Genomic DNA, 72,089 nt, shown 5'->3' with positions numbered 1-72,089 from the left:
ATGCCATTTTGATTTTGACAGTGTGTGTGAGTGACTAGTACTGACAGGGTAATTCTGTTCTACCTTTACGTTTTATAATCTAAGTGACTGGGGAGGTCTTATGAGTGCAAGTGTGTTGCTTGTGGATACTCAGTGACAACTTACCTTCCAACCAGCTCACTCCAGCTATACTTACCACTTTTGTGTTTCTTTCCTGGTTACAGCATGGATACTTACTCCAGTCCAGCTGTCTCTTCTCCTGCAGTACCTAGAAAGAAAAAAAAATCACTTACCAAGGAGTCTTTGGCATTGTTGTGGACTCAGTCTATATCTTAGCTGATAGTGGGTGAACCTGCAGTGGACATTGGTTGTTCTTCAGACCACTCACTTGCTTCTCTGGTTTCCTCTGTTGTAGCCCATTGGATATCATGAACCAGGGGTCAGCCACATCCTCTTCAGCTGTTCCAGTGCTTGACGTAGGCATGGGAGAACCATCTTCTCTGAGTCTGGGAGACACTCAGGAAGATTATTATCTGGGAAACTGAGGCAAGAGGCCATTACATCAGGCAGACGGCCCTCCTTTGAGTTGATCCTGTTATAATAGAACTACTATTAAAAAAGTTAAACACTGTTTTTTCTAATGAAGTTATATGAAGTTATTACTTTAAAAAAGAGGAGTTCTTTACCTTGAATAGATGTTCCTCCTGAACTGAGGAGATATAATGATATGCTACAAATGGATATATCTCATCCATCATATACTGCCAGTCCGTTTTTTACACCTGAAACCTCCTTGTAAACAGGTTGTTCCATTCTGCAATCTCAATTATGTTCTGCAGAAATTGTCTTTGTCACCTTTTGAACTTGCCGATCAAGCTGATTTAAGGTTCTTGACTTGGAAAACTGTACTCATCACTGCTCTGACATCTGCAAGAAGAGTATCTGAGTTGCAGCTTCTCATGGTTGATCAACTCTAGCGGATTTCCATAGGGATAGGGTATCTTTAAGAACAAATCCCTCATCCATGCCCAAGGTGATTTCAGAGTTTACTTTAAATCAAACTAACAATCTCCTAATTTTCTATCCAGAACATAAAAATCCAGGGTGAACAGATTCTGCATTCTCTGGATGTACATAAGCAACTCAGTTACTATCTTGACAGAACTAAACCCTTCAGAAAAACTGATCAGCTATTTATTTCTTATCAAGGGGCAAAATGGAGGGGGGCACCCTGTGACTAAACAGACAGTTTCTGGGTGCTTGTCCTCAGCTATTGTTTTTTATCATTCCCACCATGGCAAATCCATTCCAAGCAGTATCAAAGTACAATTCACTACAGCCTTGTCTTCTTAGATGGCACATTGGAAAAGGGTGGACTCTATAAGTATTTTACAAATGTCACATTGTCCTCTGTACATACTTTTACAAAGCATTACATGTTGGATTCCTTTTCTAGATGCTGGTCAAACTTTGTTAGAGGCTTTTTCTAGGGACCACTGGATCCATATCCATCCTCCTCCCTGGATGAATAGGCTTTGGTATTCAACTCATATAGCCTAAGGGCTACTGCAGCAGTGGGAATGATCAACATAGTACAGCTGCATAAGTTAGGGTGGGAGTAAAGCTTTTTGGGTAGGAAACAACCCATGTAGTCTAAGGGATACTGCAGCAGTAGGAATGATGAACATCTAGCATTCTGTTATTTCTCCATCCTGGCCTACATGTCTGTCAAAGTCCACATTCATTAAGCAAACAAAACTGTCGTACATCTGCTAATAACTGAAGCAAACTCAATGTATTGGCTTTATTGCATCTTTTTTTCTGATGGTATGTTTAATATCCTCTCAGAATGCTGATTTGTATCAGTTTTTCATGAGTTATGCATAAACATTGTTACACTGATCTTACCTTCATGATCCATTTTCTCTTTACATTTTCTTACTATGTAAACTATTTGTGATGTCTTCCAATAAATCATCATTATGCCAAAAGTCTGATTAGGTAAAAAAAAAGTTACTTTGTTTTACTTTACATGAATCATTAAGTGTTACATAAAGAGATGGTTGAATAGTTCTGTATGAATTAAATAAATTCATAATCTGAGAACATGTTGAAACATGGTCTCAAGAGCAGGAAGATGGTGGTTTTGCTAGCAATGTAGTTAACCACACTGTATGGGTTGTTGTTTGGAAACCTGATGTCTGTTTTTGAATGTCTGGTACATCTGCCTTTAGCTAGGAATGTAGACTATTTCCTCAATATCTTCTGGGTTCCTGGTGTAAGTGTCTTTAGTTAGGAGGATTAACTATTAGTTTATTCAGACATCTGAACTGTGTTTCTTGCCTAGTGTGCTTTAGAGGCAATAAATAGCCATCTCAAATGTAACCTAATAAACCAGAAGACACAAACAAGTCCTAAAAAACAAATGAAATTGATGGGTATGAATCTTCATCTGTAATTAAACAACTCTGTGCAACTTTTATTAGGGTCTGTATCATTAGTCTGATGATGAAATACCGATGTCCCCTTTCCTAATGAGAACAATCACACAACACCGGTTGACCACTAAAACTAACCAGTGTTAAGCCATTCTGCAGGCTGCTTGTTATCCTTGCTTCTGTGTAGGGTGAGTCTGCTAAAATTACCCTCCTCTTAAAAAATACCACCTCCAAAGCTACACCAACTCAGAGAAAAGAGAAACACGCATTCAATTTTCTATAAAGTGTTGTGACTTCAGAAGTAGCATATTCAGAGATCAGAGGTGAAGGAGTATATTCCTTACACTAGAAGTATATAGGGGCATGTCCACCTGCAAAAAATAAAAATAAAAAAGTTTCTAGGCTTTTGTCTGTTCTAGTATCCCACAGAGGTAAGTAATAGGTTAGAGTTGCATGGGAAATTGAGAGTGGGGTTGTCAGCAAAAGTATTTATAAATAAACTACCTGAAGGACAATATAGAGCTGGAAAGAAGGTACAGTTTTTTGGACTCTCACCATGGGTACACCTTGATTAAATATGAGGTATTGCTATGGAAAAAAATGTTCCAACAAGCGAATCATATATGTTTGTATATGTGTATATAGCTTTTGTGTATTTTATATCTCTCTCATATTGTCACAAATTATTTCCCATTAAATTACATCTATTGACGAACAATCTGGAAAACTATATCACTATTCCTTAACATCTGTTTCTGCTAAGGTACCTTTTGTTATTACAAGCCTTGGAGTACTGACTTCACGTAAACTGTGCAACCCTAATAAACATGGAAAAACTCAAAATAATATATCTCTGTCTGTTACTTATTAAAATTTAATTTCACTAATACACACCTTTAGTTCTGCTATACACCATATATGTTATGATTACATCTGACACATCTGATGTCTCATGCTTTATCTGACAAATCTGTTGCTAATGTATGTATATTTACTTGTGTGATTTTTTTTACTGTTGTTTTTAATTTGCCCTATACTGTCTACCAACTAAATGGACTATATATATTTACATTTCTTTTAACTGCATCATTTGAAAATAACCCTCTGTTTCTATTTTTCAAACTAATTTGAAATTGTTATAAGTATTGGTTTTATAGCGGATCTTTTCTCCCCTGGCCTCCACTGGGCACTAACCCAGTAATCAATACATGTATGTATACATAAATACATGCATAAATAAACAAACCCATGGCAGTCACCTCTGTAAATATTATGATTTGTGTATTAACTGTTAGATTGGTGCTGAACAGAAACTTCTTAGAAGTTAAGTTGTATATTTTTCAAATACCTTTTTTAAAGTTTCACTTAAGATAAAGACATACATACATGCATACATTTACATTCTGTAGTTCTAGTTTTTTAAACTATTTTTTTTTTTCATTGGACACTGATTTGGGGCAGCTTGTCTTCAGTAATTATTTCTGATTATTGACGGTACAATTTCTGTGCAAATAGGTAGCAGCTCCTTATTGTGGCAATCATATATCTTATCTGTTTATCTATCTACATATGTTGTCCTTGTTTGGGGGAAAAATGAAGCAATGCCTCATGTATTTCATTTGTTCTGTGACAGTAGTGTGTGTGTTACTCTACATAAGCATTTTGGATAACCAAAGTAAACAGAATTACAGAGTTTTGATATTGCTAGTTTTAACCGAAATGATCTATGTATTATGACAAATGACTGTTTTGTCCTTAGAAGTTAAGATACATATACTACACTCTGCAAACTTTTTCTAATATTATACTATAGTTAATAGTTTTATGTTGGCTTGCAAGCATGTGTAAACACATTACCTCAGTCACAAAATACTTCCACAAGGCCAGCCACAACATCAAAGCAAATCTGCATGCAAATCAGCTAAGATGAAAGCAAACTGATGAGCAGATAAATACATCTCCATATCATGCGTTGTCCAATAAGAAAGTTTTACTTCTGATATCAATAAAGAGGTACATCTTGCAGCATAAACCTGAAACTAAAACTGCCACCATTGTCTTCCTCATTAACATCTCTGTCGCATATTTTTGTATTCAACACCATAATGCTGAGTTACTATTCATCAACCATTTTAAAAAACTGTAGGCGTTCTCCATTATCATAAAATGCAAAGCAAAATACCACATCTCTTCTATATATATATATATATATATATATATATATATATATATATATATGTTTCCCATTCCTTTCTACAATAATTGTGCTGAGAACAGAATAGCCTCATGCATGGTATGCAGCTCAGTATAGACAGAGCAGACCTTCTGAAGTAATCACAACCATGTTGCTGTGCCTGATGATGCTTTTCTGCAATAATTTTAAAATACTGTGTGCTTCCCCATGATCATAAAGTGCAAAGAAAAATATCACAGCTCTGCTTGATAAAATCTGTTTCCTATGCCTTGTACTAATTAACTGCAAAATACACTGAATAACATCTATAGGCTATATTAACTTTATGAGATATAGCACAGCAGAAGCAGAAAAGTATTTCTCAAAATTTGTTTTTACTTATTTAACATTTAACACAATAAGTGGGTTGGCCCACAGACAGTTTTTATCCATGACCCAGTCCACAAAGGAAAGGCTAAAGACAATATATGTGGTATCAAATAATGTAGCAGAGGTTCTTCGTCCATAAAATAACAGATGGATAACAATTCAGTGGTGCAAACTCATCTTCAGAACAGAAAAAAACAGCATACAAATTCTGCAGTCTCTCATTCCAGTTCAGGTCTAATCTCAAAACATAATTCTCAGCCTCCCATCTCCAAATTGTGGAACATTTCCTATCATAATACAGAATAAATGGGTAAAATGTGGAACATATGCTAATACCTTACTAACAATTTCAACTATGAAGCTCACAGAATGGTTAAATGTTTCACATTTGATGAATTAATATGATTCAAGGTTATTTACCATGGATATTAGTTTAAAATGTTTTTAGCAGTGTGGAACATTGAGGAAAATGAATTTTTTGAGACTCCAAATGAGGAGCATTCCTTGTAAAGGGGTACACGTTAGAAATATGTCCCAAAATAAATGCAAGAAGCTTTCTCCTGGATTGATTCTCATTAGAATATATTTTGTTTCAGGTTCCTACAGGCTGCCTGTTCTCTTCCAAACTTCACACAACCAACATTCCAGGCACAAAACTCCCATTGCAATGAGAAACCAATTTATCTAATCTTCGGGGTCATGGTTCTTATTTGTCATATATTATCCTAACAACATAATTGGTTGTTACCAGCATTGCTTAAAGGAACTTTCTAAAAGAGAAACATCACTTTTCAGACAGCAATATTTACAATATTATTTATAAAATATCACTTTTAATACATCGTAATGCAAAGCTATTTACAATATTATTTACATGACAACAGTTCTGATACATCCTAGGGTGAGATCCATCATACTATACTTCAATACATATGTGCAGTTTAGTGTAACAAATAAACCAGTATGTTTTAGTAAATGGGAAGACAGTGAAGCACCATAGAAAACCCACACAGACAGTGTAAGAACATACAAACTCCACATACAGAGTAACCATACGTATGGATTAAACCCCTAGATCCTGGAGATATTAAGCATATATCATTGAGACTCTGTGCTGTCCTTAAGGGGCTTGCTGCTGTACATTGCTTCCTCATTACACAGAACACTAAGTGATGTTTGCTAACATGTAAAATAAAGTAGAATGTCTTTGCTTTTGAAGACTGTTACCTGAAGATGCACCCTGCCATTCTGAGTGCTGCTATCACTCTCTCTTATTATGCTCCTGGGTAGTTTACTTCTGGAGTGATCAATACCCTCTGATCCCTTCTGGCTCTATCTCAGTCTGTTCTACTCTCTGTGGCTGATAATTTGCATCTAGGTTGTTGTACTCTAAGTGCAACCTCATTTGCTTTCTTCCCACTTGATCAACCTTTCCAAGTCGTCTCCTAGCTTCTTTTTCATCCTGTGCCATGAGCGAAGAGGATAATCCAGTTCTATGTTCTCTCAGCTGTGTACAACGAGCAGAGTGAAGACTATGGGATCCAGGATTAACTGCGGCTGTACTCCACCAACTGTTTTACTTATTCCCAGTAGTATTGCTCCTCTCACCTCAACCTTCTGTGTCTTACCCGTCAGTCATGCTGCGTTCCCATTTCACAACATGGGTCCTACAACCAAGTCCTGTAATTGTCATGGCAGCCACCCTGTGCAGGACCAAGTAAAAGGATTCAAGTGAAGTCAAGATAGATCACCTTTACTTGTAATACCCTGCCAGATTTTCCTATCACTCAGTCAGAAAGAGGATCAAGTTTGAATGACAGCACCTTTTGGCTATGAACATGTTTGTCGGTGTTCTGGATTATGCCTCTAGAAAGCCAACATTGCTTAGTGTTCTCATCATTACTGTCATTTCTGATTTGTACTATTACATAGTATCTGTTAGAATGCAATTTGGTGAAACTCTTTAGCAAAGAGTAGACTTCAAGGAGCAGCTGTGAAAACTATGGCTATACTTACTAGAAGAAAATTTGGTTTTGGAAATAATTACCTAGATAAAAAATATATGGTTTAAGGTGGGCCAAATGAGTTAAGTCAAAGAAAATAAAAGAATGAAAGCCCATTCTCAGAACAAGAGAATATAGGAAAAACTATTGTACATTATATTATTTCACAAAAAAATCATAGAAAGTGTGACAAAGGCAGATACTGCCAGCCCAGCTATCTGGAATTTTGTAAATAATTATGTCATTTGTGAATATCAACATAATTCATATAAGATGCTTGTGTTACAAATGTATTAGAATTGTTTGTCATGTGCATATCAAACTGCATGAAAGTATTTGCAAAGTGCTGTTTGAAACGTAACCGCAGTGTACCCTACTGGAAAAGAACAGAAATGTACATGCACTATTGTAACTGTTTAAGTGTATATATTTTAACAGTGGAAACTGGGATATAGGAGGTTAACCTCAGTCTAGTAAATTTTAGAAAAATAGCTGAAATTAAATTACTTTATGGCTGTGCAATAAAATATATCTTTCAGTTTCAATGCAGCAAGGAGGCACAATGCCTAAAACTAGGAAGCTTTCTGTGTTGTCTCTAAGGTGAAATAATTACTAGTCTTGAAATGTGGAGGGATGTAATTGTTTTAGGACTTCTAGCATCTGCCAAAGATCTGAGGTCTATACATTTTCATAGGTAAATGCTATGCTAAATACTGCTAGCTTCCAGCAGTGGGAGTTTCACCTGGGATAGTCAGATGACAAGAAATGATGTCATTCTGCAGGCTATACCGGCAGTAATATTTCAGATATTAATTTCACAACTCTCTGAGGGACACAGCATTCTGTATTCTGTCTTGGACCTGACAACAACTAGAAGATCCTTCACCACATCTGCCTTGATCTTAAGTAAGTTAACTAGGTTATAGTAATTCTCCTAGATTCAGTCAGGAATATAGTGAAGCAAAGTTTATATGTTTTTCTTTATTTATTTGAGACTGTCATGCAATGTTGTTTTAAATATTTCCTGTGGTTTTGAACTCTGATGTCACTGTGAATACGTAATGAATATTTTCTTGCTCTCTTATTATTTATTATTAAATATATTTAAACCTTTCATTGTGGCTGATCTTTCAGAGACATATTTAAGTTTTGAGAGTACTTGCATTTTTATTTGGTGACATTGTGGGCCACTCCTAATAGCCTTGCTCTTATTCAAGCTACCATATGTATTTATATTAATATTACACAGTAAGATTCAGCACATTTTATTAAGGGCATATAGTAGCTGATAAGAGTTGGCTGGTGGCACTGATAACTACCTTAAAGTCTGGGCAAAAGGGCCCATAGCTAGTAAACCTGTGCCAGCCAATCACAGGTGTGTGTGTGTGTGTGTGTGTGTGTGTGTGTGTGTGTGTGTGTGTGTGTGTGTGTGTGTAAATCAAGCCTCAAAGACTGTATGTTACTTGGGCAAGGAAGCAAAGCACTGGTTAGACAGAGAAGATGCTGGAGGTCTTGGCCACTCAGCTGAGATGTCAACTCTATTTGCCATAAACAAACTGTACAACAGAAGGAAGAAACTGTTGCAAAAGAGAGTAAAATCCCATGAGTGGAGGAGCTCCCTGGTCAGCCTCAGTAAGAAGCTGAGATCCCTTATAAGATCCTCCAAAGCTAGCTATGAAAACAAAATCACCACTAATTCTAAGGACAACCACAAAGCATTATATAGCTATGTCAAGAATCTCGATGGCAACACCCAGATCTGCTCTGAGTTACAGCGCAATGGCACAAAAATTACAGAACCAACTGATATTGCCAACATCCTGGCAGATAGGTTCAGTGCTAACTTGACCCCCCCTCACCACCTAAAGGGCCCATATCTATACAGGAAGAATGCAGAGTCCCTCTAATCACAACTACGCAGGTAAAAGCTGCACTCCCTAAAGCCAAAAGCACAGCATCCATGGGACCAGACAACATCCCAAGCTGCATTTTACATGAACTTCAGAATGAACTGGCTCCCCACTAAAGCACCATGTTCAATAATAGCCTCGCATCAGGCTTTGTGGCCACTGAATGGCGCACAGCAACAGTTATTCCACTCCACAAAGGGGGAGCCACCACTGATCCCAGGAACTATCGACCTATTAGCCTGGCGAGTCTGGTCTTCAAGGCCATGGAACGTATCATCATGGAACTCATAAACAAAGACATTGGTAATTTCCTAACTCTGGATCCCACCCAGTTTGGGTTTGTGAAAGGCAGATCATGCCTCCTGGACCTGATCGACTTCTTTGAGGCAGTCACCAAAGCTGTAGATGAGGGTAAGGTGGTTCACACAGCCTATCTTGACCTCGCCAAGGCTTTCAACACCATCCCCCATTTTGGAATTATAGCTGTGAAAGGCAGATCATGCCTCCTGGACCTGATCGACTTCTTTGAGGCAATCACCAAAGCCGTAGATGAGGACAAGGTGGTTCACACAGCCTATCTTGACCTCGCCAAGGCTTTCAACACCACCCCCCATTCTGGAATTATAGCTAAACTCACTAAACTAGGTATAAATCCTTACGTCACAAGATAGGTTGCCAATTGGCTCACTGACAGAACCCACACTGTAAACATTGCAGACTCCAAATCTGACCTCAAAGCAGTGACAAGTGGAGTACCACAGGGTTCCGTGCAGGGACCTCTCCTGTTTGGTATTTACTTCTCTGAAGTACAGGCTAACACAGAAGGCCTCTGGCTAATGAAGTTCGCAGATGACTGCAAACTAGGAGCCATAGTCAAGTCCCCAAATGATGTGGACATCCTACAGAAGGGCCTCACTGAGACAGATGCCTGGTGTCAGAGCCATGGCCTCAAGCTCAATGCCAAAAAGTGCAGTGTCATGCCTTTGGTAAAAACTCTGTACCCATGAACTACCACATAGGTAGCAATCTACTTAACACTGAATGTGTGATAAGAGACCTTGGGACCCAGGTGGACAGTTTTTTCTCCTTTGATAGTCACATCGCCACAGTAGCCAAGAAGTCCTTCTACGTGTCACACCTCATCATAAAAGGGTTCTCATCCAGGAAAAAAGAGGTCATTGTTCCCCTCTACTCGACACTCATTAGACCCATTATAGAGTACAACGCTCCTTTTGGAATGTACCTCACAAGACATCTACAGCAACTGGAAAGGCCACAGAAGTACCTCACAAAGAGGATTACTGGCCTCAAACAAATGCCCTACACTGACCGCCTCAAAAAACTCCAGCTTTACTCCGTAGCATATCGCCTACTCCGAGGTGATCTCTGCCCAACATACAAAGCTATGTCAAACCCAGAGCTGTTGGACATGCTACACCTAAAGAAATCCCAATCCCTGCGAGCTACACACTCTAGGGACCTAAACCTTGTCACTACAATAAACAGGACATGCTGGAGGGATAGATTCCTGTCCCAGAGTCTTCCCATACTCACGAACAGGCTACACATCTATGTCAAGCAAAGTTCTTCATTAGTACTCTTCAAGAAAAATCTTGATGAGTGGATGGGAAATAGGAAATACACCCCAGGATCACTTCTGTGTCTCTGCTCGACAGTGGCACAGGAAAATAACTTTCTTGGGTGGCATAAGCCAGGGAACCTTCTTGGCTAGGCTTACGTAGGCCCATGAGCCAATAGCCTAGTACCTACCTATGAACCTATGAACCTATAGCTATGCCAGTGGGGAGTCTTACTGGGGATATGGAGAAAGAGGGAGAAACCAGCCTCAGACTGACTGTGGTCTCTGTGTACTCTTAATGGAAACTGCACTTGATGCAGAGAGCTGCATCTGGAAATATTGTGTGTGTACTTGTCATCCTCCCAGTGTACATCCCCCACTGGTGCCAGTGGTGAGGATTGAGGCTCCTTGATTACTGGTCCAGTGGTGGGTCATGACATTTATTGGCTGGCAGTGGTAGGATCACTGCATCACATATTGGGATTCAGTGGTGTGGATATTGAACTGCTGTAGCCTCTAAACAGTGGTCACTAAAGAAGGTGTTTGTAACCTCAGGCAGTCACATGATAGACATTCAGAGTTTCATATCACAATAGTTTTATTTATTTTTTGTTAGCTTAGTTAGTCAGGGAGAGCGGGCAAGGATGCTAGCAGAGGATTATGGCAAGCTGACAAGGAGTCAAGTGGCTGAGATGTGCCAAGCCAAGGGACTGGTGCAAGCCAACCTGACTAAAGCAAAAATGATTGTAGCCTTAACCACAACTGCATCACAGACCAGTAACCAGGAGGACAACCAGATTGGCCTTGGGGATGTACAACTCTCAGAAAATGGACAATTCAACTTTGCCTCAGAGGACTTCTTGAACTGGAGGCCAAATGGTTGGGAATAAAATCAGCTGAGAGATTAAGATGTCTGGAAGCTGAAGAAAATGACAGGATCAGGCAATATGAAAAGGAGATGCTGACTGTTCACCAGGGTTGTGGAGGTAATGGGGAAGGGAGTAACCAAACCCCAGAAGCAATAAAGGTCAGTAAATTTCTTCCACAATTTGCAGATGGTGATAATTTTGATAGTTTTATTTATATGTTTGAAAGGGCATGTAAACAGTATAATGCTGACCAAGGGCTCTAGCTACGGTTCCTGACCCCCTTACTCCATGGTAAAGCTGTAACTGCTATTTCTAAATTATCTAATATTAATTGCTTAAATTATAATACTTTTAAAAATTGTTTATTAGAGTGTCTTAAGTTAACACCTGAAGCTTATAGAAAAAAAGTTTAATGGGCATAGATGCAAGCAAATTAAAGTATGTGTGAATATATTGCTGAGTTAAGCACTTATTTTCATAGGTGGGTGAATGGATGTCAGGTCACCACTTTTAAAGGGCTGGCAGACCTTTTGGTGAGGAAACAAGCCCTTAGCACTTTGCCTGAAGACATGAGAATCTGGTTAGCAGATAGAGAATGTAACACAGTAGATGAGTTGGGGAAAAACGGAGACTTATACCTAGCAAGCAAGGCATCACTGCACAGGAAAGGGATACCCAGTACTGCACATGGGTCTAAGGGAATCCATGGTGGGCAACCTAAACAACCCCAACAGAGTCCGCCAGTAACAGGGGAAGCCACTAGTTCAGGTACATGGCCAGGATCAAGGGTTAAATGTTTTAAATGTAAACAGTGGGACCATGTAGCATATAGATGTCCACAGAGGCAACTTGGGGAACAAAAGGTGGTAGAGCTAGTAAGTGAGAATGACAGAATGCCAGCAGTAAGTTGTCTGGAGAGAAAAAGGATGCCAAACTAACACAATAGATTATATTGTATTTTAGTAGATGGAAAACAGGCCACTGCTAAGACATACACAGCCTCTGACCTAACCATTATGAAGCCTGCATTTGTTAAAGAGGACCAGTACTTGCTTAAGTAGTCTGTTCCAGTCAGACCTTTAGGAGAGACCCCATTCCAAATGCCTTTGGCTAGGGTTCACCTTGACTGGAAGGGTGGAAAAGGAAGCAATTAAGTAAGTGTGTTTGAGGATATCCCTGCAGATGTCCTGATGGGGAATGATTTTGATAACGCAGTACCTTGTGTGCAGGCAGTGATACACAGTCTGGCTTAGAGAAAAGCATGTGGGTCTGGTAGACTAGGGGGACCCAGACAGACTGCACACTTGAAGCCAGGACTGGTGAGGTGGCTACTTCAGGGAAGGAGCTACCCTGTAGCAGTGAGACTGAAGGTGAGCCACAGCTGCTTGTATGCACTGATGTTCCCTTGGACAGAGTGACTGCAAAGGTAGAGATGAGTAGTAGTACCCAGGCTGACAGTGAGGCACCACTGTCAGAGGATATCAGATTTCCCATGGAAGGGGAGCTGGAAAGGGTTACAAAGAGAGAGTTGAGACAGGCTTAGCTCTCAGACCCTACATTACAAAGTTTGAGGGATGTATCCAGGGAGGCACCTGATTCTCAAGGAAAGGGGGAATCTGTGTACTGGGACAAAGAGTTACTGTACAGAGAGTGGACCTCTGAGGGAGGGCTAGAGGGTGAGAGAATACAGCAGTTGGTAGTGCCCAGAGCCTACCATCTCGCACTTCTAGCCATAGCCCATGACATTTCCTTTTCAGGTTCTATGGGCATATAGTATACCAAGAGATGTATTATGCAGAACTTTTATTGGCTGGGGATTTCCAGGGATGTAACAGGGCACTGCAGTACCTTTGAGCAGTGCTAAAAGGTAGGCAAGGCAGGAGACAAGGTGAAAGCTTCTTTGATGCCTCTGGCTGTGATTGAGGAGCCATTTCGGAGGGTGACTATGGATATTGTGGGGCCTCTGAGTACCCCAAGTTCCACAGAGAAGAAGTATATCCTAGTGGTACTAGATTATGCTACCAGATACCCTGACATGGTGGCTCTGTCCTCCATTGAGGCAGAAAAGGTGGCAAATGCTTTGTTAGAGATTTTCAGCAGGATAGTTTTCCCAAAAGAAATACTGACTGACACAGGTGCCAATTTCATGTCAGACATGCTGGACTGTCTGTGGAAGCACTGTGGGGTGAAGTACCTAAAGACCACCCCTACCATCCCCAGACTAATGGTTTGGTGGAGAGATTAAACTCTACACTCAAGACCATGCTATGGTTATTTGAAGACTGGTTTAAGAGGGAGAGGGGCAAATATTTTTCCCATCTGTTGTTTGCTTACAGAGAGGTTCCCCAAGAATCCACAGGTTTTTCACCCTTTGAGTTGCTATATGAGCATAGGGTGATAGATTTAATTCATGATGAGTGGGAAGATGAGTGTGAACCTCACAAGGAGTCTGTTGTGGCATATGTCCTAAACCTCAGGACAAGGCTCAGGGAACTCATGAGCTTGGCCCAGGAGAACCTGGCAGAAGCCCAACAGCAGAAAAAGGTCTGGTAAGACAGGAATGCTGGAGCTAGAGAGTATGCTGTGGGGCAGCAGGTAATGGTTCTCATTCCTGTCAGACACAACAAGCTGCAAGCAGCTTGGGAGGGACCCTATAAGGTGGTAAGAAAGGTAAGTGATGTTAACTACATGGTAGAACTGCTAGGCAGGAGCACAAACTGTACCATGTTAACATGATGAAACCTTACCATGATAGGGAGGTCCTGGTGCTAAGAATCTGCAGTAAGAGGCAGGAGGAGTCTGAGGGGACTCTAGGGCTACAGGGAGCCAAACAGCAAAATCACAAGTTACCATGGTGTAGCCTAGTTTTGCAGGCATATGATACGACAGTGCAACACTGTAATGGGGTCAGCAATGTAAAGGCAGCTGGAATCTCAAGACAGGAAATGGGGTAATGTATTTCCAGGTAGGTTCATTGTTCTCAAGCAACATTTCTCAAAGGTCAATTGAAAAACTAGCTTGAGTCTTCGGGGGGGGGGGGGGTTGACAAAGGGAGATACTGCCAGCCCAGCTATCTGGAATTTTGTAAATAATTATATGTAATTTGTGAATATCAACATGATTCATATAAGATGCTTGTGTTACAAGTGTATTAGAACTGTATGTCATGTGTATATCAAAGTGCTTGAAGGTATTTGGAAGTGTTGTTGAAATGTAACCACAGTGTACCCTACTGGAAAAGAACAGAAACATGCATGCACTATTGTAACTGTTTAAGTGTATATATTTTAATAGTGGAAAACTGGGATACAAGAGGTTAACTTCAAGTCTAGTAAATTTTAGAAAAATAGCTGAAATTAAATTACTTTATGGTTACACAATAAAAGATGGTATCTTTCAGTTTCAATGCAGCAAGGAGACACAATGTCTAAAAATAGGGACATTTCTGTATTATCTCTAAGGTGATATAATTACTCATCTTGAAATGTGAAGGGATGTAATTGTTTTATGACTTCCAGCATCTGCCAAAGATCTGAGGTCTATGTATTTTCACAGGTAGATGCTAAATACTGCTAGCTTCCAGCAGTGGGGGTTCACCTTCGATAGAGCAGATGACAAGAAACAATGTCATTCTGCAAGCTATCCCAGCAGTAATAGCTGAGATATTAATTTGAGAACACTGTGAGAGAGAGACACAGCATTCTGTATATTACATTGGACTTGGCAACAACTAGAAGATCCATTCACCACATCTGCCTTGCTCTTAAGTAAATTAACTAGGGTATAGTAATTATCTTAGATTCAGAACTATGATGTCACTGTGAATATATACTGTGTAGTTTCTTGTTCTCATTACTGATTATTAAATATATTTAAATCTTTCATTATGGCTGATCTTTGTGAGACATATTTAAGTTTTGAGAGTACTTGCATATTTATTTAGTGACACTGTGGACCACTCCTAATAGCCTTATTATTGGTCAAACTACCATTTGTATTAATATTGCACAGTAAGATTGGGCACCCTTTGTTAAAGGCCTTAAAGTAACTGATAAGACTTGGCTGGTAGTAGTGATAACTACCTTGTAGTCTGAGCAAAAGAGGGCATAGCTAGTAAACCCATGTCAGCCTTTCCCAGGTGTGTGTGTATGTGTAAATCAAACCTCAAAGAGTGTGTGTCAGCTACTTGGGCAGGGACATGAAGTACTGGTTGGACAGAGAGGTTGCTAGATGTCTTGGCTTAGCCACTCAGCTGAGATCTCAACTTTATAGCTGTGCCAGTAGGGAGTCTTTTGGGAATTTGGAGAAAGAGGGAGAAACCAAGCCCAGACAGACTGTGGTATCTGTGTGCTCTTAAGTGAAATTTCACTTGATGCAGAGAGCTGCATCTGGAAATACTGTATGTACTTGTCGTCCTCCCAGTGTACATCCCCCCTGGTGCCAGTGGTGAGGATTGAGGCTCCTTGATTACTGGTCCAGTGATGGGGCTTCACAGAAAGAAGTAAGAGTATGTGATTCTAAGGATCAAAGTAAAACATGTCAGAATCACTACTTAGGGGGAACAAGTAGAGATTTGCTCATTAGGAAAAGAAATCAAACTAGAAAAACTTTGAGAAGTTTGAAATAAATGGAGGCAAAATTATGAGACATTTAAGGAAACGCATCTACTGACATTCTTACGATATTTCTAAACACAATGAAAATAATGCCCTTTATAGGTACTCCACCCAGTGTAAAATTTTGAATTGTTTTTTTTTATTTTCTATCTTGGTGAAAGTTTCACTTAACCCCAGAGGGGTCCTTGGAAGGCTATTCTTGAAGCCAGGGAGTTAGCTTGGATATTAAAGTTAGATGCTACTCACATGCCAGGCATCAATGAAAATGCATCTATTGCTCCTATTTTAAAGAAAAAAGCCCTTAAGCTGTAAAATATTTTTACTGCTTTAGCAAGGCTTTTAGCAAATTTTATTTTTAACACAATATTTCTATTCACAATTCTGTATGTGGTTTGATATGGTTTTCTATGCAGTCTTTTCTATATACTTTCGGTTTTATAATATGCAGTGAAGTATTTTTATATGTTTTAAAAATGCTCTATAAAAGGTGCACAGCACAGTATGACTTTTTATTCCCAAACTACTGCAATGAATCCGTCCAGTATGCAATTATTCAATTAACTGCTTCTGACTAGTATATATATATATATATATATATATATATATATATATATATATATATATATATATATATATAAAGTGGTTTGGGGATCTATCTTCTATGTTCTGATGAAGTCCATACTATTTGCTTCAGATGAAAAGCAATGTGTGAATTCATGTACTTTAACCTGTTTGTTTGAATAAAATAAAGTATTTTTTGTCTCTCACAATTCTTTGGCTTCCTTTCTGGAGTTGGCCAGACTTGTTGGTTGTCTCCCTGCTGGCTTTATCGCTGTTTTATTGTTTTGTTGGTTTAGGAACCCACTACTTGGTTAATTTTGTTTTGGTTGTTGTTGTGTCTTTCGGCTTTTCCCGGTTAGGGGTCACCACAGCAGAACTCCGGTCCGCTAATGATAGGCAGTAGATTTTTACGTGCCGAGTTGCCAGCCCTGATGCACAACCTTCAACGAAGGTACGCCCATTCATGCATGTCTCCAGACAGAAGATGCTCTAGCTGAGAATCGAATGGGACAACGTCTTACTGTGAGGCGACAGCGCTACCACAGAACATTCCTGAGATGGTTAAAGTGAGTTCTATATCCCCATCGGTTATACTATGTACAGCACAACTTTCTATTCAACAGTACAATAGTAAAAAAAAATACTAAGTCGGTAGGGTATCGTATCCAGCAGAGCCATAGGTTGTACTAGTTCTTGGCACATACTAGCACTTGGCAGAGATGGAGGCCAAGCTGTTTAATATTAGTTTCCCATCCAAGTCCTTCTAATGCAGTATGTGTCCTTGGCTTTTTTCCCCTTGCTTATCACACTGCCTGGAAACCGTCTGCTCCTAAAATATAAGTAGGCTCAGATTTCCTTCATCTGTACTGTTCACTACATCCATGCCTTTCTGCATGCATTTCATTTTCCTGTACTCATGCTAAACAATTTAGGATTATATAATTCTGTCTCTGAAGATTGTTGCCATACTCTGGAACATTCTCAAGCTTTGCTCGCTGTGGTTGCATAAACATGCACTGTTTTCTTCTGTCCTTTCCACAGTATAAATTATTAAAATGACAAGCGTGATATAGGGAATATACACTCACTTACTCCCTGGTATCAGCAGGCATAGACAGTGAACATTACTTTATACAATTCAACTGAAAAGGGCAGCATAATATCTATTAATACTCACATAATGTCAATACATATGATTTCAGAGTAAATTGCAACTTTTTTGCCTTTTTCTATGTTCACTCATCCACCAATAAACTTGACCAGGCAAGTTCTTTGACTTGATAATGTGAAAACACAATTAAAGTCAGGAGCTGAGCAAGTTGACAAAAATAAACGGATAATCCCCTGTGTTAGATCTTTTACTGTGCTATAGGGATTTTACTTTTGAGGCAATTGATGGAGTCATTCATGTTAAATATCACGTTTCTACTTGTTGCCTACCCAAGGTATAGTTGTGACTTACTGTAGATACAATCAGACACAAGAATATCACTAGCCTGCATGCGATGCTTGTAAAGTAGTGATCACATTTTTCAAAAGCAAATAGCAGTATTGTTTTCTTGTATTTTACCCAGTTCTGGAAATAAAGCAAGTTGGGTCCTCATGTCTAAGCACTGTTCATCTTACAACTGAAGAAATCTATTTGTAACAGTCATTGGCAGACACAGCCCAATACAAGTGTGCAAAGCACAACACTACATTTAATGTCTTTAATTCTAGAGGGACATCACTTGAATGCAAGATTCAGGGAGATGGTGCTCCTTATAATGCCATTTAAAGACAGTGGTAGGATGAGTGATCTGTAGACCAGCACAGGCTGCCTAACATACCTCTTAGGGTTAGCTAATGGCACAGCAGGTTGCTCTCAAATGTCTGTAAAATAAATATTCAAGAGTTTCAACATTTGCCTACAGACACAAGACTGATAAACAATGTTGCTAATGATATGACACAACATGATTTACAATTCTGGACTGCATGTTCAGTTACAGTACAGAATGTTGAGTTAGCTAATGAGCAGTAGCAAAAGAAATCCAGACAGGTTATCTGCTGCCAGAGTCCTGGATATTATAGCAATAACCCACGCCTGGGTGTGGGTAATGCTGGATTTACCCACGGTTGGTGTGGTTTGGTCCCGAGGGCGAAGCCCGAGGGACCAAACAAAGCCAACCGTGGGTAAATACAGCATTACCCACACCCAGAAGTGGGTTATTGCTATTATACCATGACATTATTTAAGAAAAGAAACTATTACTTTTCTTAAATAATGGCATAGTCTAATGCCTGTTTACTGCCCTTCCGCAGATGTCTGGCATCCGCGGAAGTTCTGATGTACTGCGCGCCTGCGCAGTACATCAGAGTTGAGCAAAAGCAACGGAGAAAGCAAGATCTCCGTTGCTTTTTACTGTTTCGCTATGTTAAATGGGTTTAACATAGCGAGACAGCTTTAAAATAAGCAACGGAGATGTCCGTTGCTTATTTTAAAACTGTCTCGCTATGTTAAACCCATTTAACATAGCAAAATAAAAGCAACGGAGATCTTGCTTTCTCCGTTGCTTTTTTTTAAAAACCTGTCTCGCTATGTTAAATGGGTTTAGCATAGTGAGACAGCTTTAAAATAAGCAACGGAGATCTCCGTTGCTTATTTTAAAGCTGCCTCGCTATGTTAAACCCATTTAATATAGCGAGACAGTGTTTTAAAAGTAGAGATATACTAATGGAAAAAAGTCCGGGCGACCGGACCTTTTTCCATTAGTATAACTCGATTTACAATGTGCACGCTGGCCAATCAGCGTGCACGTTTTGGGGGGGTCATGGTATAATAAACTATACTCACTTGCACTGTCTTGTTGTCTGATCACCTTGGCTACCTGTAGTACACAGCAGTACAACTAGTAATGTAGAAATATTATACACCTGCCTGACTGGGTTCAGTGGTGTAAATGCAATAATAAAGAAGGCCGTGTTGTTCATTTGCATAAAGATTTCTTTTAGCACAGATTACCATCATACAACACTGTTTTTAAACAATTGATAACAGGTGTGTAGTACTGCATACTGTACTGGATTTGTTCTAGTTTAACAATCGATTACTTGAGTATTCTTCAGCACAGTGACACTGCACTGGTTTGATAAAGATGAATTTTGACTGTACTGTTTGAGGTCAATTGAGTCTACCTGTTATGTTTTTTGTCCTACCACACATGAAGTGGTGATTGACTTCTTCTAAGGTATATGCTTGTATGGGAAATTGCCATTTACAGTAGCTGCAGATGTTGATAGATATCTTCTTAAGGTGAGGCTTCATTAACTGAAATAAACTGCCATGCAAATCAGATTGAAAAGCCATCTGTGAAAGGTGCAGCATTATCATTAGTAATTCATCTTATCTGATAAAGCATTTTTAAAAAAGTACAAAGATACAAAATACATAAATAGTAAAGCAAAAGGATTAGTACACATCTGATTTCTATGGTATCCAGCTTTTATGTGCTGTGTGTTTAAGATGGTCATTATAATTAAATGTGCTGATCACTGCAACTAAACATGCCACTTTTTAAAGTTCTGTTTGTTCCCACATTCAGTACGTAACTTGTTTTCAATTTATGATTTAAGGAATAACTAACATAATTATAAATGTCCTTTCTATAACCCAATGGTGTTCTGTCTCCTTATAAAGTAATCAAATGACTGATTTTATAGTGTCTTCTCTAGAGACATGTAAGCATTTTGTCCTTGACTACTGCAGTCCCATGTAGTCCGTGACCTATCTGAAGAATGAGAATTCCTTTCCCAATATTTCTTTGCTTCCTGCATAAATAGCCAACGTAATTTAGAATGTGCTTTAAGCTATGGTAGGATTTTTGATAGTGAGGTTGATCTGACCTGAAAATGTCAATGAGGGGATAATCAAAGGCTGTCATATTCACAAGGAGATGCCCTAAATATATGAACATTATTGTGATGGCAGTAAATGTGATTTCTGTACCAGTGACAACTATAACTTTAGTTTACTGCTTTTGGATCAGGAAGAAAGTCCAATGAGCTCTTTCTGGAGTGTATAGACTATGTAGTGAGGAAAAAGGCACTAATCTGGATGTGATGGGACCATCTGCATAAACGGTTTTAGAGATGTTCATTTTCTTATTTATTACCTAGGTAAATCCACCAGACTGAAATACCAAATTAAAATAAAAATGGGAAAATTAGGGGTCACAGCTCTGATCCCTGTGAAACTTAATACTAATCTGCCAAGCTGTGAACAAGGCATTTCTTTTCTAATCATCCAAGATTTAGTACTATAGGCAGTTATGAGTCCAGGTGCATTGATTTTGTATCAGACCTGTATATTGTTGGATATTAAGGTACATAGTTTGATCATTTGAATCAAAGTCATCAGGCTTTTGGTGTAGAGGAACTATGACTATGACCTAGAAAACGAGTTTGAACATTGGCTCAGGCACTTGTTTACATTGGTGGAGGGAGGATGGGAGTGTACAGCTGATGCTAGCTCACCAATCCTTAGAGGAAAGAGTGATGGTTCAGACTGGCTGATTGCCACCAGCAAGCAGAAAAATGTAGGTGCCAAAATGCAGCCAGTAATGGCAAACTCCACTGAGTGCATAAGTGAGATCACACACGCACATGCACACACACACACACACACACACACACACACACACACACACACACACACACACACACACACACACACACACACACACACACACACACATGCAGAGCACTGCATTCTCCTGAAGTGATATAAGTGCTTATGTGGATCTCCAGGTGGATAGGGTTACAGCCTAAAAGCAACATCCTTGTGGATTGCATTGGTAGGTGGATGCAAAGAAACAAAACACCTATATGACTGTCTGGTTGATGTCTCCTTCCTGCTGACTTTTATCTTCATGCTGGGAACACAAATGGGTTCAAGACTGATAGGGAGCACACTATTAACAGGTACCAAGACAAACAAAAATACAGAAAAAATATCATCTTTCTTAAAAGTTGACAAATACTATCTTTGTATGCAGACAAGCCTCAATAGTCCTGAAGCTGCATCAGGGACTAACAGGAATGCCATCAATGTGTTGTTTCCAGGTCTAAAACCATGTGGTTGTAGTGCTAGTAGCCTATGTTTAGTTAGATGGTTCTCTAACTGGATGTTGTCAAGTTTTCTTCATGGACTTTGCTTAGTGGAGCAAAACTGAGATCAGACTGCACGTTTCTAGTTTAATAATGTTAGAATATTTTTTGCATCAGAAAAAAATGCTTTTTTTTCCAAACTAGGAAACATTTTTATAAGTAATTACCTTGTCACAGATGTCTAATACAGGATATATAAATTGTTGCAGACTTGCAGGAAGAACTGACAGAAATGCTCACATGTGGGCTGTGTAACTGGAAGCTGTATTAATTCTGAAACACATTTCTAAATTAAAAAAAAAATGATCAAGGGGAACCAACACATAACATTGTGGTCTCGATGTTTTGACAGGCACTGTTGTCTGATTCCCAGTAGTGAGAAGTAATAAACAAATATAGAAAGTTGCATTTGTTTCCATATTCAGCACAAAGAGTCACCAGCATTGTAGAATAACAGGTATGCTGAACCTTTAAGAAGCATTTCCAAGGTCTGTGTGTGCATATAAATACCAAGCATGTGTTAGCTTCATTGCCATTTTGAAGGTGCAGCCAGAGTGTTAACATCTATGTGCATGATAGCTGGTTTGTTTATAATTTAAAGTTACTTAGCTTTATTTATGATGTGTTTGTATATAATAAAGCTGCTTGAACAAGAACCCACAACATTCGCCTGCTTCTTCCTGACCTGGCGAGTGACATGGTGTCAGAGCCGGGATGGTGAAGACTACTCTTCAGAGCCACGAGGTACAGAGGTAACGATGAAGGCAAACTAAGTGAACTGAGAGCAAAAAAGGGCCAGAAGCAAGGTAAAGGTAAAGAAAATATGCATGAAAGATTTATTTATTAAAATAAATAAAACGGAGCATTACAAGGGCATAAAACATATTACTAAGCAAACGAATAGCACAGAAATGTTTATTAAGCAAAAGAGAAGCATAAAAAAAGCTCATTAATCAAACAAAATGTTTGAAACAAGGTTATTTGAGAAAACAAATATCAGAAAAGTATGTAAGGGGGTTAGAACTACCTCAGGATTGTAAAATGAGCATGTTCAAAGCAAAACAAGCATGTATAGAGTTAAAATGAGCACAAGAAAGGATAATGGGCATGAAAAGAGATTAAATGAGCAAAACGAATATAACAAAAGGGGCAGAAAAGGGCACATTGAGCATAAATAAAGCAAACCGACTGCATGTGTTTTGGCAAATTACTGTGTTTTGTCATAAATTACTATTTCACATTGATTAAAGCCTTGTATAGCATAACTAGAGTTATTTGAAGTATCTCAAAGTGTGTAAAAGTGCTTGCAGTATGTGTTTATTACTGTGGATTAATTCCGAAGAGTTTGTTTTGTGCAAAGTGCCACCTTGCCTCTGCCCTAAGCAATTTGTTGGTCCAATTTCCACCCTTAATATTCTTACTAACTACTTCAAGGATACCGAATTGAAAATAATGTGATGGGTTCATACTAATATACTTATTAGCATAGGGCAGAGGCAAGGTGGCAATTTAAATTAAATGCTACTGAAGCCCCAGGTATTAATGAACACATAAGTATTAAACCTGAACTAAAGTTTAGGGCATCTAAACTTTAAAAGCTTGTACTTATAAACATTTTATAATTCTTTCTTCAATTTTTTACTTCCTTTTAAGAAAAGTTACATTTGCACATATTTTCTCTTTTTTAAGGTACATTTTATTGTTTGAATGTTATTATACCTAGGTACTTTCACTTTAAGAACTAATTATTGTTGATTAATGGAGACAGCTTCTTGTATAAAACTGTAAGAAAGCAATGGTAAAATGTACTGATGAAGTCTGATAACGAAAGCACTTGACCTATTTTGATTGTATTGGATATTTTTATACTTGGACATTTTAAAGGTTTTAATAAAACAGTTTCTATCTGGGTTGTAGGAATTTGGCTACAGAGTGGTTGTTTTTTATATTTATTAGTGGCGTTTTGCACTCTTGCACCCTGTTTTTGTTCTTGGTTATTATTGTATGTAGTTACTGGGTCTCAGGGACAGTTTGAAAATGCATCTGCTTTCTTTTACCAAAGAAGTACATCAAATAAGCATGTGTCCCAGTTCCAGCTTCACTAACACTATTTTTTCAGAGTATGCTGATGTTTTTGATGACAAATTGGACAAACTTCCAGTGGTATATTCTATGAAACTAGACCCAGAGATCAGTCCAGTAGTCAGACCAGCAAGAAGAGTTCCCATAGCTATGCAGCATGAAGTCAAAGCTCGGTTAGATAAAATGGTGCAACAAGGTGTAATTTGTTCAGTTACAGAACCTACTGAATGGGTGTCGTCCATAGTAGCAGCTCATTAAAAAAGACTCAGATGAAATCAGAATATGCATTGGCCCAAGACATTTGAATAAAGCTTCAAAGAGACTACATCATCCTATGTGTACAGTCAAAGAAGTACCACGAACACTTAACACACCAAGCACTTTATTATAAAGCTTTCGGGTCTATACCGTTCATCAGTATACATCAACTATGTTTTCTCTTCATTTAAATAGGAGATGCAATTAAATCACAAGTTCCAGCCAGCCTATCACACTAAACAACCATTATGTCTTAAAGAGATAGTTAGAAAATGTCACCACTTTAAAATACACTAAAACACTTTTAAGAAAATAAAAGACATATTAGATGATATAAAGTATATAAATTAAACGCTTATATAATTACCATAAATAAACCTATATATATGTATAAAAATATAAACACATACACACACATATATACATATACACATACATACATATATATATATATACACACATATACACATACATACATATACACATATATACATATACACATACATACATATATACATGCATACATACATACACATACCTACGTATACACACACATACACACACATATGCATACATGTGTACACACATTTTCGCAAAAAATTCTCAAAATTTTCAAACCATCATAAAAACAGTAATATACATTTGCAAAATTAAAATTATTTTCTCTCTCCGCCTCTTCATTAAAACTGGCTTTAGACTAACAGTATTATTGAAACCTGGACTCACATCTGCCTGAAGCCTAATAATCCATTCAAACTCTTTCAATTCTAGCATATTATTCATATCACCTTTCCTTATACCCATCTGAATTAGAAGTTATGTACTCACCATAACGTTCCATCTGAGTAGGTGTATTCATTTGTCTGCAACCTGTGGGTTATGGATCCGATATCGGATCCGAACCGGCATGGTTTACCAGCTATGGATCCAAGCTCTCAGCTCCTCCCCTCACCCATAATGCCCTGCTCTACCCTCATGACCTCAGATCGAGTTTGCCAACAGCAAGAACACCCTGAAAAGGGTAAGACATCATATGCAGGAAACTGAAAGGCCAGGGGGATAGGAGGGCGGGATGGTTGCAGACAAATGAATACACCTACTCAGATGGAACGTTATGGTGAGTACATAACTTCTAAATATGAAGTAGGAGATTCATTTGTCTGCAACCTGTGGGACAGAGTCCCCAGCTACCTGAATCTTGGGCGGCCATCATGGAAGGATATTCCGGAGCACCGCGGAGCCAAAGGATGCTCTACCCCTAGATGCAAGATCCAACTTGTAGTGAGAAATAAAAGTATGAGATGAAGCCCACGTGGCTGCTGCACAAATATCATCTAGAGGAATCCTAGCCTTAAAGGCTACCGAGGTAGAGACTGACCGGGTTGAATGGGCATGTACACCCTCCGGTGTGGGCCTTCCCGAAGCTTGATAAGCCAATAAGATACATTGTGAAATCCAGCGAGATAATGAGACTTTAGAAATTGGTTTGCCCAAATTAAATTTAGCAAAGGAAATGAACAACTGGTCGGATTGCCTATGACCAGCCATCCTGTTTAGATAAAATCTAAGTTGCCTGTGAACATCTAAGGAGTGAAGCTTGTATTCACCTTTGTTTTCATATTTAGGAAAGAAGACAGGGAGGTTAATGGATTGATTAATGTTTGCTTCAGAAGCTACCTTAGGAAGAAAGGACGGGTTGGTCCTGAGGTAAACACGGTCCGGATGAAAGACCAAGTAAGGAGGTTTAGCTGATAATGCTTGAAGCTCTGAAACTCTCTTGGTCAAGTAATGGCTACTAAGAAGGCGGTCTTGAAAGATAAGAATTTCAGATCTACCGTAGCCGGTTCGAAGGCGGTCAAGGCCTGGAGAACTAAGGAAAGGTCCCAAGGAGGAACCGCTTGCTTTACAGGGGGCCTGAGAAGAAAAGTACCTTTAAGGAAAATCTTACACAACTTGGCCGACATCAGTGGATTGGAGTCATGACCAATGTGATAATGGGAAAGTGCATAAGTTGTACTTTGACTGTGGAACTGCTGGCACCATCATTAAAAAGAGTGGTTAAGAAATCAAGCACCAAAGGGAGAGGAACTGTGAAGGGGTTTAGGCCTTGCCGCTCCACCCACAACGAGAACCGTTTCCACTTGCTGCGGTAGACTTTCCTAGTGGATGGCTTATGAGCTGCCACCAGGATGGCCTTAACAGGGGACGAAATACCGGGAGTCCTGATCAAGAGTGGAACTGGAGCAGCCAAGCGGTCAGCTTCAGGCTGTCCAGGTTTGGAGGAGATAAGTGGGATGGATGAGATATCAGATCCGGAATGGGATCTGGAATCCAAGGAGGATTCACAGAGTGCGACCTTAGGAAGGGGAACCAGATCTGTCGAGGCCAAAACAGAGCAATGAGAATCATTCTGCACCCCAACCGAGAGGCTTTCTGAAGAACTTGGAGCATCAGGGGCAAGGGGGGATAAGCATAAAGAAGACCGGGTGGCCAAGCATGCACCAGAGCGTCTCTTGGGGAACCTCCGGGAGAAGGTATCAGAGCGAAAAAACTGTCGCACTTGGTGTTTGAGGGAGAGGCAAAAAGATCGCAACAAGGAGTTCCCCACCGTGCGAATATGCGTTCTGCTACCTGAGTATTGAGAGACCACTCGTAAGGGGTGAGAATGGTGCGACTGAGTTTGTCCGCCAGGATGTTGGACCGACCCGGAATATGCGTTGCTATGAGAAAGCGGTTGGTGGAGATTGCCCATTCCCAAACTCTCATGGCTTCTCGACAAAGAGGGTAAGACCTGGTTCCTCCTTGCTTGTTGATATACCAGACAACCGACATGTTGTCCGATTGAATCGCAATTGTTCCCAAGGGAAGAAAGGCCTGAAGTGCTAGCAACGCTAAGAGCACTGCTCTCATCTCTAAAACGTTGATATGCAGTAAGGTCTCTGAATCGTTCCACGTGCCTTGGACGGTCCGGCCTGCAAAATGCCCCCCCCCCACCCGAGGCGGGAGGCGTCCGTGGTCACCGTGGCAAGAGGGGGAGAAGCACAAAATGGGCGGCCTCCGTGGAGATCTGGAGAGTGTAGCCACCACAGGAGGGACCGCTTGCAAGCCTTGCTGATCGCAATGGGATGATGCATAGGAAGAGCAAGATATGACCACTGGACTAGGAGTGTCCATTGGAGAATGCGCATATTGAACCTGGCGAGAGGAAGAAGCGCTATAGCAGCCGCCATGGATCCTAGAGCCCTCAGGACCAACTCCGCCGGAACTGAGCTTGAGTGGAGAATGGCCCGCACCTGGAGTTGCAGATTTTGAACTCTTTCCGCAGTGAGGAAGGCTATTAATCTCCTTGTGTCTAACCTGGCACCTATAAAATCTATGAACTGCATGGGTGCTAGGTTGGATTTTTTTGTGTTTATTGTGATGCCCAGATGGGGAGCAAGATGGAGAAAGGAGTCTCGCGCCAATAGTAGTAGATGCCTTGTTGGGGCGGTGAGGAGCCAGTCGTCCAGGTAGGGAAAGACCTGTACCCCCTGAAGCCTCAGGTGGGCTGCTACCACTGCTAATACTTTGGTGAACACCCTGGGGGCTGTGGTGAGACCAAAGGGAAGGACCCGGAACTGATAGTGACTGGCTCCCAGCCGGAAGCGGAGAAACCTCCTGGAGCGCCTGTCCATTAGTATGTGGTAGTACGCATCCTTGAGGTCTATGGAGCACATCCAGTGATTTTCTCCCAGAAGGGGGAGAATAGACTGCAACGTGACCATTCGAACTTCTCCTTGGGAACTGCCAGGTTCAAGAGTGAAAGGTCTAAAATTGGTCTTAGATCCCCGTCTTTTTGGCACTAAAAGAACCTGGAGTAGAACCCTGATCCGATCTGGTCTGGGGACGGGCTGGATGGCTCTTTTCTTTAGCAGATGGCCAATCTCTGCCAAAGCGCCTCCCACTGACCGGGTGGAACGTCGGGGAGGGACTTCAATTTTGGCAAATGAAGAAAGGGTATATGGTATCCTCTGGATATGATCTGGAGGACCCAGCGGTCTGATGTTATGGACTCCCATGCCGCTAGGTGCTCCGAAAAACATCCCCCGACTGCCTCCAGAGTGGAGCAGCTGGGCAACCCCTCAGGGCTGCTGCGCGGGCCGTTCAGAGAAGGGTTCTCTGGACCCAAAATTCCTGGGAGCCCCTCTGCCCCTAGGGCGGCGTCCTCCCTGTCCTCCTCTGCCACGGAAGGACTGGTTGTCCGGAGCAGACTGAGATTGCTGCGACTTCCGGAACCACATCTTCTTCTGTCCCTTTTGGTTCCTAGAATAGGGCCTCTGGGGAGCAGAGAAGCGGATTCCGACGGCAGACAGTGTCTTCCCGTCCTTCTCGCTCTGGGTCAATGTGTCGCGAACAGTTTTGCCAAAGAGGGCAGAACCATCGAAGGGGGCGTTCGCAAATGACGCCTTGAAGGGCTCTGAGAAATCGCAATGACGGAGCCAGGCCTGACGTCTAGTAACTAGGCCTGCCCCTGCGGCTCTAATGGCACCTTCCGTAGCATGGGAGAGTAGCCGCATAGAGGTATTGGTGACGGACCTGAGAGTGGCCATGCGGGTGGAGTGCAGCACTTTGTCCTCCTCCGACATGGACTCTGGGGGGGATGCAGCATATTCTCTAATAAGATCGCGCTGCATCCTAATCACGTGTGCCAGATGGTTCAGCGCCCTTACAGAGAAGGTCGCTGAACTAAACATCCGCTTCCCCAAGCGGTCCATCATCCGAGACTCCTTGCTCGGGGGATGGACTGAGGGACTCTCCTGAGCAAGTTCCCTCTTGGTGGCCGCCGCCGTCAACATGGTATCTACCGGAGGCCCCTTACTCCAATGGGCACGGTCAGCCGGGGGACTGAGAATACGGTCGGGCCTTTTAGGGATTGGCTCCACGGTGTCCGGTTCCTTCCACGCCCTGGTGGTAATGAGGTCCACCAGGGGGTCGGCAGGAGGGGACACCCAAGAGGTAGACGGGCCCGCTTCAAATGCCTCCAAGAACACGGACTCGTCCGAGGAAGACTTGGGGGCAGACCACCCCCCCTTATGCGGAGCATTTCCATGATGTCTCCAAATGAGACATCCTCGGGGTGACCGTGGGAGCCTTCCCTTCCTCCAAATCCGTGTCTTCTGTGAGAGACTCGGGGAGTCAATGTGCCTCCTTTTGCGTATGTTTGCGAGGAACATCCTCCGGGGGCTGTCAGAGGACTCCTCGCAACAGTAACTTGTTCCAGGGGAACAGCTTGGGGCACAGGAGCGGGCTGTCCCAAGGGCGGATGGTGGAAGCCTGACCCAGTGCAGAGGGAGCGGACGGAGAAGCAAGTGCCGGGGTCCGGAGACCCTCAACAGGGCCCTCTACTACATCAAAAGCGAAGGAGCCGACCTCGACCAAAGGATCTGACAATGGCTCCCCTCGGATCCGAGGAGTGGATCGGAGCCGGCGCCCGGCCAGATCCGAAGGGACAGTGCGCTCCGACACAGACGGCGCCGAAGAAGCACTGATCCCCCCGGATCCGAAGCTCGGATCCAGGCTCTGAGAGGTCGGATCTGAAGCACTCGAGGGCAGGGTCGGATCCGAAGTACCAAGTACTATCGGCGCAGACCCACCCCCAGCTCCGAAGCTGCTCGGCTCCAGCTGCTCCGAACCCGGGTAGCGGGTCGGAGAAGGAGCAATTGGCTTGAAAAGGGTGAGCTCCCCAGAGGGGAGGCAAGAGCACTCCCATCTGCATCTGGGCCTGGATGAACCTTCTCATCATCCGGTTCAGATCAGCGTCTGACAGGCTATAAGTTGATCTCGACGAGGCCACCGAGGTAGGCCTTGAGTGCCTCCTCGATAGCCTCGACGGAGATCAGGTCTCCTCCTCCTCAGGTCCCGTGGAAAAACACACTGTAGTCCGGAGCCGAGGAGGGGGAGAGCCAGCAGACAAGGAGGCCGGAGGAGAAGCCCGCTTGCCTGGCGGGGCCGAAACAGAGGTCTCGGCCCACCGCTTATGGTGCTTCTCCCTCCGGTCCTTCTTTCTAGCTTCCCTCTCCTCCGAACCACTACAGGGAGGTTGAGTCCCAGGAGGAGGAGAGGGAGCCGGAGAGGAGACAACCATAGAAACGGTTACCCCCGAAGGAGCGGAGGCTGGAGCCGAGTCCGGTGGCAAAAGACCCGCCAAGACAAGCTTGGACCTCTGCTCCTTCAATGCCCTGGGGTTGAACCCTGCACAAATGGAACATCCAGAAGTGAGGTGTTCAACCCCAAGGCATCTAACACACCGAGTGTGGCCATCAGCCGGGGAAAGCTTATGGCCACACTCGGAGCACTTGGAGAACACAGCTTTGGGTTGTTCAGACATCCCAAATGCAAAAAAGTTACTTAACTAGAGTTAAAGCAAAGTAACAAAACCACTCAACAGGCCCAAACACACACTACGCTACCAGCGAGGGGAGGGATAAGTAAAATTAAATTTTAAAAAACTAAAAGTATAATTAAGAAATAGGGAAACCTACACTTCCACACAACTTTCACACAAAACTTCAAAAATTAGCACTTTAAAGACTAAAAAACTGCACTTAGCTGAAGAGCTTAGGAACACAATCTGGTCACCAGCTCGGCAAACAAGATCTGAGGTCATGAGGGTAGAGCAGGGCATTATGGGTGAGGGGAGGAGCTGAGAGCTTGGATCCGTAGCTGGTAAACCATGCCGGTTCGGATCCGATATCGGATCCATAACTCACAGGTTGCAGACAAATGAATCTCCTACTTCAGATCTGTACTTATAACCCTAAACTTAAATCTATGTTTTTCATCCTCATCCATAATGTGTTTGCTTAATGCATTTGTTAATATCTTCCTTCTTATATCAGACTTATGTTCTGCAATCCTCTCCCTTAATTTTCTAGTGGTTTTACCCACATAGAATGATGTACATGTTGTACATGTAGCTAAATAAACCACCTGAGTTACATTACAAGTTGTCAGGGTTTCCAGGGTGAAAACTTCTCCACTCGTTGGATGTATGAATATATTATCACCTTCATATAAATCATTGCAACAAGTACAGTTATAACATTTTCTTGTCCCAATTCCCTTTTGTGTATGTTTGTTTTTAACTTTAAAATCTTTATAACAAAGCTTTTGTTTCAAGGTTTCCGAATTCCTGTAAGCATAGCTCGGTCTATCACCTACTATTGATCTTATCTCAGGCATAGCCATTAAAATAGGCCAATTTTTCTCTATTATGCCTCGTACACTACCCGTATTGAGGTTATACGTAGTGAGGTATCTTACTACCTTATTGTCCCCATGTGTTGATGTTACATACCTCTCTATTCCTCCACTTAAAACTGGTCTATACTTATTTTCTCTTCCTTTTAACACTTCCTGATAGGTTCCATCTATAATGTCTCTCAGGTATCCATTTCTTTCAAACTTCTGAATCATTACCATAGCCTGTTCTCTAAAATTTCTATCCACAGTGTTCAGTTTACTAGTTCTTATTAATTGTGCTTTCAGTGTCCCTTTGAATGTATGTGGTGCATGCATGTTGCTTCTTTTTATATATCTCAAAGCATCTACTTCCTTCCGATATATCATGGACTCCAGTCTATCCTCATTTCTATATAGATGTACATCTAAGTAATTTATATTTCGATCTGATGCTTCCATTTTAAATTTTAAAAACTCAGTACAGTCATTAAGGTACTGCACATAACTATTTAAATCTGATAGAGAACCACTCCAAATCATAAAACAATCATCTACAAATCTCTTGTAGAATCTGACATTCTTATTCATTTAATTTACATCACTTAATATAACACGTTTCTCCCATTCATATAATACCAAATTAGCATAGGTGCTAGCTACGGGAGTACCCATTGCTACACCTGTAAGCTGTAAATACGGTTCTTCATCCCCCATTCTGGAATTATAGCTAAACTCACTAAACTAGGTATAAATACCTATGTCACAAGATGGGTTGCCAAATGGCTCACTGACAGCACCCACACTGTAAAAGTTGCAGACTCTAAATCTGACCTAAAAGCAGTGACAAGTGGAGTACCACAGGGTTCCGTCCTGGGACCGCTCCTGTTTGATATCTACTTTTCTGAAGTACATGCTAACACAGAAGGCCTCTGGCTAATGAAGTTTGAAGATGACTCCAAACTAGGAGCCATAGTCAAGTCCCCAAATAATGTGGACATCCTACAGAAGGGCCTCACTGAGACAGATGCCTGGTGTCAGAGCCATGGCTTCAATCTCAGTGCCAAAAAGTGCAGTGTCATCCCCTTTGGTAAAAACTCTGTACCCATGAACTACCACATAGGCAGAAATTTACTTAACACGGAATGCGTGATAAGAGACCTTGGGACCCAGGTGGACAGTAGTCTCTCCTTTGATAGTCACATCGCCACAATAGTCAGGAAGTCCTTCTACGTGGCACACCTCATCATAAAAGGGTTCTCATCCAGGAAAAAAGAGGTTATTGTTCCCCTCTACTCGTCGCTCATTAGATCCATTATAGAGTACAATGCGCCTTTTGGAATGTACCTCACAAGACATCTGCAGCAGCTGGAAAGGCCACAGAAGTACCTCACAAAGAGGATTACTGGCCTCAAACAAATGCCCTACACTGACCGCCTCAAAAAACTCCAGCTTTACTCCGTAGCATATTGCCTACTCCGAGGTGATCTCTGCCTAACATATAAAGCTATGTCAAACCCAGAGCTGTTGGACATGCTACACCTAAAGAAATCCCAATCCCTCCGAGCTACATGCTCTAGGGACCTAAACCTTGTCACCACAATAAACAGAACACACTGGAGGGATAGATTCCTGTCCCAGAGACTTCCTATACTCTCAAACAAGCTACCCATCTATGTCAAGCAAAGTTCTTCATTAGCACTCTTCAAGAAAAATCTTAATGAGTGGATGGTTGTTAAATAAATTTCAAGACACAGGAGGTTCAGGTTAAAAAGTTTACTAGTGTACACCAGGAGGCAAAAAACATACAAGTACAGAATTTTGTCTGACATGAAACAGAAAGCACACAATTTTATATAGGTTTAACATTTAGGCTATGCTCACCTTACTGACGTGATATGTCACAGGGCATCTACATCACTTTAGCTTACAGTCCTCTATTCATAAAACTGTTGATGCTGTATATTTAAAAAAAAACTTTTCCTCTAGATACAATACGGCCTTGCTATCCAGCTGGTCAGACATAATGTCTTCCTGTAAAGTTACTTCTTCAAGGTTTCATATCAGTTCGAATACAATAGCAGCTTCAGTCTTTTAATACACGTCTTTGTTCTCTGTTACACTTTCTCACACAGCTGCGTGCTATCTCAGTAACACATATACAAGGCCAAATCATTCCAACAGGAAAGAGCAGAAGATTTCATTATTTCACACATTTAATTTCCTGACCCAGCAGATAATCACTTGTGAAAAGCATAAACATTAAAACTTGCTAAGCTAGCATTCTGCCAGGGTCAAGGATCAGCTTTGCTTCAAGCCACACTGCAGTTTCAAAACTACTTACATTTACACATGAATTAATCTGTACTGTTATATGATTAATAGAATAAAATGCATTATATACTACTTTGCTTTTAAACTAGCATTTCTCATATATTCAAATACACATTTTTCTAACATTTTCCCCCCTATTAATACATTTATTCTATTTTGAAGTATGCATAGTGTCATTTCATCTCCTAGCCTTTTCCACTTAGGATTTTCAGCTAGGTGAGTCATTCAATCTATACTTCAGAAAAATTGTCATCTGAGATCAATCTTTCAATCTCAATATCTTGGTACAAAGTTTCAGTAACAGATACATCAATAAAATCTTTGATTAATCTTTTCATGCAGGGAATTCCACAGCAAACACATGCTCCTATTAGGAGTATAACCACACAAATGGCAATCAGAATATTCATTAGGATGGAACCCCACCCCCCAAACAGATTCTGGAAAAAGTCCGTCAGTGGGTTTGGGCCTGGTTCAGTCATGGCTGATACTTGCTGAATTACCTCTAGGTGGTTATTGATCTCATGACGATTGTCAGGAATATAAGCACAGCATTCTTCTTTGATAAGCGTGCACTTACCACCTCTCGCCGCTAGGGTGAAGTCAAGAGCCATTCGATTTTGTAGCACAACAGTTCTCATTGCATTCAGTTCATCAGTCACCAGTTCTAGGGTGGAAAAAGTTGCATTACTCATTACTTCGAGAAGTTTCGACAACTTCCTCAGCTCCCAGATTGATTTGACTGCTCCATAGGCTGGGAATATTCCTGCCCAAGATATAACACTGTCACTCAAGTCCATATGGGTCAATTCACTTTTGTCTTTTACTGAATTGTGGTCTTTCCAGCCAGCTTCGATCTTTCCAACTGGATTCACAGGTTTTTCAACTGGACCTTCAGGCTTTCGAGCTGCTTCTCTCATGTTTCGTATCTTACCCAAAGGTAATTCTGCAGTATGTCTTATTGCCGGAACCAAATAACCCAAAAAACAACTGCCGGACCAATTCTCAGGTAACCATTTATATGCCTTTTTCCCACAAATAAAATAACAGTTTTCTACTTTAGTACTAATACGCATCAGCCCTGCATGAAACATTTTCTGATCTATAACTGACAATTGTTTAAACAAAACTGGATTTTTACGAATGTCATTCATAGTTGTTTTCAATGAGTTCAAATACGAGTCATAATTAGTATTGCAAAAGTATTGCCATTACCATTCTTAATATAACACCGTAAGATATGGTTATATTACAATTGCTCCAGCCCACCTGGAGGGTGTCATTTTATAAAACATACAACTCCTTTTTGTGTGACAGGTAAAAATAAAGCTATTTTGTCCTGTGATCTCACAGTTCCTGTATCGAAAAGTAAATTCTTCCAAGTCTCATTTATCCCCAAAGGGACAGCGGACATTATCAGTCCCCCATATGCTGTTGGTATGGCTGTACAAACCCAGCAATTTGAAATGTTCATAGTCTCTGCATATACACATTTCATGGCTAGGTATGTGTTAAAATTAGGATGCCAGTCTATAGACGATTCATCACGCCTTCCCACTTTCACTTGTGTGGTTGTATGTAGGATAAACCACAACAAGAGGAAAATTGTCACAATTACAGTCAATAAATGTACACTCAACAAAATGATTATGCAACATCTCTGGGGTTGATCTAAATTTCTATTCGCTTTGTTTTTGGCCATCTTGGTCTGGTTGTGTATCAGTCACAAAGTTTTTATCAAGTTGAAAGTTCTTTACCGGTTTACAATGCATCAAATGAACCTAGGACGTCCTCTCGGCCACTCTAACTGCAGTAGGCGTTGCCAACAGAACCTGGTAGTGTCCCTCCCACTTTGGACTCGCCCAATTCTTCCTTTTCGTCACTCTCAGCCAAACCCACGACCCTGGGGACAAGACTGCTTCCACCGGTCTGGTCTGTTCCTTATCTGAAAAAGAGTTAAACTGCAAAACAGATTTATTTGTTAACAGTTTCCTCATATAACTAGCTAATGAACTGTCAGCCTCTTGCTCTGCAGGCATGAGAGCTTTCCACTGAGGCACATAATATGCTCTCCCAAAAAACATTTCAAAGGGAGTCAAACCCTTTACATTTGGAACCGTTCTCATACTCAGCAGTGCTAAAGGCAGACAGTATATCCAATTCTTTTGGGTTTCCTCTACTAGCTTCCTAAGTTTATTTTTTAGGGTACCATTGTACCTTTCCACCAGTCCTGCTGACTGTGGGTGGTAGGCACAATGGTTCTTTAAGGAGATCCCCAAAAATCTCCCAAGTTGGTGGATTGTCTGATTTACAAAATGTGTGCCGTTGTCACTATAAATCCTTTCCGGAATGCAAAATCTAGGGATTACTTCCTTTATCAGGGCTTTCACCACTGTTGCTGCATCTGGGTTTTTGGTTGGAAAAGCTTCTACCCATTTAGAAAACATGTCTACAATAACTAAACAAAACTTTTTCCCTTCACATTTATTCAATTCTATGAAATCCATACAAATAGTATGGAACGGGTATGGTGGTATAGGAAAACTTCCTTGCTTGGTTTTAAATGCTCCTTGTGCGTGGTGCTTGTTACAAGTATGACAAGCGGCACAAATTTTTTTTGTGTAGTTTGTGTATCCGTATGTTTGGAATATTCGGTTTACTAACTGTACCATCCCCCCTGTTGAGACATGGCACTGCCCATGGCTCAACAAAGCTGCATATCTAAATAAATTAGACGGAAATATCGGTTTTCTTTCTTTGGAAATGTACAGTCCATTCTCAAGAATTGCACCTCATTTTACCCATTTTTGTTTCTCTGCTTTCGTAGTAAGCATCTGCATTGTTTTTAACATGTCTAAATCTAAAATCTCAGAGGGTTGTAATTCCTCATTTAAAAGTAAAGTTTCTGAGTCTGAGGCTGCTTGCTTTGCAGCTGCATCAGCTCATGCATTGCCTTTTGAAATCTTATCCTGCTGTTTTGTATGAGCTGCACATTTACAAATAGCTACTTTGGTAGGTAACTGAATAGATTCTAATAACTCCAAAATAAATTGCGCATGATTAATAGGTTTTCCACTGGATGTTATCATTCCTCTATTTTTCCATTGTTGTGCAAATACATGTACTGTAGAAAAGCATACTGACTATCAGTATATATGTTCACACACTTGTTTTTTGCTAAAGTACATGCCCTCGTCAAAGCTATCAATTCTGCTGCTTGTGCAGATAAGTTGTGTGGTAAGGATTGAGCTTCTAAAATTTCAGTGTCTGTAACTACTGCATACCCTACCAGATTCTTCCCTGTAGGACCCCTTCTGCATGAGCCATCCACGTAATATGTCACCTCGGCATTATCCAAGGGCATATCTGTGAGATCTTGTCTAGGTAAAGCTAACTGTTCAAATTCCTGCAGGCAGCTGTGTGGTGTGCCATCCTCAGGAGTTGGGAGTAGTGTTGATGGATTTAATGTCGTACATCGTTCAATTGTCATATGAGGTTGGCTCAGCAGCATAGTCATACATGAAAGATGTCTAGCAGGGGAAAGGTATACCACTTTTTCATGCAATAAAATTATTGCAACTGCATGAGGCACTCTCAATGTGAGAGGGTGGAATAACACCACTGAGGCCGAATCCTGTACTGCCATTGCAGCTGCAACCACTGCTTGTACACAGTGAGGCAAAGATTGCACCACTGGGTCTAACTGTGATGAATAATAGGCTATGGGGCGTTGCTTATCCCCATGTTGTTGCATCAATACTGACATCATATATCCTTGCTTACAATCTACGGTCTGAAAAAACAGTTTGTGTTAATTTGGAAGTCCTAAAACTAATGAAGAAGCTATCAACTGCTTCAACCTGCAGAAAGCCGTTTCTGCTTCGGGTGTCCATTATAAGATATCTTGTGCTGCCATTGGTGTCTTATATATCAAGTCAGTCAGTGGAGCAGATTCCAAAGCATAATTTGGTATCCAACTCCGACAAAAATTAGTTGTACCCAAGAAAGACATAATTTCTTTCTTGGTTGTTGATTTGGGTGCTTGCAAAATTGCTGTTTTTCTTTCCTCATCTAGTATTCTACCTTCATTGGATATTACATATCCCAAGTATCTAACTTGTTTTCTCCAAAGTTGTAACTTACTTTTGTTTACTTTGTGTCCTTGTGTTGCAAAAAATTTCAATAATGCTACAGTATCCTCCCTGCACTGTTGCTGGGTGGGGGCTGCTAGCAAGATGTCATCTACGTAAAGTAGAATTTGACTACCTCCCGGTGGAGTAAACCCTGCCAGGTTGCTAGCCATTTCTTGTGCAAATATTGTTGGACTCTCACAATATCCCTGTGGTAGTCGAGTATATGTATACCTCTTACCCTGAAATGTAAATGCAAACCAATATTGACTATCAGAATGTATAGGTATTGAAAAGAAAGCATTGCTAATATCTACCATAGAGAAATATTTCTGTTGCAGTTCTAAATCGTTTAACAAGGTATGTGGGTCTGGCACAGTAGGTGCTCTAGGTATTACTGCATTATTTACAGCTTGTAAATCTTGTACCATCCGCCATTCCCCGTTTGCTTTTTAACAGGAAATAGGGTGTATTACATGGTGAATCAGGAGATTCTACCAGTACTCCTTCTTTGAGTAATGCTGCTATTATAGGCTTAATTCCTATTTCTGCATCCTTTCTCAAAGGGTATTGTCTTTTCTGTGGTCTAAAAGCTGACTTTGGGGTAATTGTAACTGGTCCTGCTGTTCGAATAAGCCCTACATCTGACTTGCCTGTTGACCAAAGAGTTGTTGGAATTTCACATAAAGCCTTTTCTTCTTCTTCTAATAAGAATGCTAATCAGCTGTCCTCGCTAGATTGCAAGTGTACAGCTGGATGTGTCTGTGTCAACCAATTCAGTTTTTGTTTTTGTATCCCTTGTTCTGATAGTTCTAAATCAGTCTGTTTCTCTCATCTTGTTACTTTTTCTCCTAAGTCTGCCCATTTGACACTTTTGTTCTTTGTCAAGCTGACATGTGGTAACCGATTTGATCTATACAATGCAAGGAATTCTTAAGGTAACGAACAGCTAACTACACTGTTTCCCTCAGTATCCCAGTACAAAGTACGCAAAACCAATCTAGTTGCACGATTTCTAAACAATTCTTGCTCATACTCTCTATCAGATCCTGGTGTAGTACAGTAGTATAGAGTACAGTGTAACAAATGCTGTCGATCAGTGTCAAGGGAGGGGGCTTTACTGATGGCTATGTTCATCAGTTCCTCGGTTACTGCCCCTGGACCAGTCGTGACTAGGTCCTGGCTGTACCAGTAAAATGTTTCACCCTCCGATCGCACTACAAAGGTATTCATTTGTCTCTGTGCCTCCATACCTTGTACAGTTGGAACTACTGCTATGCCAAATATCTGCATAAGGTCCCTGCCCAATAGGTTTACTGGACACTTTGCAGAAACAACAATTTTACTTCTCTGGGTCATACCTGAAACAGGGTCAGTTATTGCTATATCATGGGAAAGTGGTTCCCTGTATAGCTGTCCGTTTGCTGCTTTTACTAATATATAATCAGGTGATTCGGAATGTTCTGGTAACTTGGAGGGGTGTATCAAAGTCCATGATGCTCCTGAGTCACACAGGAATTTGACTTCCCTTCCCTCCACCAGAAGTGTAACTTCCGGTTTCGTATCTGCTAAGTAGAGCTCTAAGCTCAATAATGCTAAGTCCAAAATTTCACTTTCTTCATCCTCCATATCTACTTGCACTTCCTCTACTCCTTCTATCACATTTACATTTGTTTTCTGTTTAGTAACTTTTCTTGATGATTTCTGACTTTCACATGATGTATCTTCACTATCATATAGTCAGTCCTCATCTCCCTTATCTTCTGTAATTACCTTTTTGTTTTGCCTACAATCCCTTGCTAGATGTCCCTTTTTCCCGCACTTGAAGCATTCACCTCTCTTTTTCCTCTCTTCAAAATCTTCTGATCGTTTGTCAGACTGTTTGTTTCTCTGGGCATTCTTCTTGCCCTTTTTACCTGACTGTAATACAAATACTTCAGCTCTGTCTTCAGCAGTGAAGACTTGCGCCTTCTTTTTACTATTAAAATGTCTTTCAGCATGTCTAGCGTATTCGAGTAAGGCTTGTAGCCTCCCTGTTCGATGGTCTATCATATGCTTCGTAATGAAGCTACTAAAAGGTGCAATGCAACCTTTCAAAAATGCATTTTTTAATTGTTGTTCATACGGGGAATCATTTGTTTGGTTCTCAGGAACCGACATACCGCTATGATTATTAAAACATTCTAATAATCTAGCATAGTACCCATCTATTGTCTCATTTTCCTGTTGTATGCATTGATTAATGCAAGTCCAGTCTGCTCTAGGTTTCCATTTCTCAGAGATTCGGTCTGTCAGACCTTTCACTCTATTGTCTAACTCTGCGTCACTATGTGGGAGTGGTTTAAATTCTGCATTACGAGGATTCCAGTTGCCACAAATCATGTGCCAATCTGGACCTATAATTTTTCTTACTACTTTTTCTACTTCTTCCCCATTCAAGTGGTAACTCAATCTCATGCCTTGTAAATCTTCTAAAAATTTCTTAAAATTAACTTTCGGATGGGGGATTCCCTCAGTAGCCTTCCGGATATCTTCCGGTGTCCATGGTCTATATACTAAGAGTGTTGGGTCCTGCCCTTCCTGTTCTGCCTGAGGATTTGGAACTTCTATAAGTGGGCATATTTCTTCCTCACTCTCATCCTGTAGATTTCTCTCTATTTGGTATGATTCTGTGCCTCTATGTGTTTTACGTGTTCGGGACCTAGTTTCAATAGGATCTCTAACAAATGATTGTGGTCTTGCTGAAACTTCAGGATAACGCGGAGGTTGACCAGCCTGTCCACTCGCTTCATATCCTGAAAAGGGTAAGGGAGGGGGCAAGGGAGGAGGAGGAGGAGCTGTTGCTATTACCAAGTTATTATCCTCTTTGTCTAGAAATAATGTTTTTGAATTTTTAAGCTTCTGTTCTCTACGATTGGCTTCCTCAATCCACCTGTGTGCTTGAGGTATGCCTAATTGGCGTTGCTTTTTTGCCTGACCTCCCGCATCAGATTTAAGCTGTTTAAGGAGTTTAACTAGTGAAGTTTTATCTAGTTTACCATCAAATTCATATTTATTAACCCATTTCGTATAATACCTAATGTTATCAGAATGTTGTAATTGCATGTATTTTGCGTCTTCGATTAGGGGCGGATCTCGCGATGTTTTAGTGCACTGATTACCCATGTCAAAGAAAATGTTACGTAACCCTTTTTTATCACCTGATATCAAGTTCTCAGTTCCTGTTCACAGTTTATCTAGAATAACTGCCTACCTTATTCTGTTACCCTGATCTATGACCAAATATACAGTACTTCCTTTTGTCCCTGATCTGCAAAACAAATCTTGACAACAATATACTATAACCTAGTCCCTGATCTAAAACAGAAAAAAGGCAAATTCTTCCTACCTGAGCCTCCGGTATTGAAAAAGTCCAAGTTCCGCTTTTCGGCCACAGATCAGAAAGTGGCCAGCCTCTTTACACGACAGTTCAGTCGGAGGTCTTTTCACTCAAGAAGAACCATTTCGGTAACTTCTCCAGCGCAGTATTCGACCACCGATACGCTCTGATCTGCGGCTTACCAAGGGAATTCCATCTGCGAAGGACCAAACTGTTAAATAAAATAAAATTTCAATACACAGGAGGTTCAGGTTAAAAAGTTTACTAGTGTACACCAGGAGGCAAAAAACGTACAAGTACAGAATTTTGTCTGACATGAAACAGGAAGCACACAATTTTATATAGGTTTAACATTTAGGCTATGCTCACCTTACTAACGTGATATGTCACAGGGCATCTACATCACTTTAGCTTACAGTCCTCTATTCATAAAACTGTTGATGCTGTATATTTAAAAAAAAAACTTTTCCTCTAGATACAATACGGCCTTGCTATCCAGCTGGTCAGGCATAATGTCTTTCTGTAAAGTTACTTCTTCAAGGTTTCATATCAGTTCGAATACAATAGCAGCTTCAGTCTTTTAATACACGTCTTTGTTCTCTGTTACACTTTCTCACACAGCTGCGTGCTATCTCAGTAACACATATACAAGGCCAAATCCTTCCAACAGGAAAGAGCAGAAGATTTTATTATTTCACACATTTAATTTCCTGACCCAGCAGATAATCACTTGTGAAAAGCATAAACATTAAAACTTGCTAAGCTAGCATTCTGCCAGGGTCAAGGATCAGCTTTGCTTCAAGCCACACTGCAGTTTCAAAACTACTTACATTTACACATGAATTAATCTGTACTGTTATATGATTAATAGAATAAAATGCATTATATACTACTTTGCTTTTAAACTAGCATTTCTCATATATTCAAATACACATTTTTCTAACAATGGTAAATAGGAAATACACCCCGGGGATCACCTCTGTGTCTGCTGGACAGTGGCACAGGAAAATAACTTTCTTGGGTGGCGTAAGCTATGGAACCTTGCTAGCTAGGCTTACATAGGCCCTTGGGCCAATAGCCTAGTACCTACCTATGAACCTAAGAGTATATCCAGATTTTGCATCGTGGTCACCCAGGTTCTGAATCTACTAAGGGAAGGGCAAGAAGATTTGTGTTTTGGACTTCTCTAGCAAAAGACATTGATAGAGTACTTTCTTCCTGTTCAGTATGCAATAGTACTAAATCACATTTGCAAAAAGAGCCACTTCACCTAAGTCAAATCCCTGAACTACCTTGGTCAAGAGGAGCTACTGACATATTCGAGTGGAACAATCAACATTACTTAGTACTGGTAGACTCTTATTCGAATTGGTTTGAGCTCAATCTACTACCTAATCTAACTTCTACTGCACTCATTACTAAGTTGAAATGCCATTTCTCAGTCCATGGCAGTCCACAGAAGTTAATCTCTGACAATGGTACCCAATTTACCAGTCAATTGTTTCAGAAATTTGCAAGAGAGTGGGACTTCATACATGTTACTAGTAGTCCAGAGTATCTGCAATCAAATGAACTTGCTGAATGTGCAGTACAGAGTGCAAAGCAATTACTTGAGAAGTCAAAGCATGATAATACCAATGTTTTTTTTATTTACTCAATCTCAGAAACATACCCTGTGATGATATACTTGGCTCACCTGCTCAGAGACAGCTATCCAGGCAAACCAGAACAACACTGCTTATCAGTTCTAGTTTATTGAGGCCTAAAGCTAAAAACAACTAAGCCATTAGAGCCCAGTTATTTAAAAAGCATTATTTTCAAAAGTCAGGCTATGACGAATTGAGCAGATTTCTTCATCCGTTGAAAGAAGGAGAGACAGTGAGGATGCAAACAGCGAAAGGTTTCAAACGGATTGGTCAACTAACGAGTATATGTGCAGAGTTGAGATCCTATTTTATTAAATCCGAGGGTGTGGAGTACAGCAGAAGTCGCAGACATCTTCCTGTAGCACAACCGATATCACAGCATTGTTCCTGTGAAAAAGATTCTAACTCTCAAAACAATCCAGATGATATTCCTGTCCCAGAATGTGTCTTGACTCCTGATACTGTTCCGTCAGATGATTCCAGTGTTCTTAAGATTAAACAGTCAGCAGAGACAATCTCAGTTGCTAAACCAGATTCCAAATTTTATGTCACATGATATGGTTGCATTTCAAAGCCTAGGGTGAAATACATGGCAACTTGGACATAGTTGTATATATGTACCTAGCTTTGTATAATTGCATGATAAAAATCCTTCCTGTGTAAATTGCATATTTATTAATGTCAGTGACAATGTCTAACTCATTTTCTCAGAGGGAGGATGTAGAATAACAGGTGTGCTGTACCATTAAGAAGCATTTCCAAGATCCGTGTGTGAATATAAATATGGAGCATGTGTTAGCTTCAGTGCCATTTTGAAGGTGCAGCCAGAGTGTTAACATCTATGTGCATGATAGCTAGTTTGTTTATAAGTTAAAGTTACTTAGCTTCATTTATGATGTGTTTGTATATAATAAAGCTACTTTAACAAGAACCCACAACATTCAACTATTTCTTCCTGACCTGGCGAGGGACAATCATGAAGATAAGAGATAAGAAGATGAGAGTCTATCCAATATTCTACAGCCAATAAGCCTGCCCAGTGAGGCATATTTGCATATAAAGCCTCTACATCTAATGTACACATGTACCAACCCCCTTCTACTTTATTTTATTTTAGTTTAGTTTAGTTTGCATTTGTTAACCAGGGTAGAGCACAGACTCCCATTTCGCCCATTTCAGTCTGAGCCTGAGGAAAACACAATAGTTACACTGCATTATATACAGAGTGAATGACAAAATGCAATATATACATATACTATATACAAAATTAATATCATAGTTGGCTTGATGGAATAAAGGCATTAGATAAATTACATTGTATACAGAGTGAGTGAAAAAACAATAGATAGATAGATAGATAGATAGATAGATAGATAGATAGATAGATAGATATAGAGAAAGAGAAAATCAGAGTTGGCATAATTATAAAAAGAAAAATGGAATGAATGCTCCAGAGTCACCAACAGTTTCAGGATCAGGGTCCTTAACCGAACCTTTGCCAGCCTTTTTGACTTTCTATTTGAAACCAGTTTTCTCAGTGGTTTGATTGAGAATTAGTGATATGACTACATTTTTAAATATTTTACAAGATACACAGATGGAAAGGGGGTTGGTACACGTATACATTATATGAAAAGGCTTAATATACTAATATACCTCATTGGGCATGCTTAGTAGCTCTAGAATATTAGTTAGAAAAGTCTAATTTATACACCCCATAATTTAATACATTTATGTTATGTGTTATGGAGCATGTATTTAATAAAAATATATTTTTATTTTGACCAGAAATGTTATTTACAACTTCAGGGTATAGCTATGGAGGCATCTTTTGCCCCCATATATACTGATCTTTTTATGGGATATATCAAAGAATCACTTATTTATGACATTTCTCATAATATTTATATATATATATATATATATATATATATATATATATATACCATGGATATATGGATATCTGGATGACTGTTGGCTAGTTTGGAAGCTGGATTTGGAATTCCTGAAGGAATTAGTGCAATATTTAAATGATAACAAATGGGGTTTGGAATTTACCTTAAATTATGTTTGGAACAATTTTCCTTTTTTGGATGTTTTGGTTGTGAATCAACCTAATGGTACTATTATGACAACTCTTTATCGAAAGGAGTTCCATAAGAATTCCTTACTTGAAGCCACTAGGTGCCAACCACCTCATGTTATTAAAAATATTCCTTTTTCTGAGTATTATGGAGTCAAATGGATCTGTTCAATGATTGAGGATTATAAACAATTTTCTTTAACTTTTACACACAGATTTTTGGCTAGGGGCTATAATAATAAAATTATCTCATTCTCATAAGCTAGATGATATTCAAACTAGGTAGAAGCTGTTGGAATATTTTGCAAAAAGTACTGATCTGGGGTGGAAGCCAAAGTTGGTTACAACATATGGTGGTAATACTTGATCATTTCAAGACATTATTTACAAATATTGGGATATTTTAAGGGTTGATTGAGATCTGGCAGATATATTACCAACTAGATGTAAGTTGTCCTATAGAGCAGGTAAAAATCATAGGAAATTGACTTAGCCATTATAAAAGATCTTCAAGTATAAGACAGAGGAATTAAAAACATTAGATGTCCAAACTATTACGGAATGTTTCCCTTGTGGTAGATATTTGGCAAGTAGCATGTAAATAAGAATAATGAATTTACAATGGCTAACAGTCTAGAAGATTTTACACATAGAAGGTGATTACTTGTGATTCACCATGGGTAATATAACTAGTAAGATGCCATTGTTCCGCTTTTTATGTAGGCAAAACCTAAGACATGCATTTTTGAACATTTAAGTGATATAAAATATTGTAGAGAGAAACTAAAGCCCTTTTTACACATTTATTAAAACTTCCCATGGCTGAATTTAAGTTTGTAGGGATATATTAAATTATTTGCTGTGGTTTTAATAAATTAGGATGGAAAGATATTCTTTTGAGGAAAGAACATTTTTGGATTATTAAATTAAGGGTGTTGTTCTCAACAGATTTAAATGAATATTAATGGACTGTGATTGTTTTTTTATATAAATTAAAATTGGGACTAAATATTTAATTAAAATATATTGTTTTTAATGATGCCATTATGAAAAGTGCATTTATTGTCTTGTTCTTAGCATGTGATTATTGTATACAGAGAAAGGTGAAGGCTGAAACTGGTATATGCTATGTCATTTATGTTTGAATAAAATAGCTAAAGATTTAGGCTTACGTTGAGGGCTGGTTGTTTGTCTTTTGTTAGTTCAGTTTTATTTGGGCCATGCACCTTTGAAATTTATGGGCAATATGGTGTTTAGTAAAATAATCTATGCTATTCAGGTTTTGATTTAAATTTTTCTAAAAAAAAAAAATAAAAAAATATGAAGAGATGGTGAAGATAAAAAGCCCCGTACCACCTGACAGTTGACTGAGTACTGTATTTTTATTAGGTATCAGCTATACTTCTTTGTAACAATGTCTGCTAGACTCCTTACCAAGGACAAACCTGCAATGTTTTGCCCCCAGTTTACTCACAAGGCCCTGGTAAGTAGTTTTTCCAGTGTCTAAAACCATTAGCTTTTTTTCCAGCTTTTAAAGCTGGCTACAGGATAGAGAATTTAATGGTGGCTCTATGAACCCACAAACTGACACCCTTGTGTTTCTACACTATTCCATTCTCTGATGATGCCTTAACTTTTGCTTAGAACTGGGCTGATCTGTATGCATTTGTTATAAGATTATGTTTATTGGAGCAAATTTGGCTTTCTCATGTCATGTGCGTATAGCTTTGAGAGACTGTTAATGCCATGCATCTTTTTGTAACTCACCACATAAGGCAAGCATCTTGAAAGTCTCACAGAGCAATGAATCACCGCTCCCTAAGTGAGCAGTTTAACCAATTATTAAGTGGTAATAACATGCAAAGGAGGGAAGGGAGACTATTTCTATGTTTTATTATACTGGCACCTAGAATATATTGTTCTACTCTGACAGTGTTATAATTCATATGTCAAGTCAGGACCATTTTGTTGTGAAGCCTTTGATAGTGATTACATGCAATATTATACATTCAGCAAAAAAGTTTTTCTCCCAAATGGGAGCTTGGTTTCATATTTTGCCTTTTTGATAGAATGGACTACATTATCGGGCATGTTTAGATTACCCTTTTCCATTTTAGCAGGACAAATGTTAGCCTAGCTTATTTAATGTAGGGATGTTGCACCCCTCCATTTACAAAAGAGAACCTAAAAAGTACAATTGTGTAATTAAACTTACCATAACAGTATATATTTGGATGATTACTGCTGTAGTAGCCTAAGCTATATGGGTTATATCCAGCTAAGGATATAACAGTCTGCCAGCTACCAAAGCTTCAGGGCACCTTCCAGATGCCCAAACCATTAGTCACCTTGAGCTGAGCTGACTAAAAGTCAGGTCTGAGCACCAAGCCCTTCAGAAGCTTGGTGACAACAGAGACAGGAAGGGAGTATAAAGCCCTAACAGTGGCAATGCTAGGAAAAATAATAACAATGATAACAATCAATGTCCGTACTTTGACATAAAAATATACAAAAATAAGGGGATGGAGGGAGAGAATGGTTACTGTGGACAGTGATTATTCGAATATCTACTGTTATGGTAAGTTTACTTACACAACTGTTCTTCATATTGTGCAGTAGCCTAAGCTATATTAATAAATTACCACGGTTTATATTAAATGGGAGGAAGGAAGAGGCTCCAGGAGGCCCTGAAGAAAGGTCCTAGCACCTAAAAGGGAATCTAGTTAATACTGCTTTGCAAACGTATTTTTAGGGGGGCCAAGTTGCTACTTCTAGAAAACTTCTAGAACCAAAATCTTTTCAAAAAGCCACAGATGAAGCTAAGGCCCTGGTAGAATAAACTTTGACTCTGTCTGGAATAATTTTGTTGTTGTGGGTATAACTTAAAGATAATAGCAAGAGACAAGCATTAAGAAGCAGTCTGAATTGACACAAGTTGTGTCCACATCTTTTTTTCCCTTTTGACATGATAGTACCTGAATTGCCTGTGGACACCCAAGGTAAGAATTACCCTATCTCCCACATATTAGGTTCTGTAAGCAAGAGACAGGCACGGATAGCTTTGCTAAAGGAAACTTTGGATACCACTATATGCATACTGTAAATAAAAGATTAATTATATAGAATACACTATCTTTGTAGAAAATCAGATAAGGATGAGCCACCATAAGTGCTTGCAACTCAGATACATTTCTTTCAGAAGGTCAGTCCAATGTATTCCAGGTCAAGAACATTAACACAGCCTAATGAGCTGCTTCAACTGGAACAAGTGTTAGCTATACTAACAGCAAATTAAGATCCCAAGGAGGAGCTACCTGAAGTCTAGGAGGCTTTCACATGCAACACCCTTTCAAAAATACTTTCCACATGAAACTGCATTAAAATAGGAGGATCCATGGGCAGACATGCTGAAATGGCCAATAAATGAACATTGATTGAGGAGAAAGACAGGCCACAGGATAACCCTCCATGAGTGCTAGTTCTTTTCTTGGCACCAACTAGAAAACATTTTCCCTTTACTGATAAATGATTTTCTAGTAGCAAGATGTATTACCTACTTTATAGCTACTGCACAACCTCATAAAATAGGTGCCAGAAAGGTATAAAAATTCTAAGATGTAGGCAATCACTTATAGTTGTTATGGTCACTTATCGTTGTTATGGTCAGCATGCTTCAAACACCACTGCCATTTTGAATAGATCAACTCTGTGAAGAGCTTGTGGTAATTGTCCCTGGACATTCCAAAAGAAGGTAGGTTCACTGTTGCCTGGGCTAGAATGGTGTCACCAAAATAACACTTGGATAGTCTTTCTGAATCTTCAGAAAGATCCTGAATATAACTGGAAAGTGTGGAAAAGTATTTAGGAAAATTCCTATACAAGGAAAAAAAGGCATCTTCTTCCAGGCCTTAAAGGATAGGGACCTGGAAAAGAATTTTGTGAAATAATACTTAAAGAAGAGTTAAAGATCTATTTAAGCTGTTCCCCACAGATAGATCATATCTTGGAAGACCCCTGATACAATTTTCATCTGCGAGGGTCTGTCCTGGTCCTGGTCAGCTTGTCTGACACACATTTTGCTCTGACAATATGTAGGATGCATGTAGAGTAAGACTGTGCTAAAAAGTTATATCCCAGGCTACCATGACAAGTCTGCATGGAGGATAAGATCTGAATACCCCTTTTTTGTTTATGCACCACATCACTTTGGTGTTGTCTGTACACACTTGAAGAAGTCCCTGGTACCAAAGATGATTAAGAGATTTGCAAGCATTTATAAATGCCAAACTCTTTTTTATGCGTATCTGCTATGGTCTGTCTTTTCTGTCCCAAAGACCTTGCACTTTTATCCCTATAGACACTGCTCCCCAAGTAAAGTCTGAGGTGACTATTGTGACCGACTATGCTGGAGCTGAGAGTGAGAATGGGAGACTGGGATTTTGAGAAATTTGGTGTCTCCACCATAAAAGCTCCCTTTTCCTCATATCCTCAAACTGGAATCTATAATGTCAAGTTATGTTGATGTTGGGATCATACAGATTTCAGGTACCTTTGTTTTTATTTTTTTTTGGGGGGGGGCGTTTTTTTTTTTTTTTTCAGGTGGAGGCTTGCAAAAGGTATCATGAGAATCATCGATGCCATGACACCAAGAATCCTGTGGAATTCCTTTGTTAAGAAAGTAGTCTGAGTGTCTGAGTGGAAAATTCAGAAAAAGATCTAGATACAGATCCAATTTTCCTGTGGAAGAAAAGCTCTTTAAACTGAGGTGTTCCTGTGGGGAGAAACAGATAAGGCTTTTCTAAGTTCTCCCAGAGTCCTAGTCTGTGTAGGAGACAGGTAAGAGATTCCTGACATTTTGAAAATGACTCTGCAAAGATAAACAAGTTGTCTAAAGAAAAGAAAAGTGTTACTACCTTGCAGTCTGCAGCAGGCTATCAGAGGAGCTAGACACTTTGTGAATACCCTTTGAGCAGTGGAGAGCACAAATGATATAGAGAATTGATAATGTTATCCAGACAAAGAAAACTTTAAGAAACATCTGAACACTGGATCTATATGAATGTTATGATATGCATCCATTAAATCTAAGGTTACTAGAAAACTCAGATTGAGCAATAAGAAGTAATAAGTTCTGAACAGACAATAATTTGAACCTGGGCACTATCCCAGATAGGCTGAAAAAGGAAAGATCCAAAAGTGCTCTCCAAAAAAAGTCTTTCTTTTGCACCAGAAACATCCTTGAATAAAACCCTTCTCTTGATTAATGAGGAAGGATAGCTTTTATCACTTCCTGGAAGAGCATATCCTGAATAATAGGAGGGAATTAAGAGTTTGGTCTGGCAGGTGAGGGGGTATCCCTCAGAAAGTATGAAGAAACTCCCACTGCCATCTGTAACCTTGACAGATTACTCTCACAACCAATCAGAATTAAACTATCTGCTGCCAGTCAGAAATAAAGGCTCAGATGAGACTTCTGGCATGGTGGCACACTAGGCAGCAGCAACTCAATGAAGCTCAACCAAAAGTAAAGCTGTTAGGAAAGAAGGAGAACCCCTGAGCAAGGAATCCAAAGTATGACAGAAGTATACATCAGAGAGGAGGCTCAGCAAGTAGCAGATGAACAAACGAGTGAGTAAAAGAAACCCAAAAAGATGAAATAAACCTGAAACTATTGCCCTCACAGAGCAGATGGAAGCACAGATCAATGAGCAAGTAATGCTGGAAGTCATTTGGAGGGAGATGAAAGAGATGAACAAACCCTGATGGAGAATGTTAATACTCAGGAAAATAAATTGGGAGAAGTACTTGATGGGCTTAATGAACACACCTCACTTATTCAGGACTTGTTAACCAAGAATGAAGAGCTAAACACTTGCACCAAAGCAGCTGAAGCAAGACTGGATTGTTTGGAGGCCAGAGGGTGGATATGGGAGACAGGAACAAGAATGGAGGCCGGAGCGGTGGATATGGGAGGCAGGAACAAGAATGGAGGCCAGAGCGGTGGGTATGGGAGACAGGAACAAGAATGGAGGCCAGAGCGGTGGATATGGGAGACAGGAACAAGAAGAAAAATATAAAAGTAATGGGGCTGCTGGAGCAGTAGGAAGGAGCAGATTGTATCAAAGGAATGAGGATGTTGGAGAAATGGACAGAGATCCTCCAAAGTGAAATTACAATTGAGGGAGCCCACCAAACAATCCAAACCCATGCTTGATAACCAATGATTCCCAGAGGCCTGTGGTAGTTCGATTGTAAACATTTAAGCTGGAAGAAAAATTATTATCAGTGATCTGGAAACCAGAGAGGTGACTTTCAGTGGGGGAAGCCAATGTATTTGTGGAGCACCACTTTTCTTCTGAAATGAGAACTAAGAGAAATGCTATGATACCAGTAAGGAAGGCATGTATAGAATGCAAGCTGTGATGGAGGTTATAATGTCCAGCTGTCATACAGATATTTGTGCAGGGCACCCCTAATGCTTTTGCAAACCCAGCAGAAGCTTTGGTTTTCATTGGGCAGTCAGTGAATATTAAACAGAGGAGGTCAACATAGACAAATGTTAGAGAAAGTTACCAGGGAGAGAAGCAGATGACAGCAAGAGGCAACATGTGAAATGAAGAGAGATATTTTCCCCTGTTTAAGCAGCAACAGAAGTTAAGAGAGAAAGTTAAAATGATAAGGGAAGCAAGATCAAAAGAGACAGAGAGAGGAAAAGCTTCAGTGAACTAGGGACAAAAAGAATAAAGGAGCGCATGAGAAGGGGAATGAAGAGAGAGAAGAAGGACACCAACTGACTGGTAGTGACATTTTAACATCTGAAAGACATTATGGACATATAGTTACTGAACTAAAATATGTTTCTTGAGTTGTACATATCGGGGATATATCCTGGGGCTGAATCTACCAGAAAGGTAGGAATTACAATGGTTTGCAGGAGGGCAGGAAGTAAAAATGCTGTTAATGAGGTATGTGAAAATCCTAATGCCTGCATTACATTTCAAGTAATTATCATTGTATTAATGCCAAGGAAAAATAAAGAGTAAAATAATTTGTGAGCTAATGTAATAGGAGCAAACTGATGAGTAATATGAATGTATAACTGTAAATAATACCAAGGAAAAATAAACAGTAAAGTAATTTGTGAGCTAATGTAATAGGAGCAAACTGATGAGTAATATGAATGTATAACTGTAAATAATATCAAGGAAAAATAAACAGTAAAGTAATTTGTGAGCTAATGCAACAGGGGCAAACTGATGAGTGGAAAAGTAAACATGATAACATACATTAAATGACACTTACAAAAGTTAAGAATTATAATTGTGGAAAGATAGTTCATAAAAAGAAGTATTAATGGTGGCCTACGTGGCGGAAGGGGTGGGGGTTACAGAACTATGTATTAAAATTTGAATGCCGTTTGATGACTGATTATGCAAATGAACATTGAGTGCACAGATCATACATAAATATAGAACTGGATTTTGGGAAGTTACTTAAAATAAAGAGGACAGCAAACTTGAGTAATGGTAAAAGGCGTAAGATTGATTGTTATATGAACGCAGGACAGGGTGGACTAAGCAAGTGAGAATGACAAAATAATATTCACTAAAGCAATGAATTACTGAACGAGTAAGAAATTGTATAATATGGCATAAAAACATTTTACCGTAATTTAAGCAAGGGTCCAGTCTTTTACAAAGAGGCACATGACTTTGGTCCATGCTCTGTATCGAGGGTGGGACAAGATAGTGGTAAAAGGCTATAATGATACAGACCAATTGAGTCACCAGAGAGAAAATGCCACATAAAACAGGCACAAAATAAAATACAGAAGATGAAATTATGGTCCCCAAATAAAGAGTTAATGGGGTAGATTACTGACTCCAAATAAATTAGTAATGTCATAACCAGAATGGAAATGAAAGGATAAAAGCAAAGAATATAGCAAGAGTTGGAGAGTAAGGAAAGGTGAATGATATTAATGGAAGTGCAGGGAAATTTGAAAAGGTAAGAACAAATAAAAGTGTGAAGACTTACAAACAGATACAATGATACTCTCAAATAGTAGGTATCTATAAATTCAGTTGGAAAGAGTATGTAAAGAGATATCAGTCATGGCATACAAGTTGGGAGGGGTGGCACAACATGCTTTAAAGGAAAAATGACCAAAGAAAAATCAGTGAGTAACAGCTCTACTTTCGTAAAATTTAACACAATCCAACTTCTCTAGCGCCTCGGCCACAGCCTTTACAGAGTAAAGTTTTTTTTTAGTAGTTTATTTAATGCTTTAAAGGAAGTTTGAGAACAAAATTTAATTGGACAATGACTGCCCAGCACACACATGAAGGCAATGGACTAAAATGACATCAAGGAAAACTTAACACCCACGAATGATCAGTATTGAGTGTGAGAATAAGAAAAGATGGATGGAAGAGGTCATTATAGAAATGCACAATTTGGAAGTAAGAAGAGGAATGTAAAAACTAGGAAGATAAAGTAGGCAGTGTGTGATGCAATTACAGAACCCAGTAGATACTGCAGAAGTGAGATGAAGGAGTAATATGTATATATAATGCCAATGTGAAGTAAAGGCCATTAGTGCATGCTATAGGACATGAAAGTACACAAAAGCATGAGTAGGTGACTCAGGAAACAGAATATTTAAATCATTAAAGATGAAGAAGAAATAAAAATAAGGAGCTCAAGATAAAAGGAAGGAGACACAGCCAAAAATAAAAATGGACAAAGAAGTAATTTTGGTGGGAGAAGTGGAGGTTCAGACCCACATAACAGCTTTGTCATAGTAATGAAGAAAAAGGGGCCATTGAGGGCCAGGCCTGATGGAGATGAAGATCGTTCAAAACTGGAGGAATGGAATGTTAATCAATGGGTGAAAATAGAAGGAGGGGAGATGGGCGGGGGTAGGGAACAACAATGGATGGGGAATTGGGGAAAGGGGAAAAGAAGACATAGAAGAGTACTGAAATAGAAGAAGACAAGCAGAAATAAGGCAGAAGAGAGGTATCAAAACACAAGGTTAAGAGAAGGAGACAGAAGTAAAAGGAGGGGTGATAGAATGGAAGAAAAATGTCAAGAATAATTAGTAAAAAAAGAAGAGGGGGAAATGAAAAGAAGAAATGAAGAGAAATCAGAACAAAGGTGGTTAAGAGATGTTAAAGGCAGAAAAATGGAAAGGGGTTCTTGAAGTCTGAAAATGGAGGCACTAGGGACCATAGGATGAGTAGAAGGGAGGGAAAGGGAGGACTGAGAAGATGGAGTTGAGTACTGAAATAAGATCATGTAATATTAATGGCATAAAAAAGAATACAAAGAGGAAAATGGTGTTATCAGAATTAAATAAAATTAAAGTGTACAAAAAAGGAAAATACGTGGGAGCAAAGGGAAATTGGAGGAATGCAAGATAACACAGGTGGTTAAGGACATGAATGTGTTGGATCCTATGTTTCCCCTCAAGCCAAGAAATAAGAAATGTATTGGAGGAAAAAGCAAAATTCCAGGGGATGATGCTATGATATGTGGTCAAGAACCAATAGGCATTATGCATCAAGAAAACATCTGCATAGGATAAAGGAGGCATTGATGTAACCAATCACAATATCAGATCATGCGATAATAGGAGTAAAGATTGAGGCTGGAAGAGAAGATGACTTGGAAAGACTTTGAAGAGTTTATCTTATTAATTTCTCCAAGTGTTTTGGTTTCTAATACCATGATGGGAACGGACCTCATTCCTAAGTCAAAGTATGATTAAAGTTTGTGAAATTAATATTGTTTCAGCTTTGATGTTAACCAAAATTAACCTTTGCAGCACCCTTAATGTGCTCAGAACTGACTCCTTTTGCAATTCATGTGAAGTTATATGCATCAGTAGCATAGCTAAATAAGATTGTAAATTCTTTTTTAGTCTAGAAGAACAAAATCTAGAAGGACGAAAATGATCTTTGTTAACAATAGGTCATGAAAATAGAAATTGATTTTTACATGCAAAATGTATATGTATATATTTATATATATTTTTTGATTGCCAAATGAACTAAGGTTGATATATTTCCAGCCATGTAATATATTGTCTTGGATAAAATCACAAACTTAATAATCTACTTAATAATCTGGTTAAATAAGAGGTACCACATCATTATAAATTTTATTTAAAGTACATAAAGGTTTATATATTATTATGACAGCTACTAAGTAGGGCAGGACCAGCTCGAATGTCACACTGATGGGGGAAGGGATGTGAATTTAACATGTGTACCAATAACACGTTGTTTTACAGCACAATAAACCACTCCCATGCCTGATAAAAAGTATATATATATATATATATATATATATATATATATATATATTTAGAAAGCTTGAGAGGAAATGATTACTCTATTTTTGTTTTACCTGGATCGCTTGTCTGTGTACTTAATAAAGGATTTTTGACTGGAAACAGACTGCCTGCCTTGCTTGGATTACTTTCGAATACTTAGTAATGCTGTACAATTATATATTTTCTATTATTTTTTTTTGTTTTGTTTTGTTTTGACTTAAGACGAGTTTAAGTTTGCTACTTCTACTACTACTGTCTGATCTGATTAATAAAGTGATTAACTAGAAATATATGGACTGAAAATCTTCCACACAGAGAAGTTTCTTCACTGTCTTGTAAATTCTTTTTTATAAGACCCGTTGCTCCTGCTACTATTGGAACTGTCTAGGTATCCTTCTTCCACATTGCCCTCATTTCTGCCTGCAAATCCTGGTATTTCATGACTTTGTGTCTCTTTGTACATAACACACTTTAATCACTGGGTGTAGCAATTTCAGTAATCAATGCTACTTTTGTCTTCTTTTCATGGAGTATTATATCTGGTTTTCTCACATATATTTTTGAATTCTTGGTAATGGGTAATCCCACGTGATATAAACTTTATCATTGTCTATAATGCTGTGTGGCTCATGTTTTCAATGCTTCTCAGCTACTTCAATACTGTAATGTTTGCACAATCCACAATGCAACAGTCTTGCCACATTATTATGCCTTTCAATATACATCGCACCTAGCAACAAGATGTGTGGCTGTTTCCACTTCTGTTTTACAGAGCCTGCATTTGCCTGTTTCTCTCACATGTTTGATAGACTTTGTAAATCAATGTGTATGTAGTCCACTACCCTGGGCTGTTAAAATGAATCTTTCATCTTTTGGTTTAAATTCATCTCATTCCTGCATCAGATCCTAATTGACATGAGGTTGTTCCAGGAGCTTTCTGACTTGCCACTATATTTATGTCTTTTCCACATTCTTGCTGTCTCATCTGATCCTTCTCCTTATATTCTTTCTTTTGTTTTTTTGCCACATTAAGTTGCTGCCTAATTTTTGTCGACTTCTGGTTTGGTTTCTATTCCTGCTTGACACCGATATTCTGCTAAGCTAAGCAGAGAAGTCATCTTAGATGTGTTCTCTTCATTTTTTAAAATGTTCACTATGTTTGGATCTGGTGAGGTCAGCAGATATGTATATAGTCCTATGATCGCAGATCTATACATGTAACCAGTTTTGAGGAAGCCCATACCTCCTTCAGAACAAGGAATATACAGTCTTGGTATGCACTGATTTTTATATATTATTTGATAAGAGTGAAGCATTTTTCTTGTTTTCTTGTATAACTGATCCAGTAACTTTCAGAGCCAGTCAATCACTCCAAAGCTGTAAGTTAGAAGAGGAAGAACAAATTGTTTTTTATAGCTTGGACTTTGTTCCTAGATGTTATTATGGTTGTTTTCAGTATTAACTTTAGCCTTCTAAAATATTCCTTACTGAGTTCTGTTTGCATCTGTTCATGTTTTATTGTCAGTCCTTCATCAGTTCCCAAATATTTATGTACTCCCTCCTGCTCAAGTTCCTTTATATCACATTCTGTCCTGGACTGATATTTTCTAGGTGCTACAGCTTTCCTGCTTTAGATGTTGTTTTTACACATTTATCAATGCCAAATTTTATTTTATTTTTATTTATTTTATTTTACATTTGTTTACTGAGCTAGTCCAACTGGATACATGTCCATTTTCAGTGGAGGCCCGAGGAGAAAAGCTCCACTACAATACTACTAACTTACTTCAAACCAAATCTGAGTTTACTGAGAAAACTCCTATCCTTATGTGCACTAGAAACACGTCTAGAGAAATATGGGGCAGCAGTGTTTTTTCTATCCTTGACCACCCTCTCCGTATGCTATATAAAAAGATCCTTCTAATAGCCCCTTTTCAAAAAATATTGACTCAATGCATCAATATTTTCATGAAATGCTTCCTCTTGTGTGCATAGTCTAGAGGCGCTCATGTATTGGCCTCTTACTACATTGGGGTATATATGCCTGGGGTGCATACTATCAAAGGACAAGAAACTATTTTTCCAACATCCTTTCGGAATAAATTGGTATCTGTCATCCTATCCAAAAATAAAACCACCATCACCCCTACAACTCATACCAAACTGCTGGGTGTAGAAACTGACAAAAACCTGAAGTTCAATATACACATAGCACAAACCATTAAGAAGGTCCACAAGAAATTAGGTTTACTTTACGGAAACAAACAATTCCTAACTAGACACTCAAAAGCTACTCTTGCTCACAGGCATCGCCTATCTTCCCTCCTATATGCCTCACCAATCCTAACCAACCTCCACAAATCTGAACCAACCAAACTCAAAGCTTGTTATAATAAAATTGCCAAGTTTGGCACTGATGCCCCATATAGAACACATCACTGTACAGCTCTTAAACAACTAGAATGGCTAGAGCTTCCTCAGCTACTACAATTAATCAGTTAATCTTTGCCCACAAAATATTGCATCAACCAGACAAAACCCCTGCCCTCCAAAAACTGTTACAACCATACATCACTTCCACCCTCCGCTCTAATAATAAATTCCTACTAGACACCACCAAAGCAAATAACACAACTGGAGGATCACTCTTCTCAAACTACATCCCTAACACATGGAACAAACCGCCCAGCCAAATTACTACCTGCTGCTTTTTAACACAGTTTAAAAAACTCCTAAAACTACACCTGAAAGACTCCCTGCTCTGTTCTTGTAACTGCCCTGGATAGACTTCTAACTGCTCAACTCTACATCTCTAACTAACTTTGTATCTCATTACCCTCCCAATAAATCCTAACTGAGGCATCTGTCCTCTCCTTCTCTTAGGAGTCTCTTTTTCTTCCCAAGCATGACAAATGACTTATATACATGTGTACATACTCATACTGTGATTCTATTGTACACGTTTATCTAAGACATTTTATATTTATCTTTTTGTAACTTTTATGTTTTACACTTTGAGCTTGCTTGCAGACAAGCCTTTTTCTTTTGCAGTGTATGTAAAGGGTTCCTATTATATAATCGAAGATTCAATCCTTCGAATACGTCTTGATCGAACTTGAAAGCACAAAACAGCAAAATAGTGAAACGGCATATAAGCGATTTCTGCCACCTCCATTACTTTGCCATTTTCGTCACTGTAGTGCTATCTCGGAGTTGATATATTTAAGTAGGAGGAGTGTGGGGGACTGTGGGGTAATGTTTTGAAGTTTTTATTTTTATTTAATTTTTTTTTGTGGAACAGTGATTTTTTTTCCCTGGGAAAAAAAATCACTGTTCCGAGTGCTCGGGATTGTAAGCTTTTACTTACATGGGGTCGATAAATCAGCGTTCACTTTTTTAAGCATTCGCTGAATTAATATAGACCCTATATAAACTTTATGTTTTTGTGTAAGTGTTATATTACCTGTAACTGTAACTCAAACTTGTAATTTTGCTTAACCAGATCTTTCCTCCCCAGGCCTCTGCTGAAAAAGGACCTGTGTCCAGTCTGACTTTCCTGGTAAACAAATGTTAAATAAATAATAAATAAAATAATAAATAGGTGCTGCAGAAGAATATACTTTTTCCCCAAATCTATCAAAAGCCTTCCCAAGAAGGAGAGGGATTAGTTTTAATTAAATGTTTAGCAGTAGCTAGGTTTACTAAAGCAGTAGCTGCTAGGCCAGATCTGGGATGAGTGTGTACAAACTTAAAAGACTGAGGAACTTTATACAACCTATCTGCTTTCCTGAGGGTAGCAGACCAGCTGTCAGGCAAATTACAGGCTGTGACAAAAACAGCCTACAAGAGCTAAAAGAACAGGCAGAATTGGGGTAGATTCTGGAAATTCCAGTTATAATAAGTTATAATACTTTTTTATGGACTGAGAAACACCTTGATGTTCCGAGCGAAACAACTGACTCATTCTTGAAATAGTTTCAGAGAAAGAGAATTCTTCATAGGGACTGATCGAAGCCACACTCTTTTCAGACTCTAAATACGAAGCCTGGGTAGACAAAATAGAATCAGTACCTTCATAATCATTTTGAGGTTCAAAATCTTGAATTGTTTTTAGAAAATGAAGAATTTTTACCAGAAACAGATGGAGTGGCAGGGTCAACACCTTGAGCTAATCTCAATAAATCACTCCTGTCCATTGTACCTGGAACAGGAGAATAGATATGTCTAAGTTTTTGTTTCTTTTTGAAAGAAATTCCTGAAGAAACAGACTCACATTTGCCAGGAAAAACGTTCATAGGGATGAGCTTAGCTTTCTGGCTAGAAAGAATGGAATTTGCTGCCCTCTTGCTTTGAACCAACAATAGTGGCTTTCCCTAGCGCACTACGGGCACTTCAGCAGCCACAGAGGATGTGTTTAACCCCCAGTCCATGGTAGATGTAGGAATTATATCAGCAGAAGTCAGGGGAAAATGAAGAATGGTCTGAGAAACCAGTTTTGGCCACAACAGTGTCACCCCACCTGTGGCTGAGGCACTTTAACAATCACTGTAGTGGCAAAGACTGATTAATAATTTCCTTCTTTTTGTATCTGGAAGAAGAAAAAACTGAGGAACTTGTAGGTTGTTCCATGGTAAAACCAAAAAAAGATGCCTGATTCACAAGGAAGCCTGGCAGCAGCAGTCAGTGAAATAGGTAGGTTGTAAAAAGTAACTTTTCCACATAAAAACACAGTAACAGTCCCCAAAAGTAAAATAACACAAATTTTATCCCCTAAAAAGTTGTTTTAAATTAGTTTCAACAACTTTTTACCACAAATATAAAAAATGATACACCTGCTCTGGGTTAAAAGTAATAGTCACATTACTGTTATTAAAATACTTTTCCTGCTGTAAAAATTAAACTTTTAGAGAAAAAGTAAGATTTCTGTCATAAAAGGTAAAGAGGAAGATCTCCCCCCCAAAGGGAACTTATCTGCCCAGCAATGGTACACAGTCAGCTGACCTGTGAACCTCTTAAGCCCACAAGAAGAGTGCTCTTTTGGGGCAGGAAAGCTCTGAGAGTCTTAATATCAAACTTGACTAGGCTGGCTAGTGGTTTGTATGCATGGAAGGTGCCCTGAAAGCTTTGGAAGTTATCTGGCTGTTATATCTTTAGCAGGATATAACCTGTAAAGCTAAGGCTACTGCAGCAGTGATCAAAATGATGATGAACATCAGATATTTAGCCAGCGTTTAGATCTATCCTGGATGCAATTTAAAAATCTGTTTGTCATGCAGGCTACAGCCTGACCATTTTGTTTCACATTTACGAAAGAGCTCTCCAGAAGAAAGATTTTCACTACTTCGTTAAAGGACTTTCTCCTATTAATTTCTTATATTTGGCACTGTAGACACATTCAGGGCTCAAAGGGGATAATTTTAACTGTATCAGATAGTAACAGGTCCCAGGGTTTCTGCTACTTCCACATTTAAAATTTTATGGGAGAAGGAGTTAGATATTGCTATAAATAATCAAGACCAGTGCAAGATGAACCTACCTTTTAAATATGTGACTATTTCTAGAAAACACAAACTTTTTGGATGGCAGTGTCTTTATAAAATTTGTAACCACTACTGCCTGCCTTTCTATCTTGTTTAGGGGCTTGTCACCTACACATTAGAAATGTGACTTTGGATAAATTGTTGACTGGTTCATATATTTTGAGTTTGCGTTAATTTATTTCTTTCAGACAGTACTTAAAGAATGCAATTACTCAGATAAAATCATCATCCTTTTGATCTTTCTCCATGAAATTGTTATTAGGCAGTTTTCCTTCAGATAGTTGGTGTTTTCTGGAATCCACTGTTATTAGCATCTTGTGGGCAAAAAATGCATAACTCAAACATGGAAGCAGAGTATACCCCCACAATTTAAGGATTTGCTAACCCTTATGTCTGACCTTAAGAAACTTCAGCTTTCATCTTGGAATACTATGGAAAAGAATACAATAAAAAGAAAATGGAACATGTTACAGCCATGGTTTGCAGAAAATAAGACTTAGACTCAGTATTAGACACAGTAGATGGGGTATCATTACCCAACAATTGTTAAAAGTCTAACTAAATACTTTTGATGACACATTGAGGGTTTTAATTTTAATTTTAACTCTATTTTTATTTCAAGCAATTATACTACTTTTTAAATACTTTATGCCCCTTTAGAAGGGTTGTTACTAAAAACACTCTTGCACATAGACTTGAACCTATGTGTGTCTTTTTTATTTTGCTCTGATCAATTTTGTTATGGAATAGATTATTATCTATAGTTTGTATTTTGTTGTGGGGTAAAGCAGGTAAGGGACTACATAGCATTTATTATCCTGTTTCTATTTTATTTTAAAATGTTGCGAATTCTGATGTTTAATAAAATGTTTGTTTTCTAAAAAATAGCTAGGAATATAAAAAAACTTAAAATAAATATTCTTCTTACAATAATAGACACTGTGTTCCAATAAAAATTATACCAAGGATGTATAAAACTTGATGGTAAAACAAATCCATGCATCATGGCAGCCATCTTTGGCAAATTAAGCAACAATAGTCACTCAGAGTAAGACACTGACATTAGTACTGCAGAAACGGTCAAGATATTATGATTTTTTATTTTTTTTTTTATTTTTTAGTGCAGTTTTCCATTAAATACTCCTAGTGTTCCACTTCCATTGTTGTATTCTTTTTACACAAATGCAAAGTTTGTATCAAGTATGAAGGTTACAACCTGAAGTAACAATACAATTATATAGTGAAAAACACAGCTGTGGGAAAGTGGTTAAGGGCATTTCCAAAATAACATTTGAAATATTTCCAAACTTAGCAAGCCCATCTACCAAACCACACACACAGACACACACACACACACACACACACACACACACACACACACACACACACACACACACACACACACACACACCCATTTTCTGAGCAAGCTGCTCCCTGGATTGGAATGTCTCCTTAGAGAAAATATTATTTCAGTATCTATTCATCAGCTTTCTTTTAGAAAAACATGGCTTGAAACTTTTTTGGTAAACACTGCTTTAAAGGTCCACACTATCTCTTTGTGGCTAAATTCACTGTATTTCTTTAAGAAAACTAATATGGTCACAAAGTTAAAGGACCACATTATCATTCAGTGTAATTAGTCAAGTCCAGACTTTATTTTTCTCTTAATAATAATATTCGGATAAGTATAGTTTAATGTCCAGAGTACCTTTCCTTTTTCCCATAGATCTAAAAGGTCCTACCTTCTTTTTTTTTGGGGGGTGGGCTATCTCCAACACTGTATCAACTCAGAAGGAAAGTGTAGTAAATTTACCTTTTCCTCTTAGTCACTGATAGCTTGTTTTGCATCTTCTTAATTAAAGATATTTTGGAGAACAAAAATTCAAGCATGATAAAACAGTCAGAGTATAATGAAGAATCTAACAAGCTACAAATGAAATGTATAAAAAACAGCAATTAACAATTAACATCTAAATTTAAATGTAATAAGCTAAAATTTAAGGAACAATGACATTTACATAAAAAAACAGAATAGTAGCCTTGCCACTCAAAAAACATATCTTGCAGACTGTATTACTAATACTATAAAACAAAAAACATGCCAACAATTATTCTGCTGTAACTTTTAACAAAGTATTACTAGAATAATATAAGCATATATCTAAATCTCTCTCTCTCTCTCTCTCTCTCTATATATATATATATATATATATATATTAGATACACACACACACACACACACACACACACACACACACACACACAGATCGCCTTCAGAAAACCGAAATCCCACTTAGCCAAAATCCAGAAGACCGACTGCCTGGAACACCGACAAAACACTAACAATAAGTGATCGATCGCCCAACCTGCAAGCACACTAAAACCGAAGCACAGCAAATCCACCCATGTGGGGGTTTTGGCGCCCACACCCCCCCCTAACTAAATATGCCAACTCTGAGATAGTACAACCACAGAGATAAGGGGCAAAGGTCAGCATGTTGGCCAAGTGGTTACTCACTGTTAGTGATTTGTCAGGGTTCCAGACAGTCAGTCTTCTGGGATGTCGGGTTTTTCATCTCGATCTTTTGTGTTTCAGGTAACTGGGATTTTATGTTTCTAAAGGGGGCCCATACACACACTCTCACACACATACACACACACACACACACATGCACGCACACACACACACACACACACACACACACACACACACACACACACACACACACACACACACACACGCACATACACACAAGTGAAAATTAGAATTAGCTAAAACTGAATAAAAGGAAAAAAGTAGAAAAGAGCACTTTAATTGTTTGAAGCACACATGCTTATCAAAATAAAGAAATAACAGAAAAAAACAGGCTTGATTACAATAGACAAACATCAGTCTATATAGTCACAAGCCAACATGAATAAATTAAAACTAAAATCATGTCAAGTTAAATGATATTTCACTAATAGTTCTAAGCTATTAATAAATTAGTAAATAATGTTTGCTTGCAAGGAAAGATAAGTCAAGAGATCTAGACTAGAACTAATTTGCAAATCTTCACAATTGTTAACATAAGATACCCATTTCAACATAACTTTAGCCATAATATTCCTGGAAAAGGTTATCCACATTAAGTCACTGCAGCCTTGATTTACAGATCAGGTTGTGGAGTCTGTGACAGAAGAGATACTGCCAGCACAGCTTGGTGGTATTTTGTAAATAATTATATGTCACTGGTGAATATCGAAATGATTTATACAAGATGCCTGTGTTACAAATGTCTTAGAACTGTATGTCCTATGTACTGCTTGTACAGACGTGTGTGTTGAAAAGGTATTTGCAAAGTGCTGTGTTTGAAATGCCTTACTGGAAGAGAACAGAAATGTACCTGCATTATTGTAACTGTTTAAATGTACATGCTTAACAGAGGAAACTGGAGGGTTAACCTCAGTCCAGCAAACTTTAGAAAAATATCTGAAATTAAATTACTTTATAGGCTTTGCAATAAAGAGGCTATCTCTCAAGTTTCAATGCAGCTAGAGACACAAAGTCTATACTAGGAAGCTTTCTGTAATCTCTTTGGAGTGAACTAATTGCTACTTTAGACACATGAAGGAATGCAATTGTTTTATGACTTCCAGCATCTGCCAAAAATCTGAGCAAAAGCCCTTGTCTGTATATTTTTACAAGTAGATGTTAAATGCTGCCAGCTTCAGTGATGGAGGGTTGGCCTGGGAACTAGAAGTCAGATGACCAGAAATAATGTCATTCTGCAAGCTATTCCAGCTGTAATATTTTAGACTCACCACTCTCTTTTAACTTCCAGCCAGTGTCCACATCCTTTATCAGATCCCTTTTGAAAAAACTGAAGCCAACCACCCTTTCAGCCGATCTTCTGCCGGCTGAATACCTGCAAATTGCTGCAGATGTCATAGCCTACCCTACCTCAATCCTAATTAACAGAACCATAACCGAGGCCTCAATCCCCTCAATTTGGAAAATATCCTATGTTATTCCACTCCACAAGGAGGTTCATCCACAGAACTATCCAACTATAGACCTATAGCCATACTATCACCACTTGCCAAAATTATGGAAAAGTGCATGCACAACCAACTAATGCTCTATCTAACCCAAAATAAATTACTCACAGACTCTCAACATGGATTCAGACCCCATCATAGTACAACCACTGCCCTCCTCTCTTTTACTGAAAACATTAATCTTAACCGAATAATAAAAAATATCCTCTGCTCTTCCTGGACCTATCGAAGCCTTGATATGGTAAACCATCAGTTACTTCTATATACTTTAAAAACCCTGTATCTAGATACTCCAGCCCTTGACTGGTTTCAAGCTTACCTCACTGGGAGACAACAAGCAGTAATGTGGCAAAACAAGCTCTCCTGCCTACTACCAAATACCATAGGAGTTCCTCAAGGTTCCATATTAGGACCTCTCCTCTTTCAGTCTTCATAAACGACACCAAAACAGTCATCCCTGAAACCACCTGCATTCAATATGCAGATGACTCGACTATAATATGTTCCAATGCCTCTCTTGCAAATCTACTAACTACCACCCAACATAGCTTCACCAAAGTCGAAAACTGGCTTGCCAACCATCTCCTGATCTTAAATCCAAACAAAACCAAGTTACTTCTCTTCTACCCAACCAATAGATCTCCGACTGAAAACTTCACTATAAAATCCAATAATGGGACCATCATCTCCCCAGACACCTATACAAAGCTATTAGGAGTAAACATTGACAATAAACTCAGATTTGATATACATATCAACCAAGCCATTAAGTCAGTCAACAAGAAACTTGGGACCTTATATAGAATTAAAGCCTTCCTTACCCCGAATGCCAGGGCAGCCACAGACCGTTCACACCTTCTCTCTACCCTGCCTCTCCTGTCCTCACTCACCTTAACAAATCTGATCTGGCCAAGCTCTCATCCTGCTATAATCACATTGCCAGGTTCGTTACAGGCCTACCCTACAGAACACACCACTGTACTAACCTGAAAAAGCTTGGATGGATAGAATTCCCACACCTTCTTCACCAGTCCCAACTCATAGAGGCCTTCAAAATCCTTAAACAACCTGAGAATACCCAGCACTAAAAACTTAATGACTCCCTTACTCCAATCTAAGCTGCCTTCAGCAAAACAGACTCCTTGTCCAAACAACTAAATCTCTCAACCTAGGTGGTGACGCTATTTGCCAACACCACTGGTAAAATATGGAACTCTCTCCCAAATAACATCACGCTTGCAACTTCTCTAAGTCAATTCAAAATAGTCTAAAACTCCACTTCAAGTCACACTGGCTATGTTCTTGCTCAAACCCAGACTAGCTCTGTGCCATTAACTAAAACATAAACAACTAGCTAAGATGATAAGTACTTTGTATACTGTGATAAAGAAATATGTATCCTGTCTAACTCTATGTCATTATACTGCCTACCATCCTTGCTAATATGTTAATAATGTTACATTTGTAGTAATCTCAGAAATAGTAATGGCAGTCTTGTACTTGTATGTAAATAGCCTATGTTTTTGTTAAGTTCTTTCAGCTCATTTACTGTTCCTAATTATCAATGTAACTCTGTTGGAGCTTTTCTCCCCAGGCCTCCACTGAAAAAGGACATGTATCCAGTCGGACCATCCCGGTTAACAAATGTAAAATAAATAAATAATAATAAATAATAAATAAAATATTATTTTGAGAAGTCTCTTAGTGAGACAGAGCATTCTGCATTATATCTTGGACCTGACAACAACAAGATCCATTCACCACATCTGTCTTGCTCTAATGAAGTAAGTCTCCAGGGAACAGTAAAACTCTCTTAGATGCAGTGAGGAATATAGTAAAACTTAGTTTAGATATATTTTTTTTATTTGTGTAAGCCTGTAATGCAATGTTACTTTAAATACTTCCTGTGGTTTTGAACTCTGATGTCACTGTGAATATATATTTAGTATTGTCTTGTTCTTTTATTATTTATTATTAAAAATATTTAAACCTTTCACTGTGACTGATCTGTGTAGAGATATTTAAGTTTTGAGAGTACTTGCATATTTATTTGGGACACTGTGTGGGTCACTCCTAATAGCCTTGCTCTTGGTCAAACTAGCATTTCTATTAGTATTAATATTATACAGTAAGATTGGACACCCTTTGTTAAGAGTCTTAAAGGAGCTGAAAATGAGTGACTGATAACAGTGAAAACCACCTTATAGTCTGGGCAGAAGGGGCATAGCTAGTAAACCTGTGCCAGCCTTTCCCAGGTGTGTGACTGTGTAAATCAAACCTTAAAGCCTGTGAATGCCAGCTACTTGGGCAGGGACAAGATGCACTGGTTGGACATAGAGGGTGCTAGTGGTCTTGGTTTGGTCACTCAGCTGAAATCTCAACTCTATAGCTGTGCCAGTGGGGAGTCTTAATGGGGATCTGGAGGAAGAGGGAGAAACCAGCCCCAGACTGACTGTGGTCTGTGTGTGCTCTTAAGGGAAATTACACTTGATGCAGAGAGCTGCATCTGGAAATACTCCATACATACTTGTCATTCTCCCAGTGTACATCCCTCACTGGTGCCAGTGGTGAGGATAGAGGCTCCTTGATTATTGGTCCAGTGGTTGGTCATCACAGAGTCAAAGCCCCACAGCACTGGGGGGGTAGCCCTCTCCTGCAAAAATATTTACATTTAGCTGTGAGTTACTGTAACATACTGCCACAACTACCACGTGATGGTAAGATCATCTGTGTCATATCAAGAGTGTGCAATACAATTTAATCAGAGAAGATTCTTTTTTGCCTACTCAAATTCTACATTCTTTCTAAAATAAAAGTGTCTCAGCTTGCATTACAATGGGTGACCAGATCACATTTTTCTGTAGTTTCCTCTGTTAGACATATACTGTTTTTACATTCTGAATGGATCTTGCTGAGCTCAGAAAAGTGGTATAGAATAGATGTATAGGTGTTGTGAAACTTTTCCATAGAATAAGTTGGCGGATGAAACCTTATATGCTGAACAGGTATCCATTAGACTGCAACACTTCATTAACAAAATGGTAGTTACTTTCATTATTTGGCAGTAAAGTGTTGTGTTGATATTATCCACATAATTGCAGAAGATTAACAACAGACAGAGTGGAGTACTAGAACATTTTGATTACTGCCTTATGAGGTTTGTGAAGTGCCAACTGACAGTTACAGATAATAGAAAAATATGGGAGAAGCTGGTTCGATTCGCAGCTGGGGAGCCTTCTGTGCGGAGTCTACAGGTCCTCCCTGCCATCACATGGGTTTCCTCTGGGTGCTCCATTTTCCTCCCACATTCCAAAGACATGCAGTAGGTGAATTGGGCACTCTAAATTGGCCATAGGTGCAAGTGAGTGGTATGAATGAACTACAACGGCAGGGCTTGCCACCCAGCAGCATAAAGCTTGGCTTGAGATGATTGTCAGTTCAGAAGTGACACCCCAACCCCATGTACGAAATGGAAAAAGGGGTTATGGATGGATGGATGGATGGATGGATGGATGGATGGATGGATGGATGGGAGATGGTGCATTACCTCTCTGGGAACTACAGCTTTAAATAAGTATAAAAAAACCTGCAAGTTAGCACCTTGTCTGGAATAAGATTTAATTAAGTTAGTTCAAATGAGAATGAGGAAAAAGAAATACTTACAGCATTTTCAGATGCAGTCTAAGAAGAAGGAGGCTTAACATTATCATTTTAATAAAGTGCAGTCTAAGAAGGAGGAGGCTCAGCAATATCATTTTAATAAAGTGCAGAAACAACCTACATGACATATATTGCAATATTTGGCCAGAACAGTGGCTCATCACTTGTGATTTCTGCTTCACAGCTATGGGTTCTGGAGCTCAGTCCTGACCACTGGTCACTGTCTGTCTGGAGAGTACATGCTTTCCTTACACCTGCACTGTTTTTCTCTGGATACTCTGAATTCTCCCCAGAAACATGTTGGTTGACAGGCTCTAGATTGTCCATATACATTGTATTTATCCCTGCTTTCTGACCTACGTCATGACTGAAAACGGTCAGAGAGAGACCACTTCACCTAACGGATTAACCAATTATAAATTAAAATATGTGTATCATGTTATGAAGAACCAAATGTCATTGTGGGAGCAAGGGAGAAAGATATTTCTGGACAAAGGTTTTTTCTTTTCTTATACACAGTCAATGTAGTTTTGTCTGTGTGTTGTTTTAACTCAGTTTTTTAATTGATGTGATATTTTGTTTAAATTGATCTGTTAAGTTCTTTATTCAGTCATGTTGTTTCTTGGCCAGTTATTTCCGTGTGTGTGTGTGTGTGTGTGTGTGTGTGTGTGTGTGTAAAAAGTGTGTGTGTGTGTGTGTGTGTGTGTGTGTGTGTGTGTGTGTGTGTGTGTGTGTGTGTGTGTGTGTATGTGTCTGTGTGTGTGTTTGGGAGGGCAGCTTTTTGACTGCAACATTACTTCTGTCTTTGAATTTGTTTTGGCACAGCGGGATTGCTGTTTGAGACCACTGTGTGCTGATACAATTAGCTTCTCCTTATAGCCATTGCTGTGTGACCATGGAGTTGGTATATATATATATATATATATATATATATATATATATATATATATAATATAAGGGGTATGCAGGGTGAATCCCTCACATGGGGAAATGAAGGGGAACATGCTCCCCCATGAAATTATTTTAATGTTGACTCTTTTTTTTTTTTCAAAAGGATGCTTTATTTGATATACAGAAACTGACAGAAAGTTCCATGAATTACAAGGACTCAATAAGTTGTTGGAAAAGTATTGAGATTGAGTACAGCTGCTCATGGGTGTAGACAAGCACATAACATTTATCCCATGGAGTTCAAATTAAGTTTTAAGAAGGTAACATACTATACAGCGCAGTGAAAGCAAATGTTCTACTTTCAAGTACATAAATGAAATTAAAATTGTACAAGTGAACCAGCAAAGAAGAACATTGTGCCCAGACTATTATTAGATATTAGCAATCCAATTAAAGGCTTCTGATGAAATGCTTCTAATATATGTGTTGCATCATTAATTCCATATTTAGAATGCACACCATTGGAAAGGGAAGTTATGTTGCAGGAAGTAGAAACATAAGAGTCTGAGTACAAAGTACAGAACACAACAGAAATTTTGCTACACCCTACACCTTGCCATGAGGGTGCCTGGGGTTTGATGCTTAAAAATCTTTGACACATGCTTGCAGAACTACTGAGTAACCTGTGAGGACAGCAAGGCATAACATCTTGACCTACTAATCTGGGAAATTATTTCTGCAGAAATTGCAGTTCGGTAGCATTCCTTTATTCTTGGATTATCAGATTAATTCATTTCAGTTCATGAGCCAAGTTGACGTACCTCAACACTCGTTTAGTGAAAGGAAGAATATTCAGTCCCACTCAGAAGGGTATACATAGAGATATGTGAACATGTGAGCATGCACCTATTTACATTTAGCTGTGAGTTACTGTAACATACTGCCACAACTACCACATGATAGTAAGATCATCTGTGTCATATCAAGAGTGTGCAATACAATTTAATCAGAGAAGATTATTTTTTGCCTACTCAGATTCTACATTCTTTCTAAAATAAAAGTGTCTCAGCTTGCATTACAATGGGTGACCAGATCACATTTTTCTGTAGTTTCCTCTGTTAGACATATACTGTTTTTACATTCTGAATGGATCTTGCTGAGCTCAGAAAAGTGGTATAGAATAGATGTATAGGTGTTGTGAAACTTTTCCATAGAATAAGTTGGCGGATGAAACCTTATATGCTGAACAGGTATCCATTAGACTGCAACACTTCATTAACAAAATGGTAGTTACTTTCATTATTTGGCAGTAAAGTTTTGTGTTGATATTATCCACATAATTGCAGAAGATTAAGAACAGACAGAGTGGAGTACTAGAACATTTTGATTACTGCCTTATGAGGTTTGTGAAGTGCCAACTGACAGTTACAGATAATAAAAAAATATGGGAGAGGCTGGTTCGATTCGCAGCTGGGGAGCCTTCTGTGCGGAGTCTACAGGTCCTCCCTGCCATCACATGAGTTTCCTCTGGGTGCTCCATTTTCCTCCCACATTCCAAAGACATGCAGTAGGTGGATTGGGCACTCTAAATTGGCCATAGGTGCAAGTGAGTGGCATGAATGAACTACAACGGCAGGGCTTGCCACCCGGCAGCATAAAGCTTGGCTTGAGATGATTGTCAGTTCAGAAGTGACACCCCAACCCCATGTACGAAATGGAAAAAGGGGTTATGGATGGATGGATGGATGGATGGATGGATGGATGGATGGATGGGAGATGGTGCATTACCTCTCTGGGAACTATAGCTTTAAATAAGTATCAAAAAACCTGCAAGTTAGCACCTTGTCTGGAATAAGATTTAATTAAGTTAGTTCAAATGAGAATGAGGAAAAAGAAATACTTACAGCATTTTCAGATGCAGTCTAAGAAGAAGGAGGCTTAACATTATCATTTTAATAAAGTGCAGTCTAAGAAGGAGGAGGCTCAGCAATATCATTTTAATAAAGTGCAGAAACAACCTACATGACATATATTGCAATATTTGGCCAGAACAGTGGCTCATCACTTGTGATTTCTGCTTCACAGCTATGGGTTCTGGAGCTCAATCCTGACCACTGGTCATTGTCTGTCTGGAGAGTACATGCTTTCCTTACACCTGCACTGTTTTTCTCTGGATACTCTGAATTCTCCCCAGAAACATGTTGGTTGACAGGCTCTAGACTGTCCATATACATTGTATTTATCCCTGCTTTCTGACCTACGTCATGACTGAAAACGGTCAGAGAGAGACCACTTCACCTAACGGATTAACCAATTATAAATTAAAATATGTGTATCATGTTATGAGGAACGAAATTTCATTGTGGGAGTAAGGGAGAAAGATGTTTCTGGACGAAGGTTTTTTCTTTTCTTATACTTAGTCAATGTAGTTTTGTCTGTGTGTTGTTTTAACTCAGTTTTTTAATTGATGTGATATTTTGTTTAAATTGATCTGTTAAGTTCTTTATTCAGTCATGTTGTTTCTTGGCCAGTTATTTCCGTGTGTGTGTGTGTGTGTGTGTGTGTGTGTGTGTGTGTGTGTGTGTGTGTGTGTGTGTGTGTGTGTGTGTGTGTGTGTGTGTGTGTGTCTGTGTGTGTGTGTGTCTGTGTGTGTATTTGGGAGGGCAGCTTTTTGACTGCAACATTACTTCTGTCTTTGAATTTGTTTTGGCACAGTGGGATTGTTGTTTGAGACCACTGTGTGCTGATCCAATTAGCTTCTCCTTATAGCCATTGCTGTGTGACCATGGAGTTGGTATATATATATATATATATATATATAT

This window comes from Protopterus annectens, chromosome 12.part0 (genome assembly GCF_019279795.1).
Source record: "Protopterus annectens isolate FY-2018-M chromosome 12.part0, PAN1.0, whole genome shotgun sequence".
Classification (NCBI taxonomy): domain Eukaryota; kingdom Metazoa; phylum Chordata; order Ceratodontiformes; family Protopteridae; genus Protopterus; species Protopterus annectens.
The sequence above is the reverse complement of the archived record's forward strand: the minus strand, read 5'-3'. Positions refer to the sequence as shown.